The sequence below is a fragment of the Nicotiana sylvestris genome, chromosome 10, assembly GCF_000393655.2.
Source record: "Nicotiana sylvestris chromosome 10, ASM39365v2, whole genome shotgun sequence".
Lineage (NCBI taxonomy): Eukaryota > Viridiplantae > Streptophyta > Magnoliopsida > Solanales > Solanaceae > Nicotiana > Nicotiana sylvestris.
In genome coordinates this window covers 2,169,537-2,241,625 of record NC_091066.1, presented here as the reverse complement: position 1 = coordinate 2,241,625, position 72,089 = coordinate 2,169,537, and the positions used below count along the sequence as shown (strand labels likewise).

At 36.6% G+C, this 72,089-nt stretch overlaps 1 long non-coding RNA gene and 2 pseudogenes across 1 annotated transcript; 2 read left to right on the top strand and 1 right to left on the bottom strand.

The window, feature by feature from the left end:
• Nucleotides 1-38,454: 38,454 nt before the first annotated feature.
• Nucleotides 38,455-40,682, top strand: LOC104225718 (receptor-like protein Cf-9 homolog; annotated as a pseudogene).
• Nucleotides 40,683-49,147: 8,465 nt separating this feature from the next.
• Nucleotides 49,148-52,992, bottom strand: LOC104225712 (uncharacterized). The gene is made up of 3 exons (XR_011402936.1): nt 51,850-52,992; nt 49,723-49,780; nt 49,148-49,228 (listed from the first exon to the last, which is right to left on the bottom strand). It is a non-coding gene; the product is annotated as an uncharacterized lncRNA (long non-coding RNA).
• Nucleotides 52,993-57,388: 4,396 nt separating this feature from the next.
• On the top strand, nt 57,389-60,789 carry LOC104225680 (receptor-like protein 9DC3; annotated as a pseudogene).
• Nucleotides 60,790-72,089: the final 11,300 nt, after the last annotated feature.

Genomic DNA, 72,089 nt, shown 5'->3' with positions numbered 1-72,089 from the left:
GCATAATAGTAGTTATAAATATTAAAACCCCAAAAATGTTAGGAGTGCAATTAGAAGTACAAGCACAACTCTAGGCTAGACAGACAATACAACTCCACTACTATATCCCTGTGGAAATTCGATCTCGAACCACTACTCGGGTAAAAGCTGTTGCGACCCGCTCTTCCTACCTTTGTGTAGCGTTGAGTCGGCAGCGATCACTTTTTGGCGTCGTTGCCGGGGAGCTTACGGTGTTGACTATATGTTTAGTTAGTTTTGTGTTTTGATTCTCTTTCCTTCTTTTTACTAATTTTGTTTGTGTCAATCACTCAGGTACATATGGCTTTAAATGCAAATGACCCTCTTGGAAACGTGGTCGCGGGGGAGGAGGTTGAGGATCTTGAACAAGAAGATATATTACCTCCAGCTTAAAGGAGAGGTCAAAATGCCAATGCAAATGCTAATGCAAATGAGAACATTCCAGACCCTCCTCCGCCTCCACCAAGAGTGGCTCCAAGAGTCCTCCCAAATCAAGGGTACACGAGTGCCATTGTTCCTACCCGAATCCGGGCGGGGAACTTTCAAATATCAAATGTTATGTTGACCTGCTCGAGCAAAGAGAATATTTTACGGGTGCCTCCAATCAAAATGCCTACAAGCACTTGAAGGGGTTCGTAGATACATGCTGGGGTAGCAAGCAGACAAACGTGTCGGAGGATGCGTTGAGATTGAGGCTTTTACCATTCTCTCTTCGGGGTAAAGCGTTGGATTGGTTAGAAAGGCTCCCCAATCATTCCATCACAACGTTGTATGAATTGGCGGACAAATTCATCTCAAAGTTCTTTTCTCCAAGTCACATGGCGGCACTCCGTGATGAAATTTTGTCTTTCAAACAAGAGCCAACGGAACCCTTGCACAAAATATGGGAGATATTTAGAACTATGGTGAAAGAGTTCCCAAATAATGACATGAGCGATGTGATGATTCAACAAACGTTCTATAGGGGCATCAACACAACGAACCAATGTATTGTGAATCAATTGGCCGGAGGAAATTTTATGAAGCTTCCCTAAAATGAAGCTTGTGATGTTTTAGATGAAATGACCAATACTTATTCAGCATGGCAAAGTCGAGCAAACGTTCCTCAAGGTGACCCTACGGTCATACATTTGCATAAGGAGTTGAATGACCACGGCCAAGCCATTGCCGAACTTACAATAACAATGAATCAATTGGCGAAGGCGCAATTGCAACAAGTCCAAAGCCTACGCCAAGTCAATGCCATGGAAGGAGTGAATATGTTGAAAAGGAGGCAAAGAGGACAACAACCTCAAGGAAATTGTGATAACTATGATGATGGAAATGATTTTTCGAATGAGTGCTATGATGATCAATGCGAGGAGGTTCAATATGTCAATAATTACCAAGGCAACCGAGGCAACTCTTCGAACCAATAATGGCGACCCCAAGGTAATTGGGGCAATCAACCAGGTGGTAATTGGAACAATAACAACAACCAAGGTGGATATTAGGGGAACAAAAATTCGAGTAATCAAGGGAATTGGAACGGGAACAACAACAATGGGCAAGGTGGGTGGAATAACAATGGTGATCAAGGCAATCAGGGGAAAGGTTTTCAAAGTCCTCCGATGTATCAACAACTGAAAAACCCGCCTCCGTTTCAATCTCATGGGTCGAGTTCTTCGGGTAATGACATGGGTCGAATTGAAAACATGTTTGAGCAAATGATGAAAAAGAACCAAGACTCCGATGCTCAATTGGTTTCCCATAACACTTCTATCCGTAACTTGGAAGTACAACTTGGCCAAATTTTTCAATCTCTAAACACTCGCCCAAAGGGTGCTCTACCAAGTGATACGGTAGTAAACCCTAAGGGTGGGCATAACAATCACGTTATGGCGGTGACAACGCGAAGTGGGAGAGGCGGTGATGTGCATGCCTCGAGAGGAAATCAAGTTATGGTTGATGAAGATGAGTTGCGAGATGATTACATACCTTTGGTGGTTGAGGATGTAGTTGAACCAAATGTGAACAATGATGTGCAGATTGAAATTGATGAGGTTGAGGAGAAGACACAAGAGGCTGTGAAACCATCTAGGGAACACGTGATTGATATGCCCGAACCGGTGGTGCCCAAAGTCAAGGCACCCTTGCCTAGGTCTCCTCCGCCATATCCTCAATGGTTGTCCAAGCAAAAAGGTGACAACCAATTCAAGAAATTCATTGAGATGATGAAGAGTCTAACTATCAACGTGCCTTTAGTGGAGGCACTCGAGCAAGTGCCGGGATACGCAAAGTTCATGAAGGATTTGGCTACGAAAAAGAGGTCAATGGAGTGTGAGGCAATTAAGATGACTCATCAAGTGAGTTCTATCGTACATTCTATGGCTCCAAAACTTGAGGATCCCGGAGCATTCACTATACCTTGTACCATCGGAAGTGCCAATTTTGCAAAAGCCCTTTGTGACTTGGGGGTGAGTATAAATTTAATGCCATATTCAGTCTTTAAGACATTGGGAATTGGAAAACCTCTCCCAACTTCAATGAGGCTCCAAATAGCGGATCGGTCAATAAAGCGACCTTTGGGTATAATTGATGATGTCCTTGTTCGAGTTGATACATTCATCTTGCCGGCCGATTTTGTTATATTGGATTGTGAAGTGGACTTTGAAGTCCCGATTATTCTTGGAAGACCTTTCCTAGCTACGGGGAAGGCTTTGGTTGATGTTGAGGTGGGAGAGTTGAATTTCCGTGTTGGTGATGAAAAGGTAGTGTTCCATGTGTGCAAGTCCATGAGGAAACCAAATAGCACCGAGGTGTGCTCGTTTGTGGACATTGTCACGACGGTGATAGTGGATGACACAAGCGCGATGATTAATGTTGAGGATCCAATTGAGGCCGTACTTTTGAATATGGATGTCAATGAGAGTGGAGTGCATAAATGCGTTGCATGGTATGGGTTCATATTCATATGAGCATAGGAAGTTATCCTTGGATCTTGAGAATCGCAAAACTCCACCAACTAAGCCATCTATTGAGGAGCCGCCGGTGTTGGAGTTGAAGCCACTTCCTCCTCACCTTAGGCATGAATTCTTGGGCTCTAATTGTACTTTTCATGTTATTCTTTCGTCTTGCTTAACTAACGTGCAGGTTGACGCCACTTTGGCGGTTCTTCAAAGGCGCAAGAAGGCGATTGGATGGACATTGGCCGATATTCGAGGTATAAGCCCCGACTTTTGCATGCATAAGATCATTTTGGAGGAGGATTCTAGGCCTTCACTTGAACATCAAAAGAGACTCAATGAAGCTATTCAAGAAGTGGTAAAGAAATAGGTTATCAAGTGGCTTGACGCCGGTGTGGTGTATCCCATTTCTGACAGTTCATAGACTTCTCCGGTACAATGTGTACCGAAGAAGGGCGGAATGACTGTGGTGACCAATGACAACAATGAGCTCATTCCTACTCGTACAGTCACGAGTTGGAGAGTTTGTATGGACTACCAGAAGCTTAACAAGGTGACTAGAAAAGATCATTTTCCGTTGCCGTTCCTTGACCAAATTCTTGATCGTCTTGCGGGCCGGGCTTTCTATTATTTTTTTGGATGGTTACTCGGGGTACAATCAAATTCTCATTGCCCCGGAGGACTAAGAGAAGACCACTTTTACATGTCTTTATGGCACATACGCTTTCTTTCGAATGCCATTCGGATTGGGTAATGCTCCGACGGCCTTCCAACGTTGTATGATGGCTATTTTCACCGACATGGTGGAAGATAATTGGAGGTCTTAATGGATGATTTTAGTGTGGTTGGGGATTATTTTGAAGAGTGCTTGGAAAATTTGGATCGAGTGTTGGCCCGATGTGAAGACACGAACCTAGTTCTCAATTGGGAAAAGTGTCATTTCATGGTACAAGAGGGTATTGTGTTGGGTCACAAGATTTTGAAGAGAGGAATTGAAGTTGATAAGGCCAAGATAGAGGTTATTTCAAGGCTCCCTCCCCCTACTTATGTAAATGGGGTGAGGAGTTTTCTTGGGCACGCGGGTTTGTACCGAAGGTTCATCAAAGATTTTTCTAAGGTAGTTAACCCGTTGTGCAAGTTGCTAGAGGTGGATGCCAAGTTTGTTTTTGATGAGAAATGCATGGAGGCTTTCGAGCTTCTCAAACACAAGTTGACAACTACCCCCATCATTACTGCACCAAATTAGAGCTTGCCTTTCGAGCTCATGTGTGATTCTAGTGATGTGGCGTTGGGGGCGGTTTTGGGCCAAAGGATCAACAAGATGTTCCATCCGGTGTACTACTCAAGCAAGACCATGAATGAAGCTCAAAGGAATTACACAGTCACCGAGAAAGAATTGTTAGCTATTGTTTTTGCCATGGAAAAGTTCCGACCATACCTTATGGGGGACAAAGTGATTATCAATACCGATCATGTCACCCTAAGGTATTTGATGACCAAGAAAGACTCCAAGGCGAGGTGATGAAATGGGTGTTACTTCTTCAAGAATTTGATCTAGAAATTATGGACCATAAAGGGAGTGAAAATCAAGTGGCGGACCACTTGTCCCGTTTGGAGGAGGAGGGGAGGCCTTGTGACGGCCTTGAGATCAATGATGCATTTACCGATGAACAACTCCTTGCGGTGTCAATGCATGATATGCCATGGTTTGCCGACGTCGCCAACTATCTTGTTACCGGTATAATCTCGTATGAGCTCTCTTCTAACCAAAGGAAGAAGCTCAAGCGGGATAGCTTGGATTTTTATTGGGACGAGCCATATTTGTTCAAGATTTGCACCGATGGTGTGATTCGTCGATGTGTCCCGGAAGAAGAATAGTTGAGTATTTTGGAGGCTTGTCATTCCTCTCCCTATGGTGGCCATCATGGCGGGGTGAGGACGGCCTCTAAAGTGCTTAGTTGCGGATTCTATTGGCCTTCCTTGTTTAAGGACGCCGGTGATTTTGTCAAGAGATGTGATGAATGCCAATGGGCTGGCGGGATTTCTAAAAAGGATGAGATGCCTCTCAATACAATTCTAGAGGTGGATATTTTTTATGTTTGGGGTATCGACTTTATGGGTCCTTTCGTGAGCTCTTTTGGGAACACCTACATCTTAGTGGCAGTGGATTATGTTTCAAAGTGGGTCGAAGCCGTGGATTTGCCCAACAATGAAGCCCGAAGTGCGGTGGCATTTCTGAAAAAGAGTATCTTTACAAGGTTTGGCACTCCCCGTGCTAAGTAATTGTAATACCCTATATATTAATAAGGGCATATAAGTCTTTAACTAAAGTAAAAAAAAAAGAAGAAGAAGAAGAAGAAGAAGAAGAAGAATAGGACAATGGGCTAAAGCCCATAAGAATGAGAAACGGAAAAAAGGGAGAAATTTAAAAATAGCCAGATTTACAACTGGTCGTTCAAAAATAGCCCAATTTTAAAAGTAATCAAAATTTAGCCACTTTTCATGTAAAGAAAAATCTGAGCGAAAAGACTGTTCAAAACCCGAAAAATACGCCAGTATATTATACTGGAGTTCCAGCACAAATATGCTTGAACTCCAGAATATTATACTGGAGTTCCAGGATAGTATGTTGGAACTCCAACATATTATACTGGAGTTCCAGCATAATTATACTAGAACTCCTGCATAATATACTGGAATTCCAGCAAGTATAATTGTCCAGTATAATATACTGGAGTTTGGAGCACCGAAGCTCCAATCTCCCATATATTATACTGGAGTCAGCAAAGTATACCGGTCCAGCATAATATGCTGAAGTTCATACACAAACACACCCGAACTCCAGTATATTGTAGGGGAACGGTCTTTGTTGCAGCAAAATAGTGGCTATTTTTCATTGACTTCATAAACGGTGGCTATTTTTGATTGATCAGTCCGAAAACTGGCTATACCGTGCTATTTTATCAAAAAAAAAACAAAAGGGAAAAGGGGAAAAAGTTGCTGCTAAGCAACAGAAGCTAAAAAGCAAAGAAAGAAGAAAAAAATGATGGAGGAGGAAACAAAGGAGAATAAGAATAAAGAGGCTAGAGCCAAACCTTGAGAAATTTTAAAAATGCACTGATTCTTACGGGTAATACTCTAATTTCTCATCTTTATTTTTTTATCTCAGTTCATATATTTGAAGGGTTTCACAAGGTATAAGAAATTAAATATCAATAAGAGTTATTCTGGGCAAGTTATGCAATTGGAAATTGGTCAATGTAACTGTAGGATAAATTCACTTGGAAAAAAGGGTATTGATGTATTTGTACTTACACTAGTCTCATTATGTATGATCATTGTTTGGTGTAAATCAAGTTAGGGTGCAAGGATTGAGTTTTGGTGTAACTGTATTGCAATGACAATATCGAATTTGGGTTTGAATGTTGTGAGTGTAGTATTGAGTACAAAAGATAGGTAACAATTAAGAAGGGATATTATGGACAGTAAGGTTATTTCTTTATGCACACGATTAAGGAAATTGAACATTACAGGGAATAAACCATATAAATACTTTTTTATTTACAAGATTTTGGACTAATTTAAATTACTCATAGCATGGGTAAATACAATTCGGCGAATTGATGATAAAATATAAAACTCGGAGGATTGAGTATTCTAAATTAGTGATGAATTTAGCCTAAGTGAGGCTATTAACACAAGATCGATATTGATGTGATTATAGAATGATTGAAGAAAGTCGTACAGAGCGCACGAGGCGACGAGTTTGGTACTTCGACACGAGTTCAGTGAGTAGTAAATTTACCATAATTTGTGTTTTCATAACCTGCATGGTTTATATATGATTTTGAAAATAAATGTATTACCGATGCTTTGAAATTGCATGTGGGACAAGTCCTTTACTTGATATGATACCGAACAGTTTACTTGAGATGTTTACCGATTAATCAAAATATTTTCACTGTTACTAGATATGTTTTACCGTTACTTGAGATGTTATAGTTATTTGAAGTATTCTCATTGTTACTAGACATGTTTTACCGTTACTTGAGACATGATTACTGTTACCGAAATAAAACTACAAGATTTGATAAGGAATGATATGCCCTTTATTATTTTGAAAAATGCTTTTGTACGAGTATTTACTATTTACAAGAAAGTGTATAAATGGAAGGAGACTTTGAAGGATCTCGTAGCTAACGGCGGGTTTGTTAGACCTGGTGCACCTTGTATTTACCGATTATCAATTACCGATTACAGTTATAGCCCTCGCTAGTGGGAAGGTAGAACTAGCATACATTTACATTTTTCCCTTGAGTAGGGACCTACAGATATACTTGACTCCTTTTATGAAGGGGTCCACACAGTGATACAGATTACATGATCCTTTTCTGAAACCTCCCAAATATAAAGATTTGCTATGACACAGTATTTACCGAGTTTATTACTGAATTGTTAAATTGATTTTGTTACAGGAAACAGATGATGAGACTGATTATTATTATCGTTTTAAAAAGGGCATTTTATTTTGTGATTATTATGCAAGCATGTTTTCTGACTTGTCCCCAATTAAAAACGGTTTTGGTTAAGTGTTATTACTCACTGAGCTAGTGACTCATTCCTCGCAAATTTTTTTACAGAGACAATAGTTGACGCGAGCAAGGATTTCGTTAATTAGAGTACATGAGTTGATAATTCCTGGTGAGCTCCGCATTTGTTCGTGTGGGCGAAGAGTTTATTTATTTATTATGTTCTCTCCTTTTGAACTCTTAGAGTCTCTCCATATTCATTTTATTAGTGTCATGAGTATTCGTTCATTGTTAGACCAATGGCTAGTATTAGATTCTCTCAAAGTATTTTGGAGATGAAGTTAAAATCACCGTGTTGCAAGTGATTAATTAAAAGTGGTGAATAAGTGTTTGATTAGTTGATGAAGATTATGAGATATTTGGTTGATATAGGTTGGTTTGGTTGCTGATTTTGAGACAGGGTAAATTTTTGGATAGCCCTAAAATAGGGGAAACTCTGTCCGATTTTCTATAAAATACAGACGAGGCTTACTTAGGGGCACTCGCTCCTAAGCGCTGGTCATGATCCTAAATTGGGTCATGACAAAGTTGGTATCAGAGCCCTAGGTTATTCTTGTGACTAATGGAGCGCACGTCGGTAGTAGAATCTCAATTATGGTTATGTAGTCGGCCATTCCCATAATCGTGATTCTGCGAGGGCGTGATAGGATGTGTCCTGTCTTTCTTTCTTATTCCTCTGTACGTGTGTGGCGATTAGGGTCAAATAACTGAATCTATCATTACTTATCCTATTCGTGTATTGCTCGGACCAATTACCATATAAAAGTGCTACATAGGTGCTATACAAAACCAGTGAAAGGTTCATTTAGCCATGTGAGGTACTTTCCGGTAAGATGCATAATAGAGTGCATTTCAGAAATTTATACTAGTCCACCACTTCAGCGATAGAGGAGTGCTATCACAAAAAGGTACTTACCTCCATGAAAACAAAAGAGAAAAAAAATTGAGATTTTTATGGATATACTAGATAGACTTGAGAAGAATGAGCAACAGAATAGGGGCTCTAAAGTTCACATGCACCTAGAATATTATGGGGAACAACAAAATATTCTTAATAAAGTTTCTAAAGTTGAAACTACTAAGTTTACTATTTCTGATAGTTCAAAGGATCCTTAAGGGGTTTAGTAGAACACTTACCACATTATGAGCTATAAGATATTTCATGAAGAGGTCTATGGAACAGGCAACTTTAAGACTAGAGAACATGGAAAATACATGAAATACTATTATACTCTAAGAGATGCCAACAAGAGTAACACAACTAATTTGAGACTAATTTCACTATAATATTTATGAATCACTTCCTTTTTGACAGTTTTTGACGTAAACTTTCTGCTAGATCATTTAAGAAATTGATTTAGACGTTGGGTATACTTACATATAACACCAAACTTTCTTAGCTGGATACGCAAGTAACATCTTAAGTTTAGAGGCGTGTTGAAAGGTTCGTCAATTGTTTAAACAAGGTAGTAACTACATATATGAAGATTGATGACTTAAACCTATTTTATAGCGGTTGCACTTACCAGAAAGATTTAAAATATGGACATGGTAGGCGTGCAAAAACTCACATAAGAAGATCGAGATTAGAATATCTTTTAATATAGATTTTAATATGAATCGAAAATTTAAAAATCAAGAACGCTATCAGATATTAAGCGATCCTTTTCGGGTTGCCACATCTGTGGAAAATTTATAGTAGTTAGACATGTGTTTAAAACTTTTAAGATTCAAGTTAAGAGAATGAAACCCTAGATAACCAAGTTGTACTTGATATGGTTGACTCTAACGTACAGATGGATATGGATTAATTATCTTCTTACCGTGCTACCCTCGATTACAATGGAAAGACTATTACGTTTGGTGAACTTTAAAAGCTTCATTAACTTTGTTTCTAACTATTTGACATGTCAGTATGTTAAAGCAAACACCTGCGACTCACAGGCCCACTAAAACAACTCAAGATTCTAAAGTGGAAATACAATAGAACAATACATATATGACTAAATTACTCAAACCATTAGAGGTATGATTATATGTGGGAAAGTTGTAAATTGGCTTACCAAGTAGGCATGTTTCTTGCTAGTCAAAACATCTTATAGTGAGGTAAAATATGCATAGATATACATGAACAGAAAATTATCTGACTCAATAGAGCTCTATTGTCCATCAGCTCTAATAAAATATCGCATTCACTTCACGATTTGAAAACCTTTTCAAGAAAGGTTAGGTACACGAGTAGATCTTAGTACTATTTTATCACGCACAAACACAAAGTCCAAAGGTGCTAAACAGATCTTGGAGGATATTTTGAGAGATTGTATTCTTGAGTTTGGAGGTAGGTGGTACGCTTATCTACCTTTAGCTGAATTTGCTTACAACAATAGCTTCCAGTCCAGTATTCAAATAGCACCGTACGAAGCATTGTATGAAAGAAGATGTCGTTCTCCTATCGGACGGTTTGAAGCTGGTGAGACTAACTTATGGAGACCCGACTTAGTACAAGAAGCTATGGACAAAGTCCAGTTGATCCTATAGAGATTGCTTACAGCTCAAAGTAGACAAAAATCTTATGCGGATAAGAGAAGAAGAGGTTTAATGTTTACAATTAGGGACAAAGTGTTCCTACAAGTCTCTCCTATGAAAGGTGTGATGCGGTTTGGGAAAAGAGGCAAGCTAAGCCCCAGGATTATTGGACCGTATGAGATACTAGACCGAGTGAGAGCGATGGCTTATCGTTGGGCACTTCCTCTAGAGTTGTCCTTTATTCATCCAATTTTTTATGTCTCAATGCTAAGGAAATATATATCAGACTCATATCAGGCATTTGAAGCACCTGTTACATCGTTTGATGAGAAGTTGTCTTATGAGTAGAAGGCAATGACTATTGTTGATAGGCAAGTAAGGAAGCTACAGTCAAAAGAAATTGTGTTCGTTAAAGTGTTATGGAGAAATAATACAATTGAAGAATCTACGTGGGAAGTAGAAAAAGATATACAAGCTAAGTATCCCCATTTATTTCAGTCCACAGGTACGTACTTAAATTAAATTCGGGGACCGAATTTCATAAGGTAGGGAGAATGTAATACCCTATATATTAATAAGGGCATATAAGTCTTTAACTAAAGTAAAAAAAAGAAGAAATAATAGGACAATGGGCTAAAGCCCATAAGAATGAGAAACGGAAAAAAAAAACAAAAGGGAAAAGGGGGAAAAGTTGCTGCTAAGCAACAGAAGCTAAAAGCAAAGAAAGAAAGAGAAAAAAAAACGATGGAGGAGGAAACAAAGGAGAAGAAGAAGAAAGAGGCAAGAGCTAAACCTTGAGAAATTTTAAAAATGCACTGGTTCTTACGGGTAATACTCTAATTTCTCATCTGGGTTCCTTTCTTCTGGTAATTATTATTTTATCTCAGTTCATATATTTGAAAGGTTTCACAAGGTATAAGATATTAAATACCAATAAGAGTTATTCTGGGAAAGTTATGCAATTGGAAATTGGTCAATGTAACTGTAGGATAAATTCACTTGGAAAAAAGAAGGGTATTGATGTATTTGTACTTACACTAGTCTCATTATGTATGATCATTGTTTGGTGTAAATCAAGTTAGGGTGCAAGGATTGAATTTTGGTGTAACCGTATTGCAATGACAATATCGAATTTGGGTTTGAATGTTGTGAGTGTAGTATTGAGTACAAAAGATAGGTAACAATTAAGAAGGGATATTATGGACAGTAAGGTTATTTCTTTATGCACACGATTAAGGAAATTGAACATTACAGGGAATAAACCATATAAATACTTTTTTATTTACAAGATTTTGGACTAATTTAAATTACTCATAGCATGGGTAAATATAACCCGGCGAATTGATGATAAAATATAAAACTCGGAGGATTGAGTATTCTAAATTAGTGATGAATTTAGCCTAAATGAGGCTATTAACACAAGATCGATATTGATGTGATTATAGATTGATTGAAGAAAGTCGTACAGATCGCTCGAGGCGACGAGTTTGGTACTTCGACACGAGTACAATGAGTAGTAATCTTACCATAATTTGTGTTTTCATAACCTGCATGGTTTATATATGATTTTGAAAATAAATGTATTACCGATGCTTTGAAATTGCATGTGGGACAAGTCCTTTACTTGATATGATACCGAACAGTTTACTTGAGATGTTTACCGATTAATCAAAATATTTTCACTGTTACTAGATATGTTTTACCGTTACTTGAGATGTTATAGTTATTTGAAGTATTCTCATTGTTACTAGACATGTTTTACCGTTACTTGAGACATGATTACTGTTACCGAAATAAAACTACAAGATTTGATAAGGAATGATATGCCCTTTATTATTTTGAAAAATGCTTTTGTACGAGTATTTACTATTTACAAGAAAGAGTATAAATAGAAGGAGACTTTGAAGGATCCCGTAGCTAATGGCGGCTTCGTTGGTGCACCTTGTATTTATCGATTATCAATTACCGATTACAGTTATCGCCCTCGCTAGTGGGAATGTAGAACTAGCATACATTTACATTTTTCCCTTGAGTAGGGACCTACAGATATACTTGACTCCTTTTATGAAGAGGTCCACACAGTGATACAGATTACATGATCCTTTTCTGAAACCTCCCAAATATAAAGATTTGCTATGACATAGTATTTACCGAGTTTATTACTGAATTGTTAAATTGATTTTGTTACAGGAAACATATGATGAGACTGATTATTATTATCGTTTTAAAAAGGGCATTTTATTTTGTGATTATTATGCAAGCATATTTTCTGACTTGTCCCCAATTAAAAACGGTTGTGGTTAAGTGTTATTACTCACTGAGCTAACGACTCATTCCCCGCAATTTTTTTTACAGAGACAATAGTTGACGCGAGCAAGGATTTCGTTAATTAGAGTACATGAGTTGACAGTTCCAGATGAGCTCCTCATTTGTTCGTGTGGGCGAAGAGTTTATTTATTTATTATGTTCTCTCCTTTTGAACTCTTAGAGTCGCTCCATATTCATTTTATTAGTGTCATGAGTATTCGTTCATTAATAGACCCATGACTAGTATTAGATTCTCTCATAGTATTTTGGAGATGAAGTTAAGATCACCGTGTTGCAAGTGATTAATTAAAAGTGGTGAATAAGTGTTTGATTAGTTGATGAAGATTATGAGATATTTGGTTGATATAAGCTGGTTTTGTTGCTGATTTTGAGACAGGGTAAACTTTTGGATAGTCCTAAAATAGGGGAAACTCTGTCCGATTTTCTATAAAATACCGATGAGGCTTACTTTGGGACATTCGCTCCTAAGCGCCGGTCATGATCCTAAATTGGGTCGTGACAAAGTTGGTATCAGAGCCCTAGGTTATTCTTGTGACTAATGGAGCACACGTCGGTAGTAGAATCTCAATTATGGTTATGTAGTCGGCCATTCCCATAATCGTGATTCTGCGAGGGCCTGATAGGATGTGTCCTGTCTTTCTTTCTTATTCCTCCGTACGTGTGTGGCGATTAGGGTCAAATAACTGAATCTATCATTACTTATCCTATACGTGTATTGCTCGGACCAATTACCATATAAAAGTGCTACATAGGTGCTATGCAAAACCAGTGAAAGGTTCATTTAGCCATGTGAGGTACTTTCCGGTAAGATGCATAATAGAGTGCATTTCAGAAATTTATACTTGTCCACCACTTCAGCGATAGAGGAGTGCTATCTCAAAAAGGTACTTACCTCCATGAAAAAAAAGAGAAAAAATTGAGATCTTTATGGATATACTAGATAGACCTGAGAAGAATGAGCAACAAAATAGGGGCTCTAAAGTCCACATGCACCTAGAATATTATGGGGAACAACAAAATATTCTTAATAAAGTTTCTAAAGTTGAAACTACTAAGTTTACTATTTCTGATAGTTCAAAGGATCCTTAAAGGTTTTAGTAGAACACTTACCACATTATGAACTATAAGATATTTCATGAAGAGGTCTATGGAACAGGAAACTTTAAGACTAGAGAACATGGCAAATACATGAAATGCTATTATACTCTTAGAGATGCCAACAAGAGCAACACAACTAATTTGAGACTAATTTCACTAAAGTGTTTATGAATCACTTCCTTTTTGACAGTTTCTGACGTAAACTTACCTGCTAGATCATTTAAGAAATTGATTTAGATGTTGGGTATACTTACATATAACACCAAACTTTCTCAGCTGGATACGCAAGTAACATTTTAAGTTTAGAGGCATGTTGGAAGGTTCGTCAATTGTTTAAACAATGTAGTAACTACATATATGAAGATTGAAGACTTAAACCTATTTTATAGCGGTTGCACTTACCAGAAAGATTGAATATATGGACATGATAGGCGGGCAAAAACTCACATAAGAAGATCGAAATTAGAATATCTTTTAGTAAGAATTTTAATATGAATCGAAAATTTAAAAATCAAGAACGCTATCAGATATTAACCGATCCTTTCCACATCTGTGGAAAATTTATAGTAGTTAGACATGTGTTTAAAACTTTTAAGATTCAAGTTAAGAGAAGGAAACCCTAGCTAACCAAGTTGTACTTGATATGGTTGACTCTAACGTACAGATGTATATGGATTAATTATCTTCTTACCATGCTACCCTCGATTACAATGGAAAGACTATTAGGTTTGGTGAACTTTAAAAGCTAGTTTTTTTCCAGAAAAGAGATTATAGTTTTGTCCCCCCCCCCCAAAAAAAAGGGATTATAGATTTTAGAGATGAGCAAATTATATATTTTAAAGACTTAACGGTTAAAGAAGAAAGGTTGTTTGGATCTCACAGATACGGTAAGGGGCACAAGAGAAGAAACACTTAGTTTGAGAAAAAAGAAGAAGTATCATAATGAGAGATTCTCTAATTTATTCCTAAGGATTTACTAGGACTACCTCCAATATGAGAAATAGACTTCGACATTGAGCTAACACATGACCTACAAACTATATCATATGGAACTAACGGAGTCGAGAGGGCTAAGTGAACAATTACAAAACCTATTGAATAAGAGTTTTATCATACCGAGTGTTTCACCATGTGGAGCACTAATATTATTGGAAAAAAAGAGAGAGAGGGGGGGGGGTGGGTGAATAGGTCCGTTAGAATGTAAATCGACTACATACAATTGACTAAGATAACAATATGCAATATGTACTCATTGTCTCGTATAGATGACTTGTTTGATACAAGGATCTTCCCACTTTTAAAAGATTGATCTTTAGTCTAGTTATCATCAACTTAGAATAAGAAAGGAAGATATTTTGATGTAAGCCTCTAGAACTCAGTACAAACATTATGAGTTACTTGTGATGCCTTTCGGACTGGCCAATTCTCTAGCCGCATTTATAGATATAATGAATATGGTGTTCAAGTTATTTCTGAAAAAAAAGTATCGTGGTATTTATTTATGATATTTAGTATATTCTTGTAGCTAGAAAGAACACGAAGAATTACTTGGAAAAAAATACTGTGTTATAGATACTGTCGAAAATTAGCTTTTTACCAAGTTTTTGAAGTGTGAACTTTAGCTACACTCGGTGGTGTTCATAGGACACATGATATCTAAGAATGAAAAGATGGTAGATTCTGAGAAGATAGAAGCACTTCCTAAATGGCCGAGACCCATTTCTCCTAAAGAGATTGATTTTTTTTTGTTTGGCTTGACAAGCCTACTACAAGCATTATTTGTATAGGATTCCTCTAGAATAGCACAAATACTCACCAAGTTAACATAGAAAGTCACCAAATTTCAGTGAATGTAGGAATGTAAGACGAGATTCCAGAAGCCCAAGGCATATTTGACAACAAAACCCGGGTTATCCTTATTCCAATAGGCTCTAGAGGATTCACGATGTTCTGTGATACTTCGAGGGTAGGATTAGGATATTTTATCATAAAGAATAGTTGTGTAATAGCTTATGCTTCAATAAAGTTGAAGAAGCGCAAGTTGGATGATGCCACTCATGAGTTGGAGACTGACACAATGGTATTTCCATTTAGGATTTAGAGATACTATTTATACGAAGAAACCTATGTGATTTATACATAGTACAAGAGCCTGAAGCACATTTAAAATCACAACAAATATAAATATTTATCAATGCCGATGGAGGGAATTACTGAAGATATAACTGTACTATTTTGTATTGTATGGGAAATATAAAATATTATGGCTTATGCAAAAAATAAAAAAATAAAAAAATGGGTAATTTGGCGCATATAGATCATGTAAGATACTTCTGTACAAAGATGCACATAGACTAGAAGGTACACTCAGTGTGAAAAAAAAAATTCAAAGACATTATTAGCTATTGGTCAAGCCCGATGTAGATGTATAAAGGCTAGCAAATATGAGGATGAACGATTGTTTAATTATCGAGATTAGTTTCTAGCTGGTAAAAGCAAGGATATGATTGTTAATAGTGAGGGTATTCTCCAACTAGGTAATTAATTATGTGTAGCAAACATATATGGGTTGAGACAAGCTATTCGTGATGGGGCTCACAACTCTAGATACAGTGTATATCTCAGGTCTATAAAATGCACCATGACTATAAAAAAAATTGATTGGTTGGAAAAGAAAGAAGGGAAAAAAAAATTCGTTAACTTTGTTTCTAACTATTTGACATGTCAGTATGTTAAGGCAAGCACTTGCGACTTACAGGCCCACTAAAACAACTCAAGATTTTGAAGTGGAAATACAATAGAACAATACATATATGACTAAATTACTCAACCCATTAGAGGTATGATTATATGTGGGAAAGTTGTAAATTGGCTTACCAAGTAGGCATGTTTCTTGCTAGTCAAAACATTATAGTGAGGTAAATATGCATAGATATACATGAATAGAAAATTATCTGACTCAATAGAGCTCTATTGTCCATCAGCTCTAATAAAATATCGCATTCACTTCACGATTTAAAAACCTTGTCAAGAAAGGTTAGGTACACGAGTAGATCTTAGTACTATTTTAGCGCACGCAAACACAAAGTCCAGAGGTGCTATACAGATCTCGGAGGATATGTTGAGAGATTGTATTCTTGAGTTGGGAGGTAGCTGGTACGCTTATCTACCTTTAGCTGAATTTGCTTACAACAATAGCTTCCAGTCCAGTATTCAAATAGCACCGTGTGAAGCATTGTATGGTAGAAGATGTCGTTCTCCTATCGGACGGTTTGAAGCTGGTGAGACTAACTTATGGGGACCCGACTTAGTACAAGAAGCTATGGACAAAGTCCAGTTGATCCGACAGAGATTGCTTACAGCTCAAAGTAGACAAAAATCTTATGCGGATAAGAGAAGAAGAGGTCTAGTGTTTACAATTGGGGACAAAGTGTTCCTACAAGTCTCTCCTATGAAATGTCTGATGCGGTTTGGGAAAAGAGGCAAGCTAAGCCCCAGGATTATTGGACCGCATGAGATACTAGACCGAGTGGGAGCGGTGGCTTATCGTTTGGAACTTCCTCTTGCGTTGTCCTTTATTCATCCAGTTTTTCATGTCTCAATGCTAAGGAAATATATATCAGACTCATATCAGGCGTTTGAAGCACCTGTTACATCGCTTGATGAGAAGTTGTCTTATGAGGAGGAGGCAATGACTATTGTTGATAGGCAAGTAAGGAAGCTACGGTCAAAAGAAATTGTGTTCGTTAAAGTGTTATGGAGAAATAATACAATTGAAGAATCTACGTGGGAAGTAGAAAAAGATATACAAGCGAAGTATCCCTATTTATTTCAATCCAGAGGTAGGTACTTAAATTAAATTCGGGGACTGAATTTCATAAGGTGGGGAGAATGTAATACCCTATATATTAATAAGGGCATATAAGTCTTTAACTAAAGTAAAAAAAAGAAGAAGAAATAATAGGACAATGGGCTAAAGCCCATAAGAATGAGAAACGAAAAAAAAAACAAAAGGGAAAAGGGGGAAAAGTTGCTGCTAAGCAACAGAAGCTAAAAGCAAAGAAAGAAAGAAAGAAAAAACGACGGAGGAGGAAACAAAGGATAAGAAGAAGAAAGAGGCTAGAGCCAAACCTTGAGAAATTTAAAAAATGCACTGGTTCTTACGGGTAATACTCTAATTTCTCATTTGCGTTCCTTTCTTCTGGTAATTATTTTTTTTATCTCAGTTCATATATTTGAAAGGTTTCACAAGGTATAAGATATTAAATACCAATAAGAGTTATTCTAGGAAAGTTATGCAATTGGAAATTGGTCAATGTAACTGTAGGATAAATTCACTTGGAAAAAAGAAGGGTATTGATGTATTTGTACTTACACTAGTCTCATCATATATGATCATTGTTAGGTGTAAATCAAGCTAGGGTGAGTTTTGGTGTAACTGTATTGCAATGACAATATCGAATTTGGGTTTGAATGTTGTGAGTGTAGTATTGAGTACAAAAGATAGGTAACAATTAAGAAGGGATATTATGGACAGTAAGGTTATTTCTTTATGCACACGATTAAGGAAATTGAACAGTACAGGGAATAAACCATATAAATACCTTTTTATTTACAAGATTTTGGACTAATTTAAATTACTCATAGCATAGGTAAATATAACCCGGCGAATTGATAATAAAATATAAAACTCGGAGGATTGAGTATTCTAAATTAGTGATGGATTTAGCCTAAATGAGGCAATTAACACAAGATCGATATTGATGTGATTATAGATTGATTGAAGAAAGTCGTACAGATCGCTCGACGAGTTTGGTACTTCGACACGAGTACACTGAGTAGTAATCTTACCATAATTTATGTTTTCATAACCTGCATGGTTTATATATGATTTTAAAAATAAATGTATTACCGATGCTTTGAAATTACATGTGGGAGAAGTCCTTTACTTGATATGATACCGAACAGTTTACTTGAGATGTTTACCGATTAATCAAAATATTTTCACTGTTACTAGATATGTTTTACCGTTACTTGAGATGTTATAGTTATTTGAAGTATTCTCATTGTTTTTAGACATGTTTTACCATTACTTGAGATATGATTACTGTTACCGAAATAAAATTACAAGATTTGATAAGGAATGATATACCCTTTATTATTTTGAAAATGCTTTTGTACGAGTATTTACTATTTAAAAGAAAGAGTATAAATAGAAGGAGACTTTGAAGGATCCCGTAGCTAATGGCGAGTTCGTTAGACCTGGTGCACCTTGTATTTATCGATTATCGATTACCGATTATAGTTATAGCCCTCGCTAGTGGGAAGGTAGAACTAGCATACAGTTACAGTTTTCCCTCGAGTAGGACCTACAGTTATACTTGACTCCTTTTATGAAGGGGTCCACACAGTGATCCAGATTACATGATCCTTTTCTGAAACCTCCCAAATATAAAGATTTGTTATGACACAGTATTTACTGAGTTTATTACTGAATTGTTAAATTGATTTTGTTACAGGATACACATGATGAGACAGATTATTATTATCGTTTTAAAAAAGGCATTTTATTTTGTGATTATTATGCAAGCATGTTTTCTGACTTGTCCCCAATTAAAAACGGTTGTGGTTAAGTGTCGTTACTCACTGAGCTAGCGACTCACTCCCCGCTATTTTGTTTTACAGAGACAATAGTTGACGCGAGCAAGGATTTCGTTAATTAGAGTACATGAGTTGATAGCTCCTGGTGAGCTCCGCATTTGTTCGTGTGGGCGAAGAGTTTATTTATTTATTATGTTCTCTCCTTTTGAACTCTTAGAGTCGCTCCATATTCATTTTATTAGTGTCGTGAGTATTCATTCATTATTAGACCCATGACTAGTATTAGATTCTCTCATAGTATTTTGGAAATGAAGTTAAGATCACCGTGTTGCAAGTGATTAATTAAAAGTGGTGAATAACTGTTTGATTAGTTGATGAAGATTATGAGATATTTGGTTGATATAGGTTGGTTTTGTTGCTGATTTTGAGACAAGGTAAACTTTTAGATAGTCCTAAAATAGGGGAAACTTTGTCCGATTTTCTGTAAAATACCGATGAGGCTTAATTAGGGGCACTCTCTCCTAAGCGCCGGTTATGATCCTAAATTGGGTCGTGACAGTAATATTATTATTGGATTAAGTGAATTCATATAATCAATTCCAACTAGTTTAAGATTAAGGGTAGTTGTTGGTTTCTTCTTCTTTTTTAAAGCTTTTTAATTTTGTGTTGTTGTTATGAGTTAAAATTTGATTCTCATGCCAGTTGATAATTGCAAAGATTGGAATTTGTGACTTGGTATAAGAGGGCTTGGATTAGGTTAGTAGGTAGTCGAGGATATTTTTTTTATACCAGTAGTATTAATATTATTTTCGTATTTTCTTATTCTCAGATTTTTATTACTACATGTTATTTCTTTTGCTTCGGTTATTTGTCATCTTGTTGTTGTTGTTACTATTTCTTTTATCATGGCTTCTTCTTTTTCAAAATTATTATGATTATGCTTTCTTTGAGTCGAGGGTCTGTCATAAACATATCTTTACAAGGTAGGGATAAGGTCTGCGATATGGGATTACACTGAGTATGTTATTGTTGTTGGTTTTGTTGTTTTGTGTGTTGTTCTACCGTAATTCACTTTTTTCGAAATCAGTATTTGGCCATAAAATTTTCAATTTTTCACTTGAAAATGCATTTCGGAATTTTTTACAAATTTGAAAAACTCCAAAAATCTATTTTCAAAAATTTCAAATCAGATCACTGACAAAATTCAAATATATCCTAAAAAAAAATTTCATATCCAAACATAACTATAATTTTCAAATACCATTTTCACTTGAAAATTCTTTTTACGTTTTTTTGACATTTTACAATATTTATGTCTAAACGCCCACAAAGTTTGTGACATCTACTAGTTAGTTGACAAGCTCTTTTACCGGTAAATGCATATGTATGAAATTATATATTGGTGTTGTGAGTTGTTGAGTTACCGTAGAATGCTGAAGTTCAACAAATACAAAACAAACTTCAGCCCTATAATGCTGAAGTTCATCACAAACAGAAAAAAGCTTCAGCTAAAACATGCTGAAGTTCAGCAAATTTAAAACAAAGCTTCAGCTACTAGAATATTGTAGTTGAGCAGTTACAAAACAAAAACTTGAGCCAAAACATGCTGAAGTTTTATTGAACTGAAGTTTGTCATTGCACTATGAACTGAAGTTTACGTGATTGCCTTTGCAAGTTAGGCCAAACTTCACGCAAAAATATCTGAAGTTTTGCTACACTTCAGGCAAAACATTCTGAAGTTCAAACTTCATACACAATTTGCTACTTCGGGCTCGTATGTCTGAAGTTACGCGAAAAGTGGGTAGGCTTGAATTTTTTTTTGCAAAGTGGGTATAAGCTAAAAAGTGACCCAAAAAGCGGATATAGATGCAAATGCTAGGATGAAGCCTGATAATGTAAACTGACATTGTAGCAGTCAAAGAATCTAAGCTAAACTGAAATGTTCTTGAACCAATCTATCACTTAAAACTACTAACGAAACTAAACTTGGAAATTCAAGTAATGTGGTTCAACATATAATAAGGTTTCACACAAGTTTACTAGGAACTTTAGACCAATTGTTTAAGACCGGAAGAAATTGAACTACTTGTAAAAATAAAAAAGCTTTTATAACCAAACTGTAACACTTGGTCTAAAGGTGTCCAGAAGGTTACACCACAAGTTCACACATAAATTCAAACAAATGGTATAAAATTGAAGAAAAACTAATCTATTTATAGAAAACTTTTAACCAAACATTAGACACTTGATCTAAAGTTGTCGAGAACCAGAAAAATTTTCGGCTTGAAAAACACTGTAAAACAAGGAGAAAATATAAACGTAAGCCCCCTACGGCCTGAGTTTTCAAACATAAGCCACCTGCATCAATGTTCCTTCGGGGGAAGGGACTAAACCAGCTATTGCTCTCAATTTTAAGCTAACAAAAGTATGGAACATACTTTTGGAACTTTAGAGATAAATAATATATTATTCAATATGCCCCCTACGGCTTTTATTTCCATCAGGTATTTGGTGTAAACAAGTGAATGAACAACATGCATCGTGTTTGCAATTAAAATAAATATTTTAAATTCACTTCTTCTCCCTTTTCTTTTTGGTAACAATGTAAATATTACCACTAGGACTGGCAAACGGGCAGGTCGGGTCGGATATGGTTCGGGTCAAAATGGGTAATGAAAAAAATTATCTGACCCAATCCATATTTAATACGGATAAAAATAGGTTAATTGGTGGATAATATTGTCACGACCCGAATTTCGCACCCTCCGGAGTCATTATGGCGCCTACTAATACGAGCTAGGCAAGCTAATTAATTGCACAATTTACCTTTTTACCCATTTTATATTCATTAACAATTTCGAAGTAATAGAACTTGAACAGGAATAGTAGATAGAAGGAGACGCCAAGGCCTGCGAACGCCTGCAGGACTACCTTGGGTCGCCTGATGAGCAAGAATCAACAATCCCACTGCGGTTCGCAGTCTACAACACTGGGGTCAACACAAAAGAGTGCAGAGTGTAGTATTAGCACAACTGACCCCATGTGCTGGTAAGTGCCTAGCCTAACCTCGGCGAAGTAGTGACGAGGCTAGGACCAAACTACCAAATAAATCTGTGCAATTTAACTATATGCAGTAGAAAAAATTACAGAAAGAAACAGTCATATACAGTCAAGTATGGGAAGGGAAAAACATGTTGCGGGGAAACATCGAATAGTAACAGGAGAGCAACAAATAAATATTAGGATCACTACAGTTCAATTGAAAATAGGAAGGGGAAATCATGTTGCGGGGTACAACAAGTATCAACAGGAAACCAACAATTTAGTGTGGAGAAACCGTAACACAGTTATCACTAAAATTAGGAAATCAAAGACAAGTGCACGACATCATCCTTCGTGCTTTTACTCTCTCTCACTAAAACAATACACGGCATCACCCTTCGTGCTTTACGCTATTCCTCACCCAAACAACAATCACAAGGCAAATAGGGTAAGGGAATATATAACCTCGAAACAAAATCAAATAACAACAGAAAATCGGTAAATAAACGTAAAGGACAACATTACTCAATTATAAGCAAGAATCAGGGAAATCGAGGACAAGTACACGGGACCACCCTTCGTGTTTTTACTCTCGTTCTCACCATAAGAATCAATACAATAGGCACGGAATGGTACATCGTGTGGCACGACATCACCCTTCGTGCTTTACACACTTTCCTCACCATGAAATCAATATAATAGGCACGGAACGGTACATCATGCGGTACGACATCACCTTTCGTGCTTTACACTCTTTCCTCACAAAACAAACAATGCACGGCATCACCCTTCGTGCTTTAACTCTCTTCCTAACCCAAACAACAATCACAAATAATAGGGCAAGAAAATAAAGGAAATTTGCAATAAGAATCCCGGCAAGGGAGCAACAAGTCAACAATTAAATCTCGGAAAGGGAACAACATCAATAACATCCACATCCCGGCAAGGGAGATAATAAATGAATCAACAATAGCCCGACAAGGGTGACAACATAATGATCTCTTCTCTTTCTCACTTTTACTTCACAATTCACTTCGCAACTCGAGCCAATGCTCTAGAGGTTCAATTATCACTTATACCTTCACAACTCGAGCCAATGCTCTAAAAGGTCAATTGTCACTTATACTTTCACAGTTCGTTATACAACTTGAGCCAGCGCTCCTCAATGTTCATAGGTCACAATTCTTTCCACAAGCTTTATACAACAATTAGAAACCATCACCAAGGCATGAAAGATACAACGAAGTCATGATAATCACAATATAAAGACTCAAGGGCATGCGAGACACCAACGTACAGATACTCGTTTCTATGCCTATACGTCGTACTCAACAATTACCACATAGCAAATACGACTCAACTCCAAATCTCTCAAGCTAAGGTTAGACCAAACACTTACCTCGATGCCACGAACATAATTCATGATTCAATTATAGCTTTACCCCTTGATTCCACCACCAATTCACTTGTATCTAGTCACAAGTTACTTAATTACATCAATAAATGCCAAATGAATCAATTTGAATGCATGAAAATAAATTTTCCAAAGTTTTGCCCAAAAAGTCAAAAATTGCCCCCGGGCCCACATGGTCAAAACCCGAGGTTCGAACCAAAACCCGATTACCCATTCCCCACGAACCCAAATATATAATTTGTTTTGAAATCGGACCTCAAATCGAGGTTCAAATCCCCAATTTTCGAAAAACCTAGGTTCTACACAAAACACCCAATTTTCCCCATGAAAATCATTGATTTGAAGTTGAAATCATGTTAAAAGATGTTAAGAATCGAAGGAAGTTAGTTAAAAATGACTTACAATTGATTTGGAGAAGAAGAAATCCTTGAAAAATCGCCTAAGTGTGTTTATGTTTTGAGAGAATATGAAAAATAGGTTTAAAATCGTTTAAGTATAAAAATTGCAGGTCTCTGATATGGGAATTGCGAACAGGGGTTCGCAATTGCGAACCCCGACCTCTGCTGGCTTGGGAATTGCGAACATGGGTTGGGAAATGCGAAGCTTGGGAATTGCGAACATGGGTTTGGGAATTGCGAATCCTGCAGGCCTGCAATTAGGGGTGTTCAAACCAAACCGGAAAACCGCATCAAACCAAAAAATCAAATCAAACCGATTAAAAAACCCGACTAGGTTTGGTATTGAGTAATAAAATTCGAACAAAATTAACATATAAATATATAAATTTTATTTATATTTTTAAGACTTTATAGTGAATTTTCTTTAGAAAATGTTGAAATATTTGGGATCCTCTCATGTATTAACCTTGAAAGCGTAAATTAACGAAAAATTATTGTTAGACGACTAAGAAAATAACAATCATGTGTTACTAAAAAAGTTCTACCATTAGAATATATTAATAGATCATATGTTTGTCAATTTTGTTTCATATTTACTAAACATATATTCACTTATCAAAGCTTTATCTATAATTTTAACAAAGTAAGATTGAAATAATATTCATGTAAGATTGAAATAATATTCATGTAACAAAAAAATCCGAAAACCCCGACAAAACCGAACCAATCCAAACTGATATAGTTGGTTTAGTTTGGTTTTGATAAAAACCGAACCAACCCGGTCCATGTACACCCCTATCTGCAATTCCTTAAGTCCAAAATTTCACCCCGTGGCCTATCCAAAACTCACCCGAGCCCTCGGGGATCCTAACCAAATATACACACAACCTCAAAAACATTATACGGACTTATTCGTGTACTCAAATCACCAAAATAACATCATGAACATCGAATTAAACCTCAAGATCAATGAAATTTCTCAAAACTTCTTTAAACATCATATTTGCGTTTAAGGTCCGAATCAAGTCAAATGGATTCCGTTTCTTACCAAACTTCACGTAATTATCTTAAATCATATATAAGGCCTGTACCGGGGGCCGGAACTAAAATACGGGCCCGATACCTACATGTTCTAATCAAAATTTATTTCCGAACCTTATAAACAATTTCAGAAAATAATTTCTTTCAAAAATTCATTTCTCGGGCTTGGGACCTCGGAATTAGATTCCGGGCATACGCCCAAGTCCCATATTTTTTTACGGAGACTCCGGGACCGTCAAATCATGGGTCCGGGTCCGTTTATCCAAAACATTGACCGAAGTCAAATTAATTCATTTTAGAGTCAAAACTTATTATTTTTCACAGATTTTCACATTTAGGCTTTCCGACTACACGCCCAGATTGTGCACGCAAATTGAGGTGATGCTAAAAGACATTTTTAAGGCCTCGGAACATATAATTTCATTTTAGGTCATCACAAATATGGGTAACCATATTATCCATGACTTCTTGCACATGATCACTTTTGGGAAAATTCTTAATCTCCCTAAAAATAAAAAAGCTTTTATTACCAAAATGTAGACACTTGTTCTAAAAGTGTCCAGAAGGTTACACCACAAGTTCACACAAAAAAACAAATGGTATAAAAATGAAGAAAAGCTAATTTATAAAAAAGAAATTATGACCAAACATTAGACACTTGGTCTGAAGTCGTCGAGAGACTAAAATTTTGAAAGAATTACAAGAAAATACACATGACTTCACACCATAACAAAAAATGGCCCATGTTTTTAAGTTTTACCTCATTTGGCCTATATTGTACATATTTTGAAAACACTAACTCTTGCAAATTTAAAATATGTGTTCTTACGATCATTGCTTCTAAAAGCTATGGAGTTAAATCTGTGTTCTCACAACCATTATTTTCACTCTCTCTTCTTCTCACTTTTTTTTACATATGCTTCAAAGGGCCATCCGCCATTACTGCTTCTCCCCTATAGCACCTGGTTGCAATGTAAAAAAATTGAAGAGTAGAAGTCCACCATTAAAGGGCATTGAAAGCTTTGCTTTAAAAAATAGAATTTCTTGTAATTCTTAGTTGTTTGGATTGGGTGTTGTTCCAATTGATTGAAAATAGCAAAAGGAGTTCAGAGTTTAAATTTGAAGTGATTTAGAGTAGATTTGAGCAAGATTTGAGTTAAATTTCAGAAAAAACGCAAGGAAGAAGACGAAGTCAGTTTTTTGTATAATTATGTATAATCTTGTATAATAGTGTATATGAGTGTATAAACACATCGTATATACTATTATACACTTTTATATACCTTTATACAAACGTCTGTAGACGAACTTCTTCCACGATTTTCAGTTGCAATTCCTATTCAAAACCAGTCCAAATCTCCATTAAATGACTTCAAATTTTATATACAACCTCCTTATACTATTTCTAACAAGTCTAAATAATACCCACTTCAAATTTCTCACAAAATCAAATTCGGAATTTAAACCCATATATTTAAGTTTGTTAAAAATTTAATTTTCACCACCCAAATGGGTTTGGTTTGTTGAACTAATATTTGAGTCACAATTACTAATACGAAAATTAACTTAAAAGCTTGAGCAATCCTTTTTAAAAATTAAATGGTAATTTTGAGAACCTATTAGAGTTGGATATTGAATCTTAGCCTATTATTTTTGGGCTAGTTGGTTGTAAATTGAAATATAAGCTATAAAATTGAAAAATGGGGAGCCCAATTTTTCTTACGTGAAATTATCCCTAAAATTTTCCATTATCTCCGTTTGAAAAGCATTGGTCCAAACGTGTGCATTGACTTGAGCTATATATGGTCTCTTCAACAACTATTAATGACTAAGAAAAAGTTTGTCCCTTGTAGTTCGTGGAAAGACTTGTGCACTGATTTGAACTAAATATTGGGTTATATATTTCTTATTTTTAGTAATTAGATAAATATTGTTACCTAATGATGAAGTTTAAAAATTCAAGAATTTCACTTTTTCTTAACATTAAACCAATTATGTATTGTTTATTTGAAAAAAAAACATACACACACAGGCCCTAGATATGATCTTCAACTAAGTTTTTTTTTTTAATTCCCTCATGGGAGGCTTGTATGGAGGAAGATATTTTGGATTTTTGAGTTTCCGACTAATAAAAGAAAATATTTTGGATTTGGAATTTGATGTAACAAGGAAAGATTTCAAAGTAAACGATAGAAGACAACATATATACACATTTTGATGTTTTCTTGGAAATGATCCTTTTGTAAAGATCTTCGGTTAACTGTGACCCAAGTGACCAGACTTGACCGATTCGTCCAGCTAAGGACCAGAGAACCGGACCCAAGGTCAAGTATCAACTAAGCTCTATTCACGCTATATAGCTTCAAGTTAGTTCCATTAATTATACACCACAGAATTGAGGATAGGCCTTTTTGTCCTCATTATATTTGGTAGAATTTTTGGCTGAGTCCTTTTATACATTCGTTTATATTTATTTCAATTGTGATAAAATCCATCTACTTATTGTGGGTTACCAACAAAGGAGAAAAAAGTATTTTAACAATTAGAAAACTACTGCATTATCCTAAAAGGGATGACAACCTCCGCGGCAAAGTCGAACATCAAATTCACAAATTTTTAAAATAAAACTGAATATTCTACTATAAAAATAAATAAATAAAACAAAAGCTTTATTTAAGGTCCAGCTTGTGCCCAATGTCCACGTCCAAGTCTTTTAATCAACAGCCATAACATAAGAAAATATGGTCACTTAAACAATGTTCGTCAAAAAGTGAAAGTATTACTTTGTTGTAGCTTTCATTTGAACATTCTCATGGAAAAACTAATTTATTGACGTAAAATACCTTAAAGTTTCTTTCACTAAAATTGCTCAATTTGATGTGGAAAAAGGAACAAGTTGCCCCAAATCTACGGCAATTAAAGTAAAGAATATTTTCTACAATCAAAAAAAGAATTATGTTCATTTAGAAACTTTCATATCATATGCACTTATCATAGTTACAACAACAACAACAACCCAGTGTAATCCCACAAGTGGGGTCTGGGGAGGGTAATATGTACGCAGACCTTACCTCTACCCGAGGGGCAGAGAGGCTGTTTCCAAGAGACCCTCGGCTCAAAGAGGCAACAAGAGACACTATATTAGTACTATCAATAGACTCATAATAAAACAACATAGAATACCATTAAATCCATAACATAACATAAATACCATAAAAACAAAGTAACAGCAATATAAGAGATATAGGAAATACGAGAAAGATGTAAGGTATTAATACACAGCAGATAAAGCCTATCATCAGTAGTTGATCAATAACATCTTAAGACTAACTCCTAACTGGCTAGTCTCACTCTAATACGCTGTAAAAAAGACATCACAATTTTCCTAACCTACAACCTTAATGCTCGATGTCCACAATTCCCTGTTTAGGGCCATGTCCTCATTAACCCTAAGTCGCGTCATATCCTGCCTGATCACCTCTCCCCAATACTTCTTAGGTCTCCCTCTACCTCTCTTCGTACCCACCACCGCCAGTCGTTCACACCTTCTCACCGATGCATCAGTGTTCCTCCTCTGAATGTGCCCGAACCATCTGAGTCTTGCTTCCCGCATCTTGTCCTCCATGGGGCCACACCCACCTTCTCTCGAATATCTTCATTTCTAATCTTATCCTTCCTTGTATGGCCGCACATCCACCTCAACATCCTCATCTCTGCAACTTTCATCCTCTGGATATGCGAGATCTTCACCGGCCAACACTCGGTCTCATACAACATAGCAGACCTAACCACTGCCCTATAAAATTTACCTTTCAGTAACAGTGGCACTTTCTTGTCACACAGGACTCCCGACGCTAACCTCCATTTCATCCACCCCAACCCTATACGGTGTGTGACATCCTCGTCGATCTCCCCGGACCCCTGAATAAATGACCCCAAGTACTTGAAACTACCTCTCTTAGGGATGACTTGAGAATCAAGCCTCACTTCCACTCCTGCTTCCGTCGGCTCTCCCCCAAATTTGCACTCAAGGTATTCCGTCTTCGTCCTGCTCAACCTGAAACCTTTGGACTCAAGGGTATGTCTCCAAACCTCTAACCTCTCGCTGACACCGCGTCGTGTCTCGTCGATTAGGACTATGTCATCAGCAAATAGCATGCACCATGGCACCTCCCCTTGAATATGATGCGTTATAGCATCCATCACCAGGGCAAATAGGAAAGGGCTGAACGCAGACCCTTGGTGCAACCCCGTAATAACCGAAAAATAATCTGAATCGCCTCCTGCTGTCCTAACCCGAGTCTTAGCTCCATCATACATGTCCTTAATCGCCCTAATGTAGGCAACCGGGACCCCTTTAGCCTCTAAGCATCTCCATAAGACCTCCCTAGGAACCCTGTCGTACGCTTTCTCTAGATCGATAAACACCATGTGGAGATCCTTCTTCTTATCCCTGTATTGTTCCACCATCCTCCTAATAAGGTGGATAGCTTCTGTGGTAGATCGCCCCGGCATGAACCCGAACTGGTTGTCTGAAATAGACACCGTCCTTCGCACTCTCATTTCTACCACTCTCTCCCAAACTTTCATGGTATGACTTAGTAATTTAATACCCCTATAGTTGTTACAGATCTGGATATCGCCTTTGTTCTTATACAACGGGACCATTGTACTCCACCTCCACTCTTCGGGCATCCTATTAGTCTTGGATATAACATTAAGCAACTTAGTAAGCCATTCCAAGCCTGCTCTACCCACACACCTCCAAAGCTCAACCGGAATTTCATCTGGTCCGGTAGCTCTGCCCCTTCTCATCTTACGCATTGCCTCCATGACCTCATCGACCTTAATGTCCCGACAATCACTTAGTTTATGGGGGCTGTCGGCGTTCCTCAATTCACCTAGTACAATATCCTGATCCCCTTCCTCATTTAGAAGTTTATGAAAGTAGGTCTGCCATCTCCTCTTAATCTGGTCATCCCCCAACAAAACTTTGCCGTCCTCATCTTTTATGCACCTCACTTGGTCCAAATCCCGAGCCGTCCTCTCTCTCACCTTAGCGAGTCGGAGTAACTTCTTCTCCCCGCCTTTGTTCCCTATTTCCTCATACAAACGAGTAAAAGCTGCCGTCTTTGCCTCCGTCACTGCCATCTTTGCCTCCTTCCTAGCTACCTTATATCTCGCAATGTTCGCTCTCTTCTCCTCCTCTCCAGTGCTCCCCACTAACCGCAGGTAAGCCACCTTCTTCGCTTCCACTTTACCTTGTACAACTGCATTCCACCACCAGTCTCCTTTGTGGCCACCGGTGCGGCCTGAAGATACCCCTAACACCTCTCTCGCCGCCTTCCTTATATAGTCCGCCATCGTCGACCACATAGTGTTTGCGTCCCCACTACTTCTCCAAGCTCCCATTGCCGACAACCTTCCTTCCAACTCCTGGGCTTTAACCTTAGTCAAGGCGCCCCACCTAATCCTCGGGCGGCCTCGTACTGACCTCTGTTTCCTTCTTATCATAATACTAACGTCCATCACCAAGAGCCTATGTTGCGTTGCAAGGGTCTCACCTGGGATAACTTTGCAATCCTCGCACAACCTTCTGTCGCATCTCCTGAGGAGGAGATAGTCAATTTGAGTCTTCGCCACCGAACTTTGGTAAGTAACCAAATGCTCCTCTCGCTTCGGAAAACTCGAGTTCGCAATCACTAGATCGAATGCCTTGGCAAAATCTAGGAGTGAGCTGCCCCCTCCGTTCCGTTCCCCGAAACCAAAGCCGCCATGCACCTCAGTATAACCACCTGCAGACGACCCAATATGACCATTGAAATCCCCTCCTATGAATAACCTCTCGGAAGGCGGAATACTATGAATAATGTCATCCAACCCTTCCCAAAAATGCCTTTTAATCTCCTCATCATAACCTACTTGCGGTGCGTACGCGCTAACGACGTTTAAAGTACACTCACCCACCACCAATTTAATAGTCATTAGTCTATCATTCACACGCCTGACCTCTACCACCGACTCCCTAAGATGGCTATCTACTAGGATACCCACTCCATTCTTACCCCTCACGACTCCAGAATACCACAACTTATACCCATCCCGCGTTTCTCGCCCTCGATCCGACCCACCTAGTCTCCTGGACACACGCTATATTAATCTTCCTCTTCTGAAGGATCTTCGCCAACTCTATAGACTTACTCGTTAGCGAACCTATGTTCCATGACCCGATTCTCAACCTATAGGCTCCCTTGCCCCCTATACCTCCCCTGCCTCCCGACCCACCCCCTGACCCCGGGCCCACTCTTTGTCCCACACTCTGCCCCACCTGAGGACATGCCTTTAATCTATCATCCCAGACTGCCGCCACTACACCTACGACAGATCTACAAAAGACTCGCTAGTGCACAACGGACAACAAATCAAACTAGAAGGAAACAAGTGACTACCTGTACACCTATTGGATGATTTAACTATTATGATCTAAAGTAACATCAATTTAGCTAACACCAAAAGGAAAACAGTAGAACGGGAGGTACCAATTCCCGAGAACCAAACCTGTGTTGATTTGCAGCCCTCGATATACTTGCAAGCTCACGCACCGCTTCCCACTGCCCTTTGCTGACGCTCGTCCAGGTTGCTCTCCTTTGCTAGTGCTCGTGCGCCCAACTTGTCTCCAACAACTTTGAGAATTTCCCTGAAAACACAGAAAATACCACGACCCAAAGACCAAAAATGGCTATCACCGCTACCACTGGTGTAGCACCGAAAGTAACTAGCAGCAGCGCAAAGCACTCTAAAGTCAATGCTAGTTTTTCGTTTCAAAATCCTCGAACCAATTGTTTCTTAGAAACAATGTCGGAAGAAATTTTCTTTAGGTGCTCTCGAGCTCCTCTCTTTCGACCTTTCAGATCTATTTGCTTATAGATGAACTGGAATCAACCGAATCGAAGCTAATAAAACAACTAACGAGTAAGCTCAACCGGATCAGCAACAGAAATCAGAAGAACAACCCCAAATCTCAGCTATACGAGAGAGTGACGACAACAGCAAAAAGAACAAACAATTTTCTCCAATCAAACCAGCTTTTAGATTCTGTTTTTTTATTATTATTTTCTTCTTGTTTTAGGTGGTCTTTGTTTTTTTTTTTTTGTTTTCAAGTCTGAAAATCAGAGCTTTTATCATAGTTAAGTATGATAAATTAATCTAAAAACACATATTAAGTGAATCATGCTTAAGTGATCTTTGGAGACATTATTAGCTGGGAATCAAAAACTAATCTATAACAACCACACAAAATTAAATAAACTTATCTAAATCGGAAAAAGAAAAAACTGCTCTTTATCATATGCTCACTTATTCTCATCAAACAGTAGCAGCAACTTTGACAAGTCAAAGAAAACTATTCTCCTATATATTTGTGCATAGGTTTTTTCATAAATTCTGCACCCAACTTTTGAACTCATTTATGCAACCATGGGCAACAAACAACTCTCAGTTGTGCTCTTTGTCTTTCTCTGTCATAAACTTGCTTTTTCTTCATCCACATTACCTCAATTGTGCAACAAATAACAAAGTATTTCCCTTCTAAAATTCAAGCAGACGTTTACAATAGATCCATCTGCTTATTTCTGTGGAAATCCTTATCCGAAAACAAGTACATGGAATATGAGCAGAGATTGCTGCTTATGGGATGGCGTGATATGCGATGAGTTTACTGGCCATGTCATTGAACTTGATCTCAGTTGCAGCCATCTAGTAGGGAGCCAAATGTAGGGAGCAATCTCAGGCCATGTCATTGCGGAAGCCAAATGTATATAGTGTGAATGAGTCACAACTACTATACCAAAAATTATGGCAGCCACCAAATAATAAATAAGACAATAAAGCAACAATAAAAGGAACACCAGAATTTACGAGGTTCGGCCAATTTTGCCTACTTCCTCGGACACAACCAATATTTTATTCCACTCCAAAAATACAAGTGAAATAATATTAAAGAGGGAAGATACAAATGCCTTAAGAAGATAAGAAGGCAAATGAGAGGTGTGTTTAAATCCTAAACATTAGGCCTCCTTTTATAGGGAAAAATCCCAACCAATTTGGTCTTCCACCGATGTGGGAGTTTTGGCATTCAACAAATCTCCACCTTGGCAAAATTCCACATCTTCAATTTTCTCTCAATAACAAATTTTGGTTGTGTCTTCATCTTCAATCTTCAGTGTTCAACAATGTTGATCAAATCCAAACAATGTTGAAACTTGACCGCAGTCACCACCTTTGTCAGCATATCAGCAGGATTCTCCGTAGTATGAATTTTCTTCACCGTGACTCCACCTTCTTCTATGATTTCTCGTACGAAATGATACCGAACATCAATGTGCTTCGTCCTTGCATGATAAACTTGGTTCTTCGCTAATTGAATAGCACTTTGACTATCACAAAAAAATGTGATACCTTTTTGTTCAATACCAAGCTGTTTTAGCAACCTCTGAAGCCAAATTGCCTCTTTCACAGCCTCTGTAATAGCCATGTACTCTGCCTCTGTTGTAGACAAAGCAACTGTTGACTGCAAAGTAGACTTCCAACTAACTGGTGCCTTTGCAAAAGTAAACACATAACCAGTAGTTGATCTTCGTTTGTCCAGATCACCCGCAAAATCTGAGTCACAATATCCAACTACAGACTGATTGTCTTCCTGCTCAAAAACTAACCCGACATCTACAGTATTATGAATATACCGTAGAATCCACTTCACAGCTTGCCAATGCTCCTTCCCTGGATTGTGCATATATCTGCTAATAACTCCAACAGCTTGTGAAATGTCAGGCCTTGTGCAAACCATTGCATACATCAAGCTACCAACAACATTTGCGTATGGTACCTTTGACATATACTCTCGTTCAGCTTCATCCATTGGCGACATATTAGTACTTAGCTTAAAATGGGGAGCAAGTGGAGTACTAACTGGCTTAGTCTTGTCATCTATGCCAAAACGTTGTAGTACTCTTTTCAAATATTCTTTCTGAGATAAACAGAGTTTCTTTGAACGTCTATCTCTAATTATCTCCATGCCAAGAATTTTCTTTGCCTCACCCAGATCCTTCATCTCGAACTCCTTCTTCAGTTGAATCTTCAACTTATCAATTTCTTCCGAATTCTTGGAAGCTATCAACATATCATCAACATATAGGAGAAGATATACAAAGGAACCATCTTTAAGCTTGCGCAAATACACACAATGATCATATTTGCTTCTCTTGTACCCTTGCCGCAACATAAACTCGTCAAATCGCTTGTACCATTGTCTAGAAGATTGTTTCAATCCGTACAACGATTTTTCAAGTTTGCACACCATATTTTCTTTTCCAGCAACTTTGAATCCTTCTGGCTGAGTCATGTAGATTTCCTCCTCCAAGTTTCCATGTAAAAACGCAGTTTTTACATCCATCTGAACTAGTTCCAAATCCAATTGTGCTACCAAAGCCAACATAATTCTAATGGAGGAATGTTTTACAACTGGAGAAAACACTTCATTGTAATCAATTCCCTCCTTTTGAGCATATCCTTTGGCCACCAATCTTGCTTTGTAGCGAACATCTACTTGGTTAGGAAATCCTTCCTTCTTTGCAAATACCCATTTGCACCCAATTGCTTTCTTTCCCTTCGGGAGATTGGCCAATCTCCATGTATGATTCTGATGAAGGGACTGTATTTCATCATTCATGGCAATCCTCCACTTATCTTCTTCTGAACTTTGGACAGCGTCTTTATAAGTAGTAGGAACATCATCAGCTACAATTGAGGTTGCACAAGCAACCGTCTCTATGAGACGAACATGTTTCGTTATTGTTCTTTTTGGCCTGCTGGTTGCTATTGATTCAAGTTGTTGTTGAGGTTCCTGAGTTGGAATCTCCTCTACTGGCTCTCCTTCCAGAGGGTAATCTTCATTTGTTTCCTCCTCTGCTTCTTGTGTAGGAAAAATAAATTTTCCCTCAAACTCCACCTGCTTAGAAGCACCTTCATTTTGTTTGGTATCTTCTGTTACCTTATTTACCATAGCAGATTCATCAAAGGTAACATCCATGCTGAATATTACTTTCTTTGTCATAGAACACCATAAGCGATATCCTTTGACTCTAGAAGTAATCCCCATGAAAATAGCCTTCTTTGCCCTTGGATCCAATTTTGACTCTGTCACATGATAATATGCAGTTGAGCCAAACACGTGCAAAGAGTCATAATCTACAGAAGGCTTTCCATACCATTTTTCAAATGGTGTCTTGCCATCAACAACAACAGATGGTAAGGCGATTAATGAGGTGACATGCATATGTAACTGCCTCGGCCCAAAATTCTTTGCCCAAGCCAGCATTGGAAACATACACCGTACCTTCTCTAGCAAGGTCCGGTTCATACGTTCTGCCACTCCATTTTGTTGTGGTGTATGTCTAACAGTGAAGTGTCGGACGATGCCATCAATTTAACAGACCTTATTGAAATGATCATTTTTTGTATTTACCTCCATTATCTGTGCGAACACATTTGATCCTCCTGCCTGTTTGATTCTCCGCCATCGTCTTCCATTTGAGAAAAATTCCCAACACTTCATATTTGCTCTTCATTGTATACACCCACACTCTTCGGGAAAAATCATCAACAAAGGTTACAAAATAGTGCTTCCCACCCAATGAAGGTGTTTTGGAAGGACCCCAAATATTAGAGTGTACATAATCTAAAATGCCTTTAGTATTATGGAACGCTGTACCAAATTTAAACCTTGTCTGTTTCCCTTTGATTAAATGCTCGCAAAACTCCAAATTGCAAGCCTTTACTCCTTTTAACAATTATTGATCTGATAAAGTTTTCAAGAATTTTCCTCCAGCATGTCCCAAGCGCATGTGCCATACCTTGGTTGCTTCTGCCTCTTTGTCGTCACTGGATGTCACTGTCGCTGTCCCAATAACTGTACTGCCACGATAGCGGTACATATTATTGTTCTTCCGATTAGCCTTCATTACCACTAGTGCACCGGAGCATACTCTCATCACTTCATTTTCTGCAATGATTTTGAACCCTTTTGATTCTAGGGCTCCCACATAGATGAGATTTTTCTTCAAATCCGGTATATATCGAACATCTGTTAATGTTCTGATCATTCTATCGTGGTTCCTTAATCGTATTGAACCAATTCCATATGAGGTAAGAGGGCTGTTATCCGCTATGTGGATGACTCCATATTCTTCTTCTTGAAAATCCACGAACCAGTCCCTGTTGGGACACATATGATAGCTAAAAGCCGAGTCCATCAACCATATGTCTGATGATGTTGATGACTCTGTTGTAACTAATGAGAAGTCTGAATCATCAAATCAGCTACATTTGAATCCATAATGGCCTTTCCATTGTTATGTTTGGCCTTATTCTTCAACTTCGGACAATGTTTCTTCCAGTGCCCCTTTTCTCGACAAAAGGCACATTCATCTTTGCTGGGTCTGTATCTTGACTTGGATCTTCCTTTCTTTGTCCTCGTTTGATTTTGAGGACGACCCCTCACAACCAGTGCTTCTTCTTCTCCGCCCTTCTGCTTTTCTCCCTTTTTCTGTTCATAGCTGTACAAAGCCGAACAAACTTCTCTGAGAGAAACTTCATCATTTTCATGGAGTAGAGTAGTTTCAAGATGCTCGTACTCATCAGGAAGTCACCCCAACAACATCAAGGCCAAGTCACCATCATCAAAGGTTGTATCCATATTTTGCAAATATGTGACCAACTTATTGAAACTAGTGATATGTTCATTCATGGTGGTACCAGGAACATAGGTGAAGTGAAACAGTCTCTTCTTCATGTACAATTTATTTTGACTATTTTTCTTCAAAAAGTTATCCTCTAGTGCTTTCCATAATTTACTTGCAGAAGTTTTCTTTGTGTATGGATATTTCTGCTCTCTAGCAAGGTAGGATCGAATGGTACCGCAAGCAACACGGTTGATAATTCTCCAATCTTCTTCTCCAATAACATCTGGTCTCTTTTTTTCAATAGCAAGATCTAGTTCTTGTTGAAAAAGGACATCTAGAACCTCGCCTTGCCACATCCCAAAATGTCCTGACTCGTCAAAATTTTCTACCGCAAATTTCGCATTTGACACAACTCTTGTCATAAGCGAAGATGCCAATGATGACGTATTGTTGACACTTGATGTAGATTCTTCTTGTTTATTCTCTCCCATATTTGACACAAATATTATTTAATAGATGACGACACAAATCAAGATTATTTCCTTTATGGTGAGGAAGATCAGACTAAACTGCAACCACAGAGCATACTCAGACAGAACCTTGACTCAGTTACCAAGATAATCTTTTCTGATGTGGATGATCAGACTATGCTACAACCACAGAGCATACTTAGACAGTACCTTGACTCTGATACCAATTGTTGCGGAAGCCAAATGTATATAGTGTGAATGAGTCACAACTACTATACCAAAAATTATGGCAGCCACCAAATAATAAATAAGACAAAAAGCAACAATAAAAGGAACACCAGAATTTATGAGGTTCGGCCAATTTTGCCTACTCATCGGACACAACCAATATTTTATTCCACTCCAAAAATACAAGTGAAATAATACTAAAGATGGAAGATACAAATGTCTTAAGAAGATAAGAAGGCAAATGAGAGGTGTGTTTAAATCCTAAACATTAGGCCTCCTTTTATAGGGAAAAAATCCCAACCAATTTGGTCTTCCACTGATGTGGGAGTTTTGGCATTCAACAATTGAACTTGATCTCAGTTGCAGCAATCTAGTAGGGAAGTTTGATTCTAACAACAGCCTATTCCAACTCTCTCAACTCCAAAAGCTTGACCTTTATTCGAATAACTTCCATCCTTCGGAAATCTCACCTCTATTTGGAAGGTTTTCGAACTTGACGCATCTCGATCTTTCTAACTCATATTTCACAGGTCAAATTCCTTCTAAAATCTCTCATCTGTCAAAGTTACAGTCTCTTTATTTATCAGATATCGAGCTCGGTCTTGGACCTCACAATTTCAAATTCCTTCTCCAGAATTTGACCCAATTAAGAGAGCTTGATCTTTCATATGTAAGCATCTCTTCCACCATTCCTCCAAATATCTCTTCTCATATAGAAACTCTAATGTTTGCGTGGACAGAATAACATGGGGCATTACCTGAGAGTATTTTTCACTTGCCAAACTTGTAAGTTCTTAACTTAGATGAAAATGATCAGCTTAGTGGTTATTTTCCAAAGACCAAATGGAACAACAGTGCATCTCTCAGGGTGTTATCTCACATTGAAGTGAATTTTTCTGGTAATTTTCTGCCCGAATCTTTTGGCTATCTAACTTCACTGCAGCAACTGGATCTTATTTCTTGCAATCTCTCGAGGTCGATTCCGGAATCTCTTTGGAATCTCACTCGTACAGAGTCTATGGACCTTGGAAATAATGATCTTGGAGGACCAATTCCTCTGTTTATAAGTGGACTGCAGAATCCGGAGGAACTTGATCTATCAAGTAACAACCTGAACGGAGAAATACCATCGTGGATATACACGCTTCCATCACTAACGGGTCTATACTTGAGTTTTAACCACTTTTCTGGTCAGCTTGAGGATTTCAAGTCCAATTCACTAGTCGAGATTTACTTAGGAGGGAATCGGTTGCAAGGCCATCTTCCCATGTCAATTCAAAACCTTGTGAATCTAACAGGACTTGATCTTTCATCTAACAATTTTAGTGGCAATGTAGACGTCAGCCTCTTTTTAAACCTCAAACAACTTACCGATCTGGATCTTTCATATAATAGTATTTCGCTGACCAGTGACAACAACGTCAAGTCTACCTTGCATGAATCTCTTACAGAAATATACTTGTCAGGTTTTGAAGTAAAAAAACTGGATTTTTTGAGATCGGCAAAGAATCTTGATATCTTGGATCTTTCAAATAACAATATTGAAAGAACAATTCCTGATTGGGCATGGTCTAATTGAATGCAGTCACTGCATACTCTTAATCTATCTCACAACATGTTGACAAGTATTGACCATTTTCCATCATTTTTTCAACTAAGTACTCTAGATTTGCGATCCAATTTTCTTCAAGGATCGCTACGTATTCTACCGTCCTTTCTATATAATTTTTTCATATCAAATAATAGTCTCAGTGGTGAGATCCCTTCTTCTTTTTTTCTATTTGACATCATTACAAATTCTAGATTTGGCAAGAAACAATTTGAAGGGAGCAATTCCACAATGTTTGGGTAACATGAGCAACCTCCATGTTTTGGATATGCAACACAATTTTCTTTCTAGGAAGAACTCTTCTTCTGTCTGCAATTTGAAATCATTAAGTGTTTTAGATTTGGCAAGAAACAATTTGAAGGGAGCAATTCCACAATGTTTGGGTAACATGAGCAACCTCCATGTTTTGGATATGCAACACAATTTTCTTTCTGGGAAGATCCCTTCTTCTGTCTGCAATTTGACATCATTAAGTGTTTTAGACTTGGCAAGAAACAATTTGAAGGGAGAGATTCCACAATGTTTGGGTAACATGAGCAACCTCCATGTTTTCGATATGCAACACAATTTCTTTCTGGGAATCTCCAAACAACTTTTAGAGTTGGAAGTATCCTGACAAGCTTCAACTTGTATAGCAATAAGCTAGAGGGAAAAATCTCGAAATCCTTAGCCAATTACAAAGAGTTGAAAGTTCTTGATTTGGGAAACAATCACCTCAATGATACATTCCCTATATGGCTGGGAACACTTCCGCAGTTACAAGTTTTAAGCTTGCGATCCAATAAATTGCATGGACCCATCAGTGCTTCAAAGACTAAAAACTTGTTTCATCATCTTCAGATATTGGATCTCTCTTGCAATACATTTACAGCAGAGTTGCCAACAAGTCTTTTTCAATATTTCAAAGACATGATGAAAGCTAATCAAACAAAGACGGCAAAAAGAAATGGATATTACGAAGACTCGGTAGTTGTTGTGACAAAGGGACTGGAGCTTGACGTTGTGAGAATCTTATCTTTGTACACCACTATCGATCTTTCAAGTAACAAATTTGAAGGACATATTCCTAGTCTTCTGGGAGATCTCATTGCACTGCGTGTGTTGAATTTGTCTCATAATAGATTGGTGATATACCATCATCACTCGGAAAATTATCTCTAGTGGAAACATTAGACCTTAAATATAACCAGCTTTCAGGAGAAATACCAAAACAACTTGCTTCTCTTACGTATCTTGAATTCTTAAACCTCTCCCACAATCATCTCCAAGGATGCATTCCTCAAGGACCTCAATTCCATACCTTTATGAATAACTCATACGAAGATAATGATAGATTGCGTGGATTCCCAGTTTCGGAAGGTTGTGGAAATAGCAGGATTCCCGAGACAAACAACACAACATGCGTTTTGGATGAAGAAAGTATTTCTGAATTTCTCAAAGATTTTTGGAAAGCTGCTCTTATGGGATATGGAAGTGGACTGATTATTGGATTATCCATTGCATATATCATGCTTTTAGCTCGAAATCCTAATTGGCTTTCTTGGATTGTTGAAGAACTAAAACACAAAATCACCGTGAGAAGGCGAAAGAAGCAGAGAGGCCAAAGGCGTCACAGAAGAAGAAATAATGGTGTCTAGACAAGTTTCAGTCGCCCAATATGTAATTTCAGGTATATATTCATATTAAGCTCTATCTCTGATTTTTGTTTTGCTTAGTTTATATTAACTGGTATTTCAGAAGGTCACGGGTTCGAGCCGTGGAAACATCCTCTTACAGAAATGTAGGGTATGACTGTCTACAATGGACCCTTATGGTTAGGGCCTTCTCCGGGCCCCGTGCATAACGAGAGCTTAGTGCATTGGACGGCCCTTTTATATTAAGTACTGGTATTGTATGTCTTCATTTGAATATATCTTGGCTTATTAGATTGGTAAGTGTATCTTTATTAATGCATGAGAATTGAGATTATTTATTTTGTATCTAACTTGATTTTAACTTGTATGAATTAAATGTAGGCAAAGAATGTGTCCAGTTGAAATAGTAGATGAATGAAAAAAGACTCTGTACTATAGATGTTTTCAACAGCAAATGCCACAAGGAACATGAAGATTAATACATGCTTTTGAGTTTTATTTTATTTGTGTTGTAAATGTTGCTGTCATTTTTTCTTTTTCTTTTGTTTTTAAATAGAAAAAATGAGAATAAATTCTAGTCCTTACTTACCCGTACGATTACGTATATTGTTTAAAGGTGCATTTTTCGTACTAAGTTATTTTAGAAAAGGTTTTTGTCTGAGAAGTTGCCTGCTAAGGATTTTGAAACTATTCCCACTAGTAAGAATAATAAGGGGTGCCAAGATTCTCTCCTTTCTTCAATATGATAGAGGTCAAAGTTCTTATCTTTATACTCCATATATTTCAATTTGTGCGTTTTACTTTATATTATTGTTTAATAAAGAATGTCACTTTCTATATTTGGTAATAATTCTTTAATTCTAATATTTCATCCGGCATGTTTAAAACCACAAGGATGCAAAGTACTTTTTAATATATTACACATATCGTTAGTTTAATTTTAGAAGATTAAACAATCTGACTTTCTTAAATTCCGTGACCAGTCAAAACTAAGACAGATCAAATGAAACTGAGGGGGTAATATTTTTTATGTCTAAATCTAGTACTCCTTGTAGTTTAGGTTAATTGATGTTGTTAATATTGGTTTATATTTAGCTTCGCGATCGAGTAGTTTGAGTCAAAAGGTGGTGTGACAATCAATGCGGACTTTATGTATAAATATATATTGCGAAATTCTTCATATATTATTTGTTTGTTCCGAGCTGAAGGCAGTGTGTGCTGCTGAAAAGGAATTGTCTTTCTTGCAAAGACAAATCCTTTATCCTTGAACTCACACACCCTTGTTGTTATTTACAGTTCAAAGATCATCTTGTTTACTTCAAATATGAAATCAGAAAGATACGGCGTTATGTAGAGGTTTTTGATGTCTTTGGAATAAGACATTGATGTTGATGGGAAGTTTAGAAGTCAGTATGTATGATGGATTTCTTCCATATTCAGTTATCTTCTGTAAGAATGAGGAATTTGAGGCTATTCCTACTGTTAGAATGAATAAAGGATGCCAAAATTACCTCCTTGTTTCGGTGTAAAATCAAGTACCAATCTTTATAAGCATGTATAATGTGTAAAGAATAGCAGAAGAAGAGTATTATTAGGAGACCTTCTGCTAGCACACGATCGTTAACCAAGATTGGAGGATTCAACTAAAGAAGAGGAAGCTTGAAAAGAGAAGAGAGATTTTAGATAGGAGAACTTATTTAGGAAAGAAGGTTTTCTTAATTTTTTTGGCTTACTTACAAATGAACAAGACCCCCCCCCCCCTATTTATACTAGTCTAGAGATGATTCTAGATACAAAAATAATCTAGACAATTCTATCACATTCTACTAATATCTTCCTTAAATATCCAAGACTCTAGAATATCTAGATTTTTCTTAACTTCTCATTCTAGAACATCTAGATATGTCTACTAGATAAATATGAAGAATACTACACTAGGACATTCTAGAGAATTCTATGTTTCTCCAAAAAATCAACTTTACTTTATTTTCTCACACTCCCCCTTAAAGTGATTTTTTGAAAGCTACCCCACACTTGTCGCAAAAGAACTCAACCAATGTTTTAGGACATGTCTTGGTGAAGGTCTCAATACTATTTTTCTGGCTCCTCTTGCTTCCCCCAAGACTGAAGGTTCTTTAATAGGTCCTGCAAAGAAACATGAATATGTACTGACAAAATTTTCATCTCTGAAGCGAGCTGGCTTGATAATAGTTCTTTTTGGCCTTCCTGAACCACTTGAATCATCTTCTTGTTGAGTTTCATGTTGTTTAGGTCCAGGACTCCCCCTTTCTCTTAACTCCTCGGCAGTTGTATTATCTAGAGAAGCACCTGCAATGGGCAAGCTTGAATCTCCATTATTTAAGGTTTTTGAACTTGCTCCGTCAAATGCAGCTCCATAATACAAAGACACTTCATCGAATATGACATCCCTTGAGACAACAAAGAGATGAGTTTTAGGATCCATGCACTTCCATCCCTTTTTCCTTCCATCATATCCGACAAAGATGTATTTCCTTGCCTTGACATCTAACTTGCTCCTTTGAGAATCCAGAATGTGAACATAACAAATAGAGCCAAAAACCCTGAGGTGTTTCACGCTAGGCTTTTCTCCAAATATTAATTCACAGGGAGACTTCATATTATTTGGAGAAAGCGGCGTCCTGTTAATCACGTACGCTGCACATTTCATACCTTCAGCCCACAAGGCTCTAGGTAAATTCTTGGCATGAAGCCAACTCTTACATGTCTCAGTTAAGTGTCGGATCTTCCTTTCAGCCACTCCATTTTGTTGTGGCGTATCAGCGCATGCCAGCTCTCTTTTAATGCCATACTGGCGACAAAAGAAAAGAAACTCATCTGATGTAAACTCACCACAATTATCAGTTCGCAACCGCCTTATTCTGGAATCGAGTTCACCTTCAACTGTTTCTTTGAACTCCACAAACTTACTGAAAACTTCTGACTTGTGCTTAATAAAATAAACCCAAGTGAATCTAGTAAAATCATCAATGAAAATTAGAATATAAGAGTAGCCTGAAAATGAAGGAGTTCTCGTTGGCCCCATCAAGTCACTGTGAATAAGTTCTAGTGGGGCATTGCACCTTGACAAGGATCTGTCAAATGGAAGACGATGTGCCTTTCCATATTGACATCCTTCACAAACCTCTCCTCCATCAAAATTTCTTAAGTTAGGCAAACCTTTTACTAGATTCAACTTTACCATGGCTTTTAATTTATCCATGCTTAGATGTCCAAGTCTAGCATGCCAAAGATGTGTATTATCATTGCTACTCATCTTCTCAATATATGAATTAGAGGCAGATAAGACATATAAATCGTTAACTCTCTTACCTGAGTGAACGCTATCTGCCTCGAGTACCTTGATATTTCGGAGGAACTTCACATCACGTGGGCCAAATAGCAAATAGTTTCCAGCATATACAGCATTTGCAACTGAACATAGATTTTTCTTCATACCTGGAACGTGAAAGACACTGTTGAGGGTGATAGTGTCTTTTTGCTTTTCGTTGATCACAGCAGTGCCTTCCTTCTCCACATTATGGACTGTATTATCTGCTGTAACAATGACCTCATGTCCGTTGTATTCGCGAAAGGTGGAGAATTTGGATTGATCTCCAGTGAGATGGTGCCCACATCCTGAATCCACAATCAGTCTCTTTCAAAATTTATGGAAGCCATGGCATTTATTGCTTGAGTCTCCGCTGTGAAGCACTTTCCCCAGTCTTCTTCTTTTTCTTCTTCTTCTTCAGCAACTTCCTCGATTTGAGATATATTGCTCTCTTTGGCTCGACAATATCATTTTATGTGCTCGACTTTGCCACAACGGTAACATTTTAAAGGCTTTTTACCGTTGCTGGAAGACTCCCCTTCTTTCCTAGCGAGCTCGAACCACTTGAGGATGGAAAGTACATGCTATCTCTTGATTTCCCTTTAAAGTTCCTCTTATCGGCGACAAGAGCATTTCCTTCCCCTTCTTTGATAGATACACCAGCCATCTGTTTGGCTAATAGCTCTTGTGACGATAGCAAATTCTCAAATTCTTCCAAAGATGGTTGTTGAACCCATCCTTGAATCGATGTAACAAAGGGAATATATTCTGGCTTTAAGCCACGAATAATAATTCTTCTTATTCGTGCTTCAAAGATGGCCTCGTCCGGATTCAATAGAGAAATTTTAGAACACAGATTTTTAACCTTCAAAAAATACTCAGCGATCGAGAGATTACCTTGAGTGGTGTTAGCTAACTCGTTCTCCAAAATCTGTAGCCGAACTTCATCCTTCTTGTTGAACAGCAGATCGAAGGTCCTCCATATTTCATGAGTTGATTTACACTTTATAATATGATCAAATAAATTATAAGAAATGGACCTCTTTAGGATAAACTCCGCCTTAGCATTAATCTGCTTCCACTTCTTACGTGCATTGCTATTTTCCGATGCGTTAGCAGGAGGACTTGTGTTACTCCTATTGACAACTTCCCACAAATCCTCGCCAACAAGGTATGACTCCATACAAGTCTTCCATTACTTGTAGTTGGACTGGTTCAATAACTCAATCCCCAGTCCATTAGCACGACAAACCCAAATCCATTTAGAGAAACCAGTTGAATCAACCACTAACCCGACCTTGAAATCCAGAAGCCGACTTAAGGCTCTGATGCCATGTAAAGAATAGCAGAAGAAGAGTATTATTCGGAGACCTTCTGCTAGCCCAAGATCATTAACCAAGATTGGAGGATTCAACTAAAGAAGAGGAAGCTTGAAAAGAGAAGAGAGATTTTAGATAGAAGAACTTATTTAGGAAAGAAGTTTTTCTTGATTTTTTTTGGCTTACTTACAAATGAACAAGACACCCCCTATTTATACTAGTCTAGAGATGATTTTAGATACAAAAATAATCTAGACAATTCTATCACATTCTACTAATATCTTCCTTAAATATCCAAAACTCTAGAATATCTAGATTTTTCTTAACTTCCCATTCTAGAACATCTAGATATGTCTACTAGATAAATATGAAAAATACTACACTAGGACATTCTAGAGAATTCTATGTTTCTCCAAAAAATCAACTTTGCTTTATTTTTCTCACATAATGTTGTCAATCTGATACACCTTATTTTATGTATATATAATGTTTATATATATATTGTTCGAGTAGAGTAGCATAAGGCAGTAGGTGCTATTAAAAGGGTGTTGTCTTTCTCCCAAAGACAACTCCTTTACCATTGAACTCACATGGCCATGTTATATATATAGTTCAAAAATTGGTCCCAAGGGTTTTGGTCCAGCGGTAAGGGTGCCTCACGTGATGTGCAGTTTAAGCACACGTCACGAGTTTGAGCCTTGCTGCAAGCAAAGCTTGGTATTTAAGTAGAGAAGGGTAGAGAGGCGGGCCCATCATCCCCCGAGTTTGACTATAAGAAGCAATTGAACTCTCACCAGAATTTCCTTTAAGCAGACTGTTAAATTTGGCAGTTCTATTCTTAAATGCTGAACAAAACTGTTATACCAACTCCCAGTATCTCCACAGTTGCTTTCAAATAGTTACCCAAACTTCGGTGTATGAGTGGTTCTACCTTTAAGATAGTTGAAGCTTGAAGACTATACTTGCCTAGGAGAAATAGGTACAAGGCTATGCCGAGGTTATTTAAGATACATTTGGAGGGAAAGAATCAGAAGGAAAGGAGAGGAGACTGATGATATTACTACTAATTTTTTGTGCTTAAAATATGCTATCATTGCCTTTTCTTTTCTTCCCTTTTCAGTTTGAGTACGCATAAAAGTTTGATGCTCCAGTGCATTTTACTCCTCTGATATGAACTTCGTCTCCTTCATAATGAAATGTATTCTAAGATTATTTAAACAACCTCTCTGTCTTCTTGAAAGTAGGGGTATGTTTTGCGTACACATTAGCTTCCCCAAACCCCACTTGTGGGATTACACTGCTAAGGATATTGAGACTATTCCCACTTGTAACAATAATAAGGGGTGCCAAGATTCTCTCCTTTCTTCAATATGATAGAGGTCAAAGTTCTTATCTTTATAATCCTTATGTTTCCATTTACATGACTTACTTTATATTATTTGGTTAATTAAGAATGTTACTTTCTATAATTGTTAATAATTCCTTAATTATAACATTGTTGGGTTTAAAAGATTGGTGAATGGGAAATGGAGGGAGGAAAGCGGAGGGAAAGTGAGCTCCCTTTTGCTTTGTAAAGAGCAAGGTCCCTCATTGGTGGCGGAAAGAAAAGGGGATGTGTTTGTATTTCCTTTGGTGTTAAATGGGTTGAAAAGAAAGTAAGCCTCGCGCAGTTGTCGCTCGCTCGGCTCGGCTTATGTAATTCTTGTTAGTTCACTAGATGGTCCAAGTTGATCCTTACAAAATAGGTAAATGTTTTCTGTTCTGAGAAACCAGTGTTTGCTTCTTTAGATGTGGATATTCCTATTACAAGGAGCTCCGAAAGTGCTATGTATCTATTGATCATAGGAGGCAGCGAAAGAATCCCTGATACAGTAGAAACAGAAGCATAGGGAAGTGTTCTTAATGAAGTGCTGTTATAAGCATAGGGCCCTATTGAGTTTGATATACTGAAGTGTATAAGAGCTTTGACTCTCTCCCAAATGTTGTTTAATAAAATATGCTCATCTTCCTATTTAAAGTCAACCTTCAGCTCCTTCATGTGAATTAGTAACACTCAAGGAAGAGCCGCCCTGGCTTGATGTAATGCTTACGCCGTGTCTGCTTGTGATGGTCACAGAATATATTGTGCTTAATGATAATACTATCGTTGCCTTTTCTTTTCGTCCCTTTTCAGTGTGAGTACGCAAAGCATAAAAGCTTGATGCTCTAGAGCATTTTACTCCTCTGATATGAGCTTTATCTCCTACAGAATGAAATGTACTCTAAACAGCCTGAAGTGTAGAAGGGTAGAGAGACGAGCTCATCATCCACCGAGTTTTGAACCGGCCAGTCGGCCCTCTGAGATTATTGGGTAATCAAACATCATCTTGTTTACTAGGGAAAGGAAAGTAAAGGGAAATTATGTTATGGAAAGGTTATGATATCTCTGGAAACCAAGCAGAACAGCTATTCATTTGTGCTTCTATAACAGGAATTAATTATGATGAAAAGTCAGGTATGGTAGAGTTTCATGTTGGGGTTTTGTCTGAGAAGTTGCTCTCAGAGTAATTTTAGGCAATTCTCACTTGTAAGAATAAGGGTTGCCAAGAATATTGCCTTATCCACCTTTACTTGTAGGCTATAGTAGGTCGCCTGGTAGATTAGTCGAGTGCGCACAAGCTGGCAGAGATGCCATCAATATTACTCAAGCACAGCTCATCAACATTGGGATCTATGTAATTCTTGATAGCTCACAGCTAATATCATGAGCATTCTCAAGCTTCTCATAGTTAGAACTATACGAAGCAACTGAACTCTCCGCAGAATTTCCTTTAAGCAGACTGTTCTATTCTTAAATGCTGAACAAAAATGTTATACCAACTCCTAGTACTCTTGTGTTGTATGCCTCGAGTTGCAAATCTTTCAGTATCTCCACAGTTGTTTGGAATATATTGTATGTATGAGTGATTAAACTATTGAAGGGCCAACTGATGTTCTACCTTTAATATGGTTTAAGCTTGAAGACTATACGAAATAAGTACAAGGCTATGCTTAAGTTACTTAAGATACATTTTGATGGAAAGAACCAGAAGGAAAGGAGAGGAGATTATGATATTACTACTAATTTTTTTGTGCTTAAAATATGCTATCGTTGCCTTTTCTTTTCATCCCTTTTCAGTGTGAGTACACAAAGCATAAAAGTTTGATGCTCTAGAGGAATTTTTTTCCTCTGATATGAACTTCGTCTCCTTCAGAATGAAATGTATTCTAAGATTATTTAAACAACATCTCTGTCATCTTGAAAGTAGGGGTATAGTATGCGTACACATTATCCTCCCCTGACCCCACTTGCGGGATTACACTGCATTTGTTGTTGTTGAGATTGCTGATCCATTTGATCGTCTTGCAGGACGAACGGAGCTCTGAGGTACTGTTATGCTGCTTGTGAATATTGACATGTTGATTTGGCTTAAGAAATAGTAAATCTTACCTGTACGTGGAGTCTATGTACTGTTGTAAGTTTTCACACTCACAGAAATTGGATGCAACATTCCACAATCTGCTCCCTTTGATGTTTAAACCACCAAACTTTGGACAACAAACTTTTTTCCAGGATACAGGTGATATTTTCCTCTTGCCTTCAGTGCTTCCCCATAAGTACTCTCTACATTTTTTGTCTACCTCCATCAACACACTTCAACATTGGCAAGCATTCGCTTTTTGAAACAATGTCTGAATGCAAATAAATAATGAGAACTTCAATCTGTTCAGCGTGAGAAGGAAAGTTTTCTGGCAATGACATTAATGGTTTTCCATCAGAAGATCCCTTCATCGCCATGGCCAAAGAATAGCCTAGAGCTCGGGCTACTGGGACAGCAACTGCATTACCTACTTAGATGTACCTAAGTAATATAAAACAACCAAAAGCATGTCACAGCAAGCTAGGAAAATGATGATTCAAGTACAAATGAACTAGTTTACTATCTCCATTCATAAGCAGCTTCTTTTGGACAATAATTTGTAGATTCCAAAGTAAAGGCTGGTATAACCAAAGAGGAAGCACCATAGCCTTTATAAAAGCCTCCAGATACCAGAAGCTCATTAATATAATACTGTTAGGAAATCTATGGCTCTGGCATGTTTCCGTATTAATGTGTTGGTTTAAGCTCATAGCATAGTCAGGAACATGTTGATATAAAGCATCATAAGATCCAGATAACAAACAACAATTTACTTTGATTATTTACAAAGAAAGAATTGCTTGGATTTGCTAAAGTATAAAGTGGTTATCATCCTTATTTATCATTTTGCCTTGGCATACTCTTGTGAATTTGCTTGCATTGAATATATCAACGTCGCAAATGGAATTGATTTTACTGAAATATCATAATTTTACCTGTTTATAATAGCAGTTACAAATTGATCAAGATTACATTGAAGGAGACCTATGTATCCTGCGACATCGTACAGCAAAGCAAATGAAGGATCAGTTTATGTGTGTTCTCAAAGCAGTAGAAATATACAAAACAGCCTTCAACATATATACAGGTACATATTTTTTGGTTGTTACGAAAATTTTACAAACATAACAAAAGCAGGAGTTAAAGACACATTATTATCTGTGCATAACATGTTCAAAGGTTGCATACTAAAATAATTGCAATCAGACACATTATTTGCTGGTGTGGTTCTATAAATCCTCAATATCTCATTTCGGACCTGTTTCATTCCAATACTCAATAACATGGACGTCTTTAGCATTAGAGGTTCTCACCACTTTCTACTGACATACAAATCTCTAAAAGACTTCAAACACAGCTCGCAAACACCTAATATCTCTGCATTCAGATGTCAATAACATTAAGGATGTGTTTGGTATAACGGAAAATGTTTTCCGTGGAAAATGTTTTCCGAGAAAATGTTTTCTTGGAAAACAAGTAGTAATCTTATTCATTTTTCGGTATTTGGTACGCAAATTAAGGAAAATGACTTCTCAAGAGTATTCATAAATAATTTAGATATAATAAATATAAAGCCATAAACTTTCAAACCAACAACCTTCCGGACCCACAAATTTCATAAACTTTTGAACCACTAAACTTTCAAAGCCGTGAAATTTCGAACCCGTAAACTTTATAATTTCTAAACCCGTGAACTTCCAAACACATAAACCTCCGAACTCATAATTTTGGAACTGGTAAAATTTCATGGACACACACATTTTTGGAAAATAAAAAATAAAAAAATGGAAATTGTTTTTGTGGAAAGATTGGTCCTAAATCTTTGCATGCGCACTGGTCCTAAATATTGCAGAAAAAATTGATAAAATTGATTTTATACTTATTAAATTGTTTAATAAAAATCTATTTTCTAATGAATATTTAGCCCTTAATTAACTGCAGAAAATAAGCTTATTATATTTTTGTAGCTTTCATTTAACATTTCCATGGAAAAACTTGTGCATTGACTTACTATGGTCTATCACTCATTTGGAATTGTCCCTTTCTTTTCCTTCTTCACTGAAGATGCTATAAGTGTGATGTAGAAATAGGAAGGAACAAGTACCCCAGTCTAGACTTGTGCACTGACTTGAGCAATATATGGTCTGTTCAACAATTACTAATGACTGAAATCAATGTGAAACATCAACTTGAAAAGGTTTGTCCCTTGTAGTTTTCGTTTGAAATTTCCATGGAAAGACTTGTTCACTGACTTGAACTAAACAACAACAACAATAACCTGGTAAAATCTCACCAGTTTGGTCTGGGGAGGGTAGAGCGTACGCAGACCTTACCCCTACCCCAAAGGGTTAGATAGACCCTCGGCTCAAGCAGACGAAAAAGACAATATATCAGTACCAACAGCAGAAAGCATATAAATAATAATAGATAATCAAAAGTTCCAGAAAATAGATGAAAAACAATAATAGTAACACGTAAGAAAGGCTTGGCCTTTCAGCAACAATAACAACAACAATAATAACGCAATAAAATCCCACAAAAGAAAAAAAGTATTTTTATTTTAACAACACTGAGAAATAATTATATGGCTTTAAGGAAAAAAAAGAAAGAATAGGAAATAGCAGAATATGAAGATGAGAGAAATCTTGTGAAAGTGAGTAGATAAAGATTAAAGACAATATATTTGCCATTTTTATCATTTGTGAAATTTCAAAAACAGTTTAAAGCATAATGTCTATGTATATTAGAGATAATTCTTTTACTTTTTGTCGTTTTAAATATTAAACACCATTTTGATTACTATATTATCCTTTTTTTCTTGAATAAAGTGAAATAGGTTCCACTTATTAAATGTATTTTATAAAACTTCAAATTTCTAATTAATTAATTAATTAATTTATTTATTTTTTTTGTTCTCAAAACAAGATTTAAATTAGGCGCATTTACCACGTCTCTACAAGTACAAAATCTTCCCAACAAGTACTCCTGGTAAAAGCAAAGTTGGATCTTTTTGTTCTTCCAAACACCTATGATGAACAAGAGCAAGGAAAAACATCCTTTACCTTCCCAATGATCTGGCTTTCAAGTAAAGAATTAGGTCCTTTACGCCTTGCAGTCATAGCACCATAAATTACAGCTTCTATCAGGAAGTGAAACCAATTTGTTCATGTAAACCGTGCAAACGTCTTATTGCACAGCAATCTAACAAAATGGAAGGCCCGGGCTTAACTGACGGTAGCTAACTTCACAGTCTGAGCTTGATGCTACTTAATTTTCTCTGTGATGCTATTTTCGCCCCACGTTGATGTACCACCCAATCCAATTTCATCACTTGCTGATGACAATTGAATAGCAGCAGCACCAGTTACCAGATTCTTGTTCTTCTTTTTCTTTTTTGGGAACGTAACCAAGCCTGCAGCTGCATCAACATTTTGGAGTGTGTTGTGATTCTTCCGACTACTAGTCAATGGATCTTCTGATGAATCAGGACCAAAAAGATCTGCAAAAGGAGTTTCTCCATCGTCAATGGCACTTGCTTTATGTTGTTTAGCCTTCTTACTAGACTTTTTAGCTGGTTCCTTATCCCTGACGGCAGTATCATTTTTGTTGGTTGATGCTTTCTCCTTCAAAACTTCACTCTTCTTCTGTTTTTTGCGCTTTTGTTCCTCTCTTGTGCCAAGTTCAACTGGTGGAACGCCAAGTCATAATTGGTTCTTTTTTCTGTTTGTACCAACTCCCTCTTACGATCAGAAGCGGCAATATCAAGATGACCACTTTCATTTTCAAAATCGACTCTCCCACCCTCTTCCTTTTTCACGGCATTTTCAATAGGTTTAGCATTGAGAATCTGCAAATTTGGCAGCTGTTTCTTGATCTTTTTGGCCAAAGCTTCCTTTTCAGCAATGGGGTTCCCTTGTAGGTTTAAGTTTTTCAAGTTAACTAATGAAGAGAGCACCTTCAAATCTGACCATTTCATGATAACATTGTTTCCAATGTCTAAGTTTTGTAGTTTTATATTAAAAGCCAACTCACTGGGAAGTGTCTTAATATCATTATGAGCAAGGCGTAGCTCCTTTAACTCGGTGCAGGATTTGAGTGAAGAGTCAATACCTTGTAGTTTGCAATTAGAGAGAGACAATTTTGTGATTGAGTTAATTTTGGCCAGACTCTGCCCAATTCCAGATATTGGATATTTAGTTGTTTTCAATTTATTTTAAGGGCTAGGATATATAATAGAATAAAATAATAATTCTAATTAAATGCTTCTACGGGTATATTCTCATAAGTCCCAATTTATGTGGCAATGTTCGGATTTCAAGAGTCAGCATTATTAATTTAACCGTGAATTTAGACATTGAATTTAAGTTTTTCTTAAATAAAAAACTACGTATTTGAAAACTTTATAAAAAGTACTAGTATAAATCAAAATAATTAATACTTTAAAATATCTAAACGGCATATGAAAAAATTATGATAAAAAATAACTCGTTTGACTTTTGAAATTTGAATGGTGGCATATAAATTGGCAAAAAAATATACTTATATATAAATAGATAACCAGCTGTCAAGAAAAAACATAAAAAAGAAGAAGAGAAGAATGAAAACACTCATCTTCTACCTAATAAATAAGTTAACATCATTTTGGTTATTTGATTCAATGTATTATTATCGACTTAATTATTTAAGTCAAAAAGCTATTGTTATACTCTTTACAAGAAAATGACAGGATCTGAATGAGTTGTAATACATGAGTGTTTAATCAATTGAAATACTATTTTTCTCTTGTTTTTCCATTTATCATAGTTAAGTGTAATTTTTAAGAACATATCATATTCCTATCTCTTTGCAGAACAAAGATAAAAATGATTTTACCAATTATCACTTACTAAATTGTTTAATAAAAATCTAGTTTTCTAATGAATATTTAGCCCTTAATTAACTGCAGAAAATAAGCTTATTATATTTTTATAGCTTTCATTTAACATTTCCATGGAAAAACTTGTGCATTGACTTACTATGTATCACTCATTTGGAATTGTCCCTTTCTTTTTTCTTCACTAAATTTTCGGCATAATCCGCATGACTTGTGCATTGACTTGAGCTATATATGGTATGTTCAACAATTATTAATGACTAAGAAAAAGTTTGTCCCTTGTAGCTTTCGTATGAAATTTTTATGGAAAGATTTGTGCACTGACTTGAACTAAACATCAGGTTATGTATTTCTTATTTTAGTAATTAGATAAATATTGTTACCCTATTGATTCTTGTGAATTGCACTTCAACTAAGTTTTTTTTTTAATTCCCTTAATGGGAGGCTGGTAAGGAGGAAGATATTTTGGATTTTTGAGTTTCCACAAAGAGGTCTTATAAAAGAAAATATTTTGAATTTGGTATTTGATGTATCAAGGAAATACTTCAAAGTAAACTATAGAAAACTATTGTGACCAAGTGATCAGAATTATCGATTCGTCGACGAGAAAAATCGGACCCTGAACAAGTTCAAGGTCAAGTATTAACTAAGTTCTATTCACACTATATAGCTTCAAGCAGAGGCGGACCTACGTTGCATGTAGAGGGGTCACCGAACCCAGTTAGTCTCGGCAAAAACCTTGTATATATATGTTATATATATCTGTACATATATATGACCCCTTAAATATTTTAGTTGTGCCCCTTGAATCCAAAAGACGGATGGAAGAAGTGCTTTTGCTGGGTGGCTTAAAGTCCTTTGTTTACTGAATGATCCAGGTTCGAGTCCTTCCTTCAGTGTTTTTAGCTCATTGAATGAATACAACGTAGCTTTATGTACTTAATAACAAATTGTTTTAATTTATTCTTTATTCTTTTTCTTTTGAATTTAATTATAGTTTAGTTCTAACTTCTAATACATATTAGTTAATTTTTATTTTTTTTTAAATTCATGCCTTAAAATTAAAAGCTTCAAATTGAAACTTATCACTCCACAAATAGAAAAATACAAATCCTTATGCCACAGCTTTCTTCATCAATCACTTTGACTCCGACTTAGTAATGGAAACTACGAGTTTAAGACTCTTCTTTAGCTTTTTTACTATTAACATACCCTTAATCTTGATTTCTTTAAAGTTTGAATGCCCTTTTGATCATGACTCCTTTTTTATTAAAAAGAAACTAGAAATTTTAAAGTGCGAAATATGCCTAATGTAATCAAACATTTTTCCTTCCCATAACACCCTTTGGGAAGATCTCTCTTTGTTCGGTGCTTTCTTTCTTTAGAACTTTTTGTTTATACTTGGATGATAAGTCATTATAATCATTAAGTTTTTAAAGAGTTTTTTTTGGTCGAACAAAAAAATTTATTTATCTCTTGTCAAAATTACATCTCAAATACAATTAGACTGCTCTCTAACTGTCCTTACTATCACTTATTTACAATCTAAGCTATACATTTTCTCTATAAAGTTTTCCTATCCAGTCTTTCTCTCTACTTGTATGTCTTCTTCTTAATGCTTCAAGTGCTTTATGCTTACAGTCTTGCTTTATCTGATTGCATAGCTGCCCAGAACGTATCACCTTGTGTTCCCATAAAGCTAGATTTCTTGCTCTCTGTATATTTTAAACTACTGCTGCTAGCCTAGCTAACACAATAAGTTTTTAAAGAGTTGCACGCCGAATTTTATCGCTAGTGATTAGCGTACAGTGGTGCCCCTCATCATGCTCAAATCCTGGGTCGGCCTCTGGCTTCAAGTTAGTTCCATTAATTATACACCACAGAATTAAGGATAGGCCTTTTTATCCTCATTATATTTGGTAGAAGTTTTGGCTTAGTCCTTTTATACATTTGTTTATATTTATTTCTATTGTAAACCCATTTACTTATCGTGGGTTACTAACAAAGGATAAAAATTATTTAAACAATTAGAAAATCACTGCATTATCCTAAGAGGGATGACAACTTCCGGAGAAAAGTTGAACATCAAATTCACAAGTTTTAAAAATAAAAACTGAATATTCTACTATAATAAAAATAAATTAAAAACATAAACTTTATTTTAAGGTCCAGCTGGTGCCCAATGCCCACGTCCAAGTCTTTTAATTAACAGCCATAAGAAAATATGGTCACTTAAACAGTGAAAGTATCACTTTGTTGTAGCTTTCATTTGAACATTTCTATGGAAAGACTTGTATATTGACTTAAAATATCTCAATTCATTTTGGAACTGTCCATTTCTTCCACAGTTCCAAATTTGATGCAGAAAAAGGAATTAACAAGTTGCCCCAAATCCACGGCGATCAAAGTAAAAAATATTTGCTGCAATCAGAAAAAGCATTATGTACATTAGGAGTGTATATAAGTCGGGTTGGTTCAGATTTTTCAATTATCAAATCAAACCAATTGTATCGGATTATTAAATCTAAAGACAAAACCAAACCAATAAAAGTCGGATTTTTTAATCTCGGTTTTTCTCGAGTTTTTCATATTTACAGGTTTTTCGATTTTTTCTTCATAAAGTCGCTTCATAGCACAAAACATAAAATTTATGTTCCAAATACTTGTTTAATCCTGGTAAGACAGAACTATATAAGGTATTTTTCAATAAAATAGCATAAATATAAAATGAGTCATGGTATTATATATTTAACAATAAAGATAATAAAATCGCATAAAATAAATATTATTAATAAGCCATAACGAAAGCAAACATAATTAAAAATTACTAAGTTGCTAAAATAAATATGACTAATAAGTTCTATTGTTTACATAACTAAACACTAAAAGAAAAAGAAGTTATGCATTTTATCTAAACCATGAAAAATTTAAAAATAGATATCCAACACTATTTTTTATCATAGTATAATTGAATTGTATGTCTTTTATTAGCATTAGTATTGATTTAATTTTAGTTTAGGATTTATTTGAGTAACTAACATTTATGGACTATAAAACTTATTGGAGCATCCAAAAATTATAACTCCAAACTTGATATAATATGCTAAAAGATAAAACTATAAAATATCTTAACAAATATTTATAAACTACGTTACAATAAATATTGTTATGTATTAAATATATTTAAACTTTTATACATATAATGTCGGGTTGGTTTGGTTTCGTTTGACTTTTTTTAGTTAAAATCAAACCAAATCAATTATGATCGGGTTTTTTTACCCAATACCAAATCAAATCAAATCAAATCAAATCAAACTACAGTCGAATTTTTTTTCTCGGTTTAACTTGGATCATCAAGTTGGTGCGGTTTGTCGGTTTCGTTTGTACACCCCTAATGTACATTTAGAAAAACGTATGCATACTTGATGTTTACATTCATATCATATGCATGTATCATAGTTAAGTGTGATATGCTTAAGTGATCTTTGGAGACACTATTAGGTAGGAAGCAAAGACTAATTAATAACAACCACATAAAATTGAAATAACTTATCTAAACAAGAAAAAAAAAACGACACTATACAAATATTGCTCTTTATGTTAAATTAAAAACGCTCACTTATTCTCATAATATCAATCAAACAATAGCGGTAACTTTGACAAGTCAAAGAAAACTATCTTCCTATATATTTGTGCATAGGCTTTTTCTTAAATTCTGCAACCAATTTTTGAACTCCTTTACGCAAACATGGGCAATAAACAACTCTCAGTGGTGCTCTTTATCTTTGTCTGTCACGAACATGCTTTTTCTTCATCCACATTACCTCAATTGTGCAACAAAGATCAAAGTATTTCCCTTCTAAAATTCAAGCAGACTCTTACTATAGATCCTTATGCTTCTGCCTTATTCTGTGATTACTATGGTCAGAATCCTTATCCGAAAACAAGTACATGGAATATGAGCAGAGATTGCTGCTTATGGGATGGCGTGATATGCGATGAGTTTACTGGCCATGTCATTGAGCTTGATCTCAGTTGCAGCCATCTTAAAGGGATTATTGATTCTAACAGCAGCCTATTCCAGCTCTCTCATCTCCAAAAGCTTAACCTTACTTGGAATGACTTCTCTGGTTCGGACATCTCGCCTAAATTTGGCCGATTTTCGCACTTGACACATCTTGATCTTTCTAACTCATATTTCACGGGTCAAATTCCTTCTGAAATCTCTCATCTGTCAAAGTTACAGTCTCTTTATTTATCAGGCAGCGAGCTCAGTCTTGGACCTCACAATTTCAAATTGCTTCTTCAGAATTTGACCCAATTAAGAGAGCTCGATCTTACAAATGTAAACATATCTTCCACCATTCCTCCATATATCTCTTTTCATATAACAACTCTAATGCTTGGGGGGACAGGATTGCATGGGGCATTACCTGAAAGTATTTTTCACTTGCCAGGCTTGGAAATTCTTAATTTAAGAATGAATTTTCAGCTCAGTGGTTATTTTCCAAAGACCAAATGGAATAGCAGTGCATCTCTCAGGGTGTTATTTCTCTTTGCAGTGAATTTTTCTGGTGATTTTGTGCCCGAATCTTTTGGCTATCTAACTTCATTGCAGGGACTGGATCTTCATTATTGCAATCTCTCGGGCCCGATTCCGGAATCTTTTTGGAATCTCACTCGTCTAGAGTATATGGACCTTCGATATAATGATTTTGGAGGACCAATTCCTCTATTTATTAGTGGAATGCAGAATCTGGAGTTCCTATTGCTATCAAATAACAACCTGAATGGAGAAATACCATCATGGATATACACGCTTCCATCACTAACTGAACTAGGATTGAGGGATAACTACTTTTCTGGTCAACTTGAGGATTTCAAGTCCAATTCACTAGTCAAGATTACATTACGAAGGAATCGGTTGCAAGGTCATCTTCCTAAGTCAATTCAAAACCTCGTGAATCTAACACTACTTCATCTTTCGTCTAACAATTTTAGTGGCAATGTAGACATTAGCTTCTTTTCAAACCTCAAACAACTTACTGATCTAGATCTTTCACATAATAGTATTTCCCTGACCAATGATAACAACTTCAAGTCTACCTTGCCCCAATCTCTTACAGACTTATCCTTGTCCGGATGTGAAGTAAACGAATTGGACTTTTTGAGATTAGCAAAGAATCTTAGTTCCTTGGATCTTTCATATAACAAGATTCAAGGAACAATTCCTGATTGGGCATGGTCCAATTGGATGCACTCGATGAATACTCTTAATCTATCCCACAACATGTTGACAAGTATTGACCATATTTCATCATTATTTCAACTAGTTACTCTAGATTTGCGATCCAATTTTCTTCAAGGATCGCTACCTATTCTACCGTCCTCTCTAAGTTATTTTTTCTTATCAAATAATAGTCTAAGTGGGAGGATCCCCTCTTCTGTTTGCAATTTGACATCATTAACGGTTCTTGATTTGGCAAGAAACAATTTGAAAGGAGTAATTCCACAATGTTTGGGTAACCTGAGTGACAACCTCGAGGTTTTGATATGCAGCACAATAGTCTTTCTGGGAATCTCCAAATAACTTTAAGAGTTGGAAGTGGACTTAAAAGCTTCAACTTGCATGGTAATAAGGTAGAGGGAAAAATCCCAAAATCCTTAGCCCATTGCAAAGAGTTGGAAGTTCTTGATTTGGGAAACAATCACCTCAATGACACATTCCCTATGTGGTTGGGTATTCTTCCAAAGCTACAAGTTTTAAGCTTGAGATCCAATAAACTGCATGGACCCATTAGAGCTTCAAGGACAAAAAACTTGTTTCCTCAGCTTCAGATATTGGATCTCTCTTGCAATGCATTTACAGCAGAGTTACCAACAAGTCTTTTTCATCATTTCAAAGCCATGATGAGAACTAATCAAACAAAGAAGGCACCAAGAGTTGGATATTACGAAGACTCAGTAGTTGTTGTGACAAAGGGACAGGAGCGTGAAGTTGTGAGAATCTTGTCTTTGTACACCACTATCGATCTTTCAATTAACAAATTTGAAGGACATATTCCTATTCTTCTGGGAGATCTTATTGCACTTCGTGTGTTGAATTTGTCTCATAATAAATTGCAAGGTGATATACCATCATCACTTGGAAATTTATCTCTAGTGGAAACATTAGACCTTAAATATAACCAGCTTTCGGGAGAGATACCAAAACAACTTGCTTCTCTTACATCTCTTGCAGTCTTAAATCTCTCCCATAATCATCTCCAAGGATGCATTCCTCACGGACCTCAATTCCATACCTTTGAGAATAACTCATACGAAGGTAATGATGGATTGCATGGTTTCCCAGTTTCGGAAGGTTGTGGAAGTAGCAGGATTCCAGAGACAAACAACACAACACGCGTTTTGGATGAAGAAAGCACTTCTGAATTTCTCAATAATTTTTGGAAAGCTGCTCTTATGGGATATGGAAGTGGACTAGTTATTGGACTATCCATTGCATATATCATGCTTTCAGCTCGAAATCCTAATTGGCTTTCTTGGATTGTTGAAGAACTAGAACACAAAATCGCCATGAGAAGGCGAAAGAAGAAGCGAGGCCAAAGGCGTCACAGAAGAAGAAATAATGGTGTCTAGACAAGTTCCAGTCGTCCAATATGTAATTTCAGGTATATATTCATATTAAGCTCTCTATCTCTGATTTTTTTTTCTTAGTTTATATTAACTGGTATTGTATGTCTTCATTTGAATATATCTTGCTTTATTAGCTTGGTAAGTGTATCTTTTGTTAATGCATGAGAATTGAGATTATTTATTTTGTATCTGACTTCATTTTAACTTGTATGAATTAAATGTAGGCAAAGAATGTGTCCAGTTGAAATAGCAGGTGAATGAGAAAAGACTCTGTACTATAGATGTTTTCAACAACAAACGCCACAAGGAACATGAAGATTAATACATGCTTTTGAATTTAATTTTTCTGTGTAGTTAATGTTGCTGTCATTTTTTCTTTTTCTTTTGTTTTAAAATAGAAAAATGAGAATAAATTCTAGTCCTTACTTACCGTACTGTTACGTATATTGTTTAAACGTGCACTTTTTCGTTTTTTTTTCCGTATTAAGTTATTTTATAAAAGGTGTAATATTTCCCGCAGTGAATTGTCTTTTATTTTCTTTCAACACAAAAGAAAAAAAGTATTTTTATTTTAGCAACACTGCAAAATAGTTATATGGCATAAAGGAAAAAAAAGAATAGGAAATAGCAGGAGATGAAGATGAGAGAAATCTTGTGAAACTGAGTAGATACAGATAAAAAGCGATATATTTTCCAGTTTTTATAGTTTGTGAAATTTCAAATTACGATTTAAACATAATTTATATATATACTGGGGATAATTCTTTTACTCTTTTCGTTTTAAATATTCGATACCATTTTGAGAGCTAGTCTTTAAATTAGTTTATAAATATTCAAGTTTCTAATTAATATTTAGTTGTTTTCAGTTTATTTTAAGTGCCAGGACACAACATAACAAAACGACAATTCTAATTTAATAATGCGTCTGTTGGTATATACGTTAATTAATATAATTTTACAAAGAGTATTCGGCTATAAAAATGATTCTTATTGTTACAGGTAAAAAGTTGTTATAGAAAGATAAAATATAAATTAAATAATTGAATCCAATGAAAACTTGATCTTTTATAGTTAATATGATATATCTCAAAGTTCTTATCTTTACACTCCATATGTTTCCATTTATGAGTCTTGCTTTATATTATTTGTTTAATAAAGAATGTCACTTTCTATATTTGGTAATAATTCTTTAATTCTTATCTTTATACTCCGGCATGTTTAAGACTGCAAGATTCAAAGTACTCTTTGATATACTGCACATATCTTTAGTTTAATTTTAGAAGATTAAATAATCTTAATTTCTTAAATTCCGTTGCCAGTCACAATTAAGACAAATAAAGTGAAACTGAGTGAGTACTATTTTTAATGTCTAAATCTAATACTCCTTGTAGTTTGGATCCATTGATGTTGTTAATATTGGTTTATATTTAGCTTCGCGATCGAGTAGTTTGAGACAACGGGTGGTGTTGCATCCTTCATTATGAAACTGAAGGCAGTGTGTCCTGCTGAAAAGGAATGGTCTTTCTTGCAAAGACAAATCCTTTATCACCCTTGTTGTTATTTACAATTCAAAGATCATCTTGTTTACTTCAAATATGAAATCAGAAAGATAAGGCGTTATGCAGAGGTTTCTGATGTCTTTGGAATACAAGCAGAGAAGGTTTTTCTTTGGAATAAGACATTGATGTTGATGGGAAGTTTAGAAGTCAGTATGTATGACAGACTTCTTCCATGTTCAGTTATCTTATATTCCTACTGTAAGAATGAACAAAGGATGCGAACAATCGCTCCTACTGTATGGAAGGAAAGTGGTTATTATTAAGAATGTTCTACAATCTCTCCCTCTATACACCCGATTTGCATTGTCCCCTCCAAAAGCTACGCTTAATCTCATTGAGAAACACTTTGTTAGATTCCTCTGGGGTTCCCATGGGGATAACCTATGCTTTCCAAAAGAACAAATTTCACTGGAGCTCATGGAAGAACCTATGCTTTCCAAAAGAAGAGGGGGGAATAGGCATTAGAAGGATGGAGGAGATAAATGACATTTGCTCAATCAAAAGGTGGTGGAGGTTCAGAACATGCCCCTCTTTGTGGGCTGATTTTCTAAAAGCCAAATACTGTATTAGAGCACACACGGTCTCTAAAGCTATTACATCTGGGAGCTCACACTCTTGGAGAGGTATGCTTCAAATTAGGGACAGAGCTGAAAAGAATATATACTGGAATATTAATACAGGGGAATGTAGTTTCTGGTGGGATGATTGGACAGGTAAAGGACCACTCGCTAAAATAGTCAATCATTCTAGAACTTCTGGGAAAATTTTAGTTGCGGAATTCTTCAGAGGTGAGAGTTGGGATTTTAATAAATTGGAAAGAGTCCTTCTGATTGAAATCGCTCAACATATCAGTGGTATCCCAAGAGGAAGACAGGATCAAAAGGACTATGCTACTTGGAGACTCACCGAGGATGGTCATTACTCTAATACAACTGCTTGGCACATGGTTCGAACCACTAAACAGAGAAATCCTTTTCTTGATAAAGTTTGGCACAACAGTATCCCCTTCAAAACGTCCTTTCTCATTTGGAGAATGATTCAGAGAAAGCTGCCTTTTGATGACACCATCAGGAGGTTTGGCAATCAACCAGTTTCAAAATGCAATTGTTATAGTATCCCCCAATGCAAAAATATACAGCATGTTTTCTTTGATAGTGAATCTGCTATTAGCTTATGGAAGTTCTTTGGAAATCCTCTGGGAATCCAACATATCTCTGGTTCCATTAGTGGTGTCCTCACCCAATGGTGGCAGAGGAAACCAAAGAATTTAGTACATAAAATGATTTTACATATTATGCCAATCTTTGTTTGCTGGGAAATCTGGAGAAGCTATACATCATGCAAATTTGGGGATAGTAAAAAGTTCAATCAATACAAGATGAAATCCCAAATTCTCTGGAACATCAATGCTACTATGAACAGGAAGTTTCCCTCTATTCTCACTCATAATAATTGGTATAGGAACTGTGAGTTATTCGAGAGACTCAAACCTATTCCAATTTGGAGATGTGTATTGTGGGAAAAGCCCCAGCAAGGAAAACTGAAGCTTAACACTGATGGGAGTTTCAACAAACAAAGCGGCAAAACGGGGATAGGAGGAGTTCTAAGGAACGATAATGGAGAATTTATCATGGCTTTCTCAATCCCTATCATCTGTAGTAGCAGCAATGTCGCGGAGTTGAGGGCGATTAAATTTGGGTGCGAGTGGTGTGTCAACAATAGAATCAACAGCTTCATGGTGGAATTTGATTCTTTGGTGATTCACAACATGCTTCAAAACAGAACTTTGCACAACTACACTCTAAGGAAGGAGATCGAAGATATTGTTGAGATCTTAGAACGTGCTAATGCTTCTATCAGTCACTGTTATCGTGAGGCAAATCAGGTTACAGACTGTTTTGCAAAGAATGCCACTGCTTCAGCAGAAGGGATCATCCACACGAATTTCCAGCAAATTCCCAAAGAAGCCAAAGGTCCTTTCTTTATGGATAAATGGCAAGTACCATCATTTAGAATTAGATATGAAGTCTAACTTTTATGTTAGTTAAGTAGTATATAATAGGAAGAAGGGGTCTACTAATTGTATTTTTGCCCATACACCCTTCTTTACAGTATAGTAATGACACCATTGAGGTAAGGTTTATGTCCCCCTCGGTTGTACCTTTTTGTTATTATATTCGACGAGGTAGGGGTCCGAGCCAAACCCCCAATACCACAGGAGATGAAAACCTGGGTGATTGGCTTTATTCAAAAAAAAAAAGGATGCGAAAATTACCTCCTTGCTTCAGTATAAAATAAAGTTCCAATCTTTATAAGCATGTATAATGTTGTCAATCTGATACACCTTATTTTACAATTAGTATCAATAGTTGGTCCTTACAAAATAGGTAAATGTTTTCTGTTCTGAGAAACCAGTGTTTGCTTCTTCAGATGTGGATATTCCTATTACAAGGAGCTCCTAAAGTGCTATGTAGTCTATTGATCATTGCTTCTGCGCCCCATCGTTGTTGGATCTTGAGTGGTATATGAAGGATTGCGTATAGGTGTTCGTAACACGCAGCAGAAGACAATAATAATCCTAGATAGATCTTTTCGTGTTTAAAATTGATTTACATGTCAAAAATCGAATCTGAGACGTACCTGGCGAAGAGAGTCCCGTTTCAAATTCTTCGATAGTGCGAAAACTCTATGCGTATCCACACCGAGACCGATCCTTGCTATCAACTCTTTGATCAATGAAACCCGCGAACAAATTGAACAAAAAACTTGTGCTGAAATTTTTCTCAAAAATCTCAACTCAAATTAGAAGAACAAGAAGCACTTTTCTTGTAATTGTATTTTCTCTCTTGGCTTTGTATTGCAATTTCACTTTCACAAAGTGGTTTTTCTTTTTCATGTAAAACTCGCTTCGTTCATCACCATATATATCATCACATATGATCCCTTTTCCTAATAGACTAAGAAAAGGTTCGAAGCGATTTACTTAGTGCACAAGTCTAATTCCAAAATTAGACATTGAAAAATATTTCTATAGGAAAATAGCCTCTCATTCCAAAAAAGATATCACGTTGCCGACGAGTCCTTTTATGGACGTTCACTTTGCTAATCTAATTCGAAATTGGATTCAATCAAAAACTTCCATTAATAATTTATATAAATAAATATGTGTTATATATATCACATATATATTTCAACCAAGAGATATAACTTAATTTCTATTCAAAATAGAAAAGTTTAATTTGTTCACAATATTAATTATATCCTCTGTGCTAGCAAATAATATAATAATATTTCATTTGGACTAATAACTATATTATTTGACTGATTAAATTATTTAATTTAATTAACAAATAATAAAGTAATTAATCCTTTAGCAAATATCAGAACACTCGTTAGTGTGCGACCCTATAGGTTCAATACTAAACCGGTAGTAAATTGATCATATCAATATACTAATCAAGGGTGGCGTCTAGCAACACTCCTTAATGACCGGATAGCATGAAGTATTCAATTTACTCTCAAGAACCAGTAGAAGAATAATGTAGTAATTCCTTCTATCCTTATAGCTCTGGATCACTCTAGGATATGGTTTAACTGTCAAATCCTAATAGGCGACCAATTATGTGTTCATGTCAAGTATAATCGACCATTGAATGACCTAAGAAACTCGTTTCTTCTTCCATTCAATTGCCCTGGCCAAGGTCTTAATTTGGTCGTTTATAATTCATGACAACATGGAGTTTAAACTCATTACCAAGAGTTGACAGATTCCATTTTGATCAATCACTAATTCTACAAGTATTCAATCGTGCCCAATATCCTTTCAACTATCGCCCTAGAGCCATATGTGTCTAGTATTAAAGCACAACAAATATCTTGTCAATTACTATGACGATCTCAGGTCAAAGGAAAATCTTATGTCACATTCTTCAAGAGAATATCCTATTGACAGTTTATGGTAATTCTAACCACTAGGAATTATCCAATGAGTCGGTTCAATGATCATATCTCTATATGCATCATCTATCTATGTAATTTAATTAATGAGATCAACTAATCTTTATCCCATAAAGACGATCACATAAATATTGATCTAACCGAATTACTAATGTCCAAATTAATAATCCTACAATCAAGAACAAATTTAGATTAAATTATAAGAAACTTTACTCTCATTATCATGATCTCCATCACAATGTCAAGTCTCAAAATTTAATCAAGCACCTTATCAAATTAATCAAGCAATTAATAACAATGATAAAAGAATATCAAATGCCATATATATTTTATATCAAATAACGTTCGCAAAAATATGTTCAAATCATCAACTATGATATTGGATCTAGAGCATATCTACTATATCCCTAACAATCTCCCACTTGCACTAGAGCCAATCGCTCTAATACTTCATTCCCAATTTCCACTTGTGCTTGTCAAACTCTTTTGTGCCAAGAGCTTTAGTGAATGGATCTGCAGCATTTTTTTTTCATTAACCTTTTGAATCTCGATGTCTCCACGTTCAATGATCTCTCTTATCAAGTGATACCTTCGCAGAACGTGTTTGGATTTTTGGTATGATCTTGGTTCTTTTACTTGAGCAATGGCTCCAGTATTGTCACACAACAGTGGAACCGAACCTTCTATTGAAGGAACCACACCAAGTTCAGTTAAGAACTTTTTCATCCATACAACTTCCTTAGTAGCTTCACTAGATGCTATATATTCTGCTTCAGACACTGAATCAGCTACTGTAGCTTGTTTGGAACTTTTCCACCTCACTGCACCACCATTTAAGGTGAATACATAACCAGAAATAGATTTGTTATCATCTCTATCTGAAGAGAAACTTGCATCAGTATAACCTTCAAGTTTCAACTCAGAATCTCCATAGATGAGGAATTGGTCTTTAGTCCTTCTTAAGTACTTAAGAATGGTCTTCACCACCTTTCAATGGTACTTACCAGGATTTACCTGATATCGGCTAGTCACTCTAAGTGCATAAGACACATCAGGATGTGTACATGTCATGGTATACATGATAGCTCCCACTGCACTAGCGTATGTGATCCTACTCATGCATTCTCTCTCTTCAGGTGTTTTAGGATAATCCTCCCCACTGAGAGTAATTCCAGTGCCTATCGGTAGATAGCCTCTTTTGGAATTATCCATATTATACCTCTTTAAGATGGTATCAGTGTACAAAGACTGGGAAAGTTCAAGCAGTTTCCTAGATCTATCTCTATAGATCTTTATTCCTAATATATAAGCTGATTCTCCCAAGTCTTTCATGGAGAACTATTCAGATAGCCAAATCATGGTACTTTGTAATGCCGGTATGTCATTCCCTATGAGCAATATATCATCAACATACAACACTAAGAATATAATTGTGCTCCCACTTACCTTTTTGAACACACAAGGTTCTTCTTCGCATCTAACAAAATTGAACTTTTCAATTGTCTTGTTAAAGCGATTATTCCAACTTCGAGAAGCTTGCTTTAGTCCATAAATGGATCTTTGTAGCTTGCAAATTTTATTATGATCAGACGAAGATGTGAAACCTTCAGGTTGTGTCATGTACACATCCTCTTCTAGCTCATCATTAAGGAAAGTTGTTTTCACATCCATTTGCCATATTTCATAATCATAGTATGCTGCTATAGCAAGCAAAATTCGAGTAGATTTGAGCATTGCCACTGGAGAGAACGTCTCGTCGTAGTCGACTCCTTCTTTTTGACGATATCCCTTGGCAACAAGACGGGCTTTGTAGGTCTCCACCTCTCCGTATGCTCCAGTCTTTTTCTTAAAAACCCATTTACAACCTATAGGTTTTATATCCTTTGAAGGTTCAATTAAAGTCCATACTTTATTTTCCTTCATAGATTCCATTTCGGATTCCATGGCCTTTTGCCACTTCTCATAATCAGAACTTTGTATAGCTTCTTCATAGGTCTTAGGGTCATCATTATTATGATCAACCTCATTTGATACATCATCTTGTACCATTAAACTTAATCTAGTTGGTACATGACGTTCTCGTGTAGACCTTCTAAGAGGTACTTGTACAACCTGTTCACCTTGTGCTGGATTTGGTTGTTGTTCAATTTGGTTTGGAACTGGTTCATTAACCTGTTCTTGAACTTCATTTAGTTCTTGAACTTCAACCGTTGAAGATGGCAACTTCCTTGGCAACTTCAAAACATCCAATAAAGGTTCTTCAACTTGGGTCTCATGATCTTTATATTGTGTTGATTCATTAGTTTCTTGAACTTCATCAAGTTCTATTTCTCCATTATAATTTCCTTCTAAAAGAAATTCCCTTTCCAAAAAGGTTGCTCCTATGGCCAAAAATACTTTATGGTCACTAGGGTGATAGAAATAATATCCCATTGTTTCCTTGGGATACTCAATGAACCTACACTTATCAGATCTTGAGTCAAGTTTATCAGACTGTAGTCTCTTAACATAAGATGGACAACCCCAAACTTTAATATGTTTAAGGTTAGGCTTACATCATTTCCATGTCTAATATGGTGTTGTAGAGACTGACTTAGTGGGAACTTTATTAAGTAAGTATGTTGCTGCTTCCAAAGCATATCACCATAAATTTATTGAAAGATCAGTGAATCCCATCATAGATCTCACCATATCTAATAAGGTTTGATTTCTCCTTTCAGACACACCATTGTGTTGTGGTGTTCCCGGAGGTGTTCACTGTGAGAGAATCCCATTCTCTTTGAGATATCTGGTAAAATCTTTACTAAGATATTCTCCACCTCTATCAGACCTTAATACTTTGATACTTTTACCAGTCTGCTTCTCAACTTCACTACGGAACCTTTTGAACATTTCAAAAGATTTAGACTTGTGTTTCATAAGATACACAAATCCATATCTTGACATATCATCAGTGAAGGTGATGGAGTAAGAATATCCACCTCTAGCTTGAATTTTCATGGGCCCACAAACATCTGTATGAATTAGTCCCAATAATTCAGAAGCTCTTTCTCTACTTCCAGTAAATGGAGATTTGGTCATTTTTCCTTTGAGACAAGATTCACAAGTTGGGTATGATTCAAAATCATACTTGTCAAGGTACCCTTCCTTGTACAATTTGTTAATTCTTTTCTCTCCAATATGACCAAGCCTATGTATGATTTATATGATCATCTCTTTTCCTCTTAAGACTTGAAACATGCATAATCGAATTAGCATTCACATTAGGTAAGACATAAACATCATGTTGGAGATAGTCATTCACATATAAATTATCACCATAATTAATAGAGCAAATACCATTGCCTATAATAATGTGAAAACCACGTTTGTCTAACATAGAAGCTGAAATTATGTTCGAAACAAATTTAGGAATGTAATAACAATCATCCAAATGCATTATTAAAGAAATTGATCCTACAGCTACGACCACAACTTTTGCACCATTTCCAACTTGTAGATTAACTTCTCCTTTCTTTAGCCTCCTACTTATCTTAAACCTTTGCAACATATTACAGATGTTATAACCACTGCCAATATCTAATACCCACAATGAAGAATTAGAAGTAGCTAAAGAAACCTTGAAAACATTTTTCATTAATGTCTCACCTTGTTTCTTGTCCTTTAGAGTTGCAAGATACTCCTTGCAGTTTCTCTTCCAATGCCCTTTCTTCTTACAGTGAAAATATTCAGCATCATATACTGATTGCAAGATCAAATCTTCAGAAAGCTCTTTACCAGGCTTGTACCCCAACTTCTTATGTTCTTCGGTAAGAACAATCATATGATTGACAAGGGGTCCAACTGGAGAGTTTTCAATGTCCAACTGTGTATCAACCATCTTCTTAAGATATTCAATGATTGCAGTCGGATCCATATTCTGATGTTTCCGCTGGAGTTCAGAACTTATAGAAGCGAGCATGATGTGTTTAATGCATTCTTCCAAGTGTTTCTGATAAACCTTGGTGCCTTGAACATCATTCTCTAGTGGGATTATCTTTGCAGGCTTATCGATCACATCAATGAGCTTTTTATGCATGAGAACAATTCTCAAATTTCTATACTAGTCATCTGTCACAACCCCAACCCCGGTCATGATGGCGCCCAACACACTACAAGGCAAGCCCGACCATTCAACAACATTATCCCAAATTCTTATTCAGATTTTAGATAAATATCACAGAAAATTGACTAAGTCATTACTTTCAAGTTTATAAATGATAATAAAATCTGCGGAAGTTCAATTAGAATACCACAACATAGCCCAATAGAATCCGGTGTCACGAACATGAGCCTCTAATACAGAATATCCACCTATTACAAATCTGTCTAGGAAAAATGCGGGATAAAAGGATAGAGATAGATGGGAGAGATCAAGGCTGCGAACGCCATGCAACTACCTCGATACTCCCGGATACTGCTGCTTAGCTAAACAAATCCTCACTCAGCCTGTGGTGTACCTGGATCTGCATGCAAGATGCATGGAGTAATGTGAGTACTCCGACCCAGTGAGTAATAAACATAAATAAAGGCTGAGAATAAGAAATCATGGAAAAATACAAAGTAAACTATAACTGGCAGTTTAGAACAACAAATAGTGAAGCAACAAGTCAATTAAATCAGAGTACCAAATACTGAGACAGGTATAACAGATAAAAACAAATGCATGAGTGCAATGCAATGCATATGATGGTACACTCTATGCATGAGTGCAATGCAATGCATATGATGGTACTCTCTAGTACCCACTGCGGCGTGCAGCCTGAGCCATCCATTTTATTTATCGTTGACGGCGCTCACTGGGGGTGTGTACAGACTCCGAAGGGGCTCCTACAGCCCAAGCGCAATATCAAGCCATCACGTGGCATCAAATCTAGGCCCTCGGCCTCATATAAATATTAGTATAATCACCCAGGCTCTCAGCCTCAATATCAATGTAATCAACCAGGCCCTCGACCTCAATATCAATGTAATCAACAGGCTCTCGGCCTCAATATCAATATAACACTGTTGCGGCACGCAACCCGATCCATGCTCAATACAGAAATCATCATAAGCCCCTTGGGCATTTGTAAAACAGTAGTTCTCAGCCTGAAACATCATTTAAGTTTTCAAATCTTAGAAATATGACTGAGTTTGCAAAACAGTATTTAAAACCTTGGACTGAGATCAAATGATATGCATATATGCAAAAACAGTGATGTCAATCCCTGAAGGATTCAAATAATTGGCAAGAAGCCCAAATGTAACAATTAAATCTAAGTAAGGATGATTCTCAATTTAGTTCAAGTAGAAAATACGGTAAAAACATCTCTCGGGACGGATCAAGTCACAATCCCCAATGGTGCTCTACCCCACGCCCATTATCCAGCGTGCAAGTCACCTCAATATAGCATTACGATGTGAAATTCCGGAGTTTCAAACTCTCAGGACATCATTTACATCAATTACTCACCTCAAACCAGACAAAGCTCTAGATCGCTATGCCCTTGCTTCTCAAATTAGCCTCATCATGCGACGAATCTGCTCAAAATCACAACGAATATGTCGCATTATGCTAAAGGGATAATACCCAATCGAAAACACTCGAAAAATATCAAAATTCACGAATTTGACAAAACCCAAGCCCCAGGCCCACGTCTCGAAACTCAGAAATTTTTACGTCATCGGGTTCCTTATCTCGCGACGAGTCTATACATACAAAAATCTCTCAAATCGGACCACAAATGGCCCCTCAAATCCCAAATTTAGAATTTTAATTTCAAGCCCTATTTTCTTACAATTTGGCTATATTTTCATGAATTTAAAGGATGATTTCACAATAAAATCATGTATTTAGTTCATAGGACTTACCTCCAATTACTTCCCGTCAAACCTCTTCAATTCCCGTCCAAAAGCTCTCAAGGTTGCTCAAAAATGGTGGAAAAATGGGTTGGGTTCGCAGATGAAATGTTAATTTTTTGGAAGTGCTGTTCACCGAGCGGTTCCTGTTCACGCGCGTGGTCATTGTTTACTCGTGCGGTTACTGTTCACGTGCGTTACTATTCATACGCAGTTACTGTTCACGTTGCTAAAAAATTACAGCAACAGCCAAAAAAATTGTAGCTTTTTTTCGTTTCACTAAAATGGCTCTAACTCCATCATACGAACTCGGAATTCGATGATTCTTGCTCCAATGAGTCACAAATAATGATGCGAACAACCTTTAATAGAAACTCAATTCAGAGCTCGTTTGCTC